We start from the raw sequence: 67,681 nt of genomic DNA, 5'->3' as shown, positions 1-67,681 counted from the left end.
TTCAGTATCTTTGCTACCCTGCCCACCTGTGCTCCTTAGCACCATTGCTGTGCTGCATGGGGACAGAGCACGGCCCTGCAGGGATGCTCTGTTCACATTTTACATGGCCCCAAGAACCAAAATGGAAATGCCTTTTGAAAAAAACAACAACAAGAGAAGTTATCGTAGTTTTCTTATTTTGTGGGTTTTTTTTTTCTCCCCCTTTGATAATGCACAGAGAGTGTTGTGACTTCTGTGATAGATAGCTGTCAGCAACTCTTCATTGCTTAGCAATCCACCAGGGCGATAGCTAGTATCCATCACTAGCACTCCTCCTGGGTGCCTGCATGTGGGTGAGTGGCACCCCACTGCTCCCCATTCATCAAACTGATACTGTAGTGGAGAGCAGCAGAGTTTTGTTTCAGTGTAGTTTGACAGGGGGCCTTTTCTGCTGAGTGCTGCAAGATGTAGTGGTGTCCTTGTGTGAAGGTTTCCATCTGAAATCTGGACACAAGTGTTAGCCTAAATGTGCTCTGGGTGGATTGGAATTTTTGTTTGCTAGAGTCTCTGCAAGGGAACTTGGAGAGCAGTTTTTAATTTGATGTAAAGGAGCGTCACTGTAGCATATGTGTTGGGTTGGAGGTGAGGCCCTGGGTTAGGTTGACTCACCCTGGAGGAGGCCGAGTGCATGCAGCTGCTGCTCAGCATGGCTCTGCAGATGGTGTGTCTGTCTGCTTGCACACTCCCACCCCCTTGCTCTCCTGCCTTCATTTCGGCAGCCCTCTTCTCCATCAAAACTCTTGATGAGTCTCAGCTCCCTTCACACTGGCTGGAGCAGCCGCAGCCTCTGCTGTGTGCTGGGCTGGCTGTGTGCCCAGGATCGATCTCCCGCCAGGCTGCAGTGCCCGTGCTGCTGCAGTGCTCTACCGGGTGTGTTTTGTCTTCCACTGCGCTCTGCAAATGCTAATTAGTCTTCTCAGCACCTTGGCTAGATAAGGGATCCCTGTTCCTATCTTGCCGATAAGGAAACTAGCAGAACTTGTTTTAAATCATCTACTCCTTCATCCATAAAGATGATAGAGGCTGCAGCACCCACTCCTCTGCTGGCACCCCTGCACTGTTTCCTGCGGAGGTGCAGAGAGCCTCCCTTTATTTACCCTCTTCCAAAAGTGCACAAAAGCCTCTGATGCTCCGGAGAGCAGCTATAGAAAAGAGAGAGGATGCCATCAGTGTCACCTCTGGGCTGCAGCAAGGTGGGAGCAGGCAAACAGCTGGGGCCTGTGCACTGGGACCAGGAGCCCCACTCTGCTCCAGCTAAGTGATCTGTGCACAGCCAGGCTGCCAAGTGAGCTCAGTTATGATTTTTTTCAGTGGTGCCAGGTATGTTGGTGCTGTCAGAGCAGACTGGTGCTCCCTACCTGTGAAAACCAGGCTGGCTACAGGCTTATGCTGTAGCACTTGGTACATTTGGAAGTTATATTTAGTTGGTGACACCTGTGGGTGTTGAGTGGAAGATTTTTAGGGACTGTTTTGAAAGCGTTCTTTCTTCCTACGCTGTTTTAAGGAAGGGAAGTTTAAAAGCCTTGTGGCAAGCTTTGTGCTGTGGAGCCAGGATTCTCAATGAGATGCATGTGGAATGAATGAGACTCATGTGGGCTTGCCACTTTTTGGTGGTTGGAGCAGTGCAGGCAGGCTGAGAAACTCCTGGTGGAAAAGGGGAGAGATCTGGGGGCATGGCTGAGAGCTTCGGTTGTCCCTGGAGTGAAATCCCCCTGTGGTAGCCTTATGAAAGGGAGCAAGGATGGGGGAGTGCAGATGGCTCCATTCTGCCATGTCTGGCTCTGCGTTATTGACACTTCAAAGTCTCCAGCTCAGAGCAAGGCTGGGCCAGCAGGATGAATCATAAGTTTTGAGGCAAGGAAGGGTACTGGTTTTGATCATCTAGGCAAAGTGACCTGTCTTCTGCAGCAGATCAAAGCCAACTTTGAATGGAGTTAAGTTGGCTATTCATGGTGTTTCCCGGGGCGTCCCCAGATAGACCCTGCAATTCCTTGGGGCTCTTCTCTTCACTTTCCTCCCTTCCCCAACAAAGTTAGTGGAGATGGTGCTGGAGGGGCTGCCTCAGTGGTGAGCCCAGCATGGCTGCTTGGCAGTGCGCAGCAATGGGCTCTGCTGTAGTGCAGAGCCCACGGCAGCCAGCATGCCCTGCAAGACAGGTGTTGAAGACCTGCACCAAAGTCCTGCAAGGCTGCAGAGGTTGAACCTTGTTCCAGCCTTCCTTGGAACTGGTACAGCAGCTTGACCCCATGTTGCTGTTCTGGCAGGGTCAGTTTTGACAGCTCTTTTTCCAGGCAGGGCTCAAGGTATTAAACCTTAAATTACCCCAGAGGCACTCAGTTATTTAAATACTCTTGGCTGCAGTGGGGTTTAAGCTCTTCCTAGATCTGACTCCGTCTCTGTGTGTTCCTTCTTGTGAACTTGCTGCCCCGTGCTGGGATGCATGAGAGATCAAAGCAAGGCACGAGATGAGCAGTGTCCATGTGCTGCGGGCTGGGCCACGTGGGTACATGTCCACAGCCCTCTGCTGTGTGGAGCCAGCTGTGTCCGAGTGGAGAGTTGCCTCGCCTCTTCAAGGGCATGTTTGTTTTGCTGTGAGTAACAGCAGATTGAGTGCTGATTCTGTGCGGTGCCTCATGGAGCAAGCTGAACTCTTCACCACCCTTCCTCCTTGACTGGCAAGGCCAAGAGGGGAGGGCTGAGCTAGGAGTGCCTTCATGCAGAGGGACAGAGTTCAGGACATCTTCTTGAGGCATCAGTCACCTGTATTAATCTGGAGTGGCTTCACTCCCTATCTGCACACAGTGCTGCAGTAGAGCTCTGTGTTCAGTGCACTTCCACTTAATCTTAATGGCCCTCTGTGAAACTCAGGTCCAAAGCTGGCTCTCTTTTCTGCTCAGCTTTCCCTTGTAGCCTTGCTGTGCTGAATGCTTTCTGCTTCCATGACTGTCAGCTGTGTTTAACAGTTTTATTCTCCTCCTTTTGCAGAAAACACAACTCCTGCTAAAGTGGTGAGGGCTGCCAACCCAAGACAGCGGAAAGGAAGCAAGGTAAGTCTGTTCCTGCTGTGCCCCTCACTGGCCCTCACTTCTGATTCAGATGTCAGTGCTGTGTGAGTGTCTTGAGGGTCTGGTGAGGAGACAGCTTCCTTTGCAAATCAGGTGGTGGAGGGATTGATGTACTGAACTGGCTGTCAGCACAGAGCATGCAGGAGAATGTCCTCATTTTTCTCTTAAGCATTTTGACATTTTCATGCTCTGGGGACTGGTTCCTGCCCAACTGGGCTAGAGGAGACCTGGTTCGCCTCCCTGCCTGAAGGGATCACTCACAACGTAGTGCTGGATGTCGAAAGCTTGTATCTGCAGGTTTCATTCTTCCCTTTCCAGCCTGTTCTTTACCAGTACACAGAGAGCAAGGGTAGTTGACTTCAAACAAAGCAACTTCTCAGGAAGAATCAGGGCAATCTGTTCCAGGGAAACAGCCTGTGATGGAGAGACAGTTGTTTCTGAGGATGTTGGATGCAGCTGAAGCATGGCTAGGAATGTGGTTATTGGTGTTGGCTCTCAGTAGCCACTGAATACGCATTTGAAACTTGATATGACTTCCTTGTCTGTTCCGTCTCAAGTAGAGGAGGGCTTTGGATGTGAAAGGTGCTTCTGTCTGTGAAACAGGCATGGCTGTACACTGCAAGTGGCTTTCCCAGGAAACTTGCCTCCTAGGGAGAGAAACATGGCACCTGAACCTAGAGACCTGATCTTATGGGGCAACTTGGCTACAAATTAACTTAGGAATAATAGTCCCCTCAAGGACAAGGAGGATCTTCTGTGCCCAGATCGCTGTAAATTCAATGACCAGCCATGATTCATTGTCTGCCCAGGCAGCTGATTTTTGGGTTCTTTCCTTGCATGCCTGCTCTGAAAGTTGGAGGAGGTGGAAATGATTATATTGGCCAGGTCACTTCTTGAGTGGAAGAGACTGGTAGTCCTCCCATGTGACAGTGGGATTTCTGGAATAGAGAGTATCACCACCAGATAACTGCTTGTTACTTTTTTTCTCTTCACCACTTGTGACTACATGATTCCTTTGCTTTGTGGTTTCCAACACTGGCAATTGGTCCCATAAATGAAACTAAACCTGGATGTAATGTGCCAGTAGGTCAAGGCAGCTTCTTTGACAGTTTTTGGTTGTTTTAGGTGAATTAAGTGTGCAGAAAGTTGCATTCTTTACCTGTCCAAGGGATGAAGACTATTATGAGTTACCTCAGGTAGCTTTGTGCCATACTTTGCTGAGTGGTAGCTGGGAGCTTACAGGGTTGTTGGCAGCTTCATAACAATCTCTGACAGATGTAAATTTAACTGCAGTTATTGGGGATTAATTCAGGGGGAGGAGAGAAAAGTCTCTACAGGTGGTTTGGGTGTCATACCCAAGCCTCCTGGGAACAGCTGTGCAGTACACCAGTGGATAATAGCAGTGACAGTGTAGCTGGGAGGGCTTCTGACTGCTGCTCTAGAAAATGGCATTTATAATTAGTGCACTAATGGGACTTTTCTCTTTGTATACAAGGTTGGTGACTTCGGTGATGCTACAAATTGGCCAACACCTGGAGAAATAGCCCACAAGAGTGTCCAGGTGAGAAGACAATCCTCAGACACTGCATCCAGCTGAGCTGCAGTAATTTGCTTCCATTGTAGTGTGCCCAGGGAGGCTGTATGGTTGGCAGACAATTGCATTCTTTGTTTCTCCCAGGTAACAGCTTCAGGGGCTAGCTTGGATGAGCAGGCCCTTGCAGACCTCCCTGTTCCTCTGTGTCACTGGAAGCTCTGGCAGAGCCAGGCCATTTGGGGTGCTGAGTGCCAGTGTGAGGGCAGCCAAGAATAGCGTGCTGGGTGCAGGGGTTTGCCTTTTAGGGCTTCCCTGCACGTTGGGCTCCCTCCCTGCATGCTATTCTGGGAGCCTGGAGCCTAGTCTAAAGCCCTGGGCTTGGTGGAGCAGGTATAGCAGCTCCCAGATTTGCTGTCTTCAGGACTGCTCAGTGCATTAAAAGGGACCTGAGCAACTGCCAAGACTTTCACTAGGGAAGCTGAAAACATGTGCAAGAAAGGGCTTAAGGCACAGGGGAACCGCCATTCTTTTCTGCTCCAGACACGGGTGATGTTGAAACTTTCTGTTTTGAGATGCTGCTTTGCCAGCTCCTGGCTGACTGTCAGGTCACTAGGGTCAATCTCCCTCTTGCTCCTGTGACAGTCTGGTCCCTTACAGAACCCCGTCACACACATACCTATCCAGGAGCATCAGGACTCTTGGCAGTCCCTCACATCTTATAATGTCTGTGCCTGGGACTTGTGTCTTAGCTTGAGCACTTCCCAGCATCTGTGGAACTCCTTGCCCTGGTCAAACACAAGTCTGTCCCCAGTAACTGGACAGCTCTGGGCAGTGTGAAGCAGGGATGCCTCCAGCATAGGGCCAGGTCCTCTTTTTCCTGCTCCCACTAGGATTGCTGGGCTCTGCCTCCAACTCTTTAGTTTCTCATGACCCTCACATCTTTCCTGCACTAATTTGTCTCCAGCAGCCACACAAAGCACCATCCCTCCGGAAACTGCCTATCAAGAAAGACATGAAAGAACAGGAGAAAGGGGATGGAAGCGATGGCAAAGAGAGCCTGAAAACCAAATCGGATGAGTCTGGGGAGGAGAAGAACGGTGACGATGACAACCAGAAGTCAGCCCAGAAGAAGAAAGGTGAGGCAGGACATGGAAGACTCCTGGCAGGGACAGTCCCCCAGGCTCAGCCTGTCTTCCTTTCTGTGACCCAAAGCTAGGTGGAAGTGTCCAAAACTTTGCCTGTGGGACCAGCTGCAGTTTCAGCACGCTGACAGCTGCAGTTTGAAAAGGTGTTTACAAGCTTCAACAGAGCAAAGTCTCATTTTGGTAACTGGAGAGACTCAGGCAGATGTTGAGGGCTTGGGTAGCCACTTGGGGCTTTTGTAAGGGCCTGGTCTGGAGTGGCCTTGCTCTGTTCAGCAGCATCTTGCAATATGTAGGAGAGCATGTGAAGCAGGGCTTAGGTGTGGGCACCTGTATGTCTGTCCAGGGAGTGTGTCCTGCCTTCATAAGTATGCTCCATGGTGACACAGAAGAGCTCCTGGCTGTGGATTGCATCAGCTATGGTTGCCGCGTGGGCTTGCTTTAGCCTGAGTCTTGGTGGGTGGAAAGGGGGGAAAGGAAGGACAAGTGCATGAAAATCACAATAGAGTTTTGTATTATGCTTCTCCATGCCCAGGAGTCTCAGTTGGAGTCTTTCAGCATTCTTGTTATGCCCCTTACAGAGTTTTGGTGACAGCAAGGCCCTGGGGGATAACTGAGGAGAGGTCAGCCCTACTGCTTCCCCCACAGTGTGTGGGATGCATGGAGGGAAGAGGCTGTGAGATGGTAGCACCTGCTCTCTGAACCTGTGTCACACTCAAATCCTGTCCTTTTGCAGGCAACAAACACAAGTGGGTCCCTTTGCAGATAGACATGAAGTCAGAGGTGCCTCGGGACAAAACAGCCTCTCGGAACAACCGGCAAAATGAGCAGCACAGGCACCTCTCCAACAACCGTGGCGAGCTAAAAGGTGGGGACTCAGTATGGGACTCTACTCTCCTTCCTTGACCACAGGGCAGCAGGGGAATGTGGTGGGAATGCTTTGTGCAGTCGAAGAGCTCCAAGGGCAGTGGGCTTGTTCTAGGGAAGTACCTTCATCCTGTAATGCTCCTTCTGCCTCTCTTTGTCTGCTGCAGGCTGGCACCCGGACAACAAGCATGAGCGCCCCTGGCAGGACCATGATGAGACCTCCAGTGTGAAGAGCGAGGGGGGAGCTGTACGAGGAGCTTTCCGGGGCCGAGGCAGGGGCCGTGGCAGGGGCCGAGGCCGTGGCAGAGGAGGTACTTGCTGTTTGTATTGCCTTGTGGCAGAAAGAGAGAACAGGGCACGTGCCAGAGTGCAGAGCTATGTGTGTGTGACCTGGGGTTCTGAAGCAGACTGGGCAGGGCAGAGTGCTGCAGGGAGACAGTGAAGTGTGGCAGGTCATCCCACCTGGGGAGCATGAGTTGCCAAAGAGGACTCTTGATTTGAGATCCTCTGTGAGGAGCTATGTACTGCTCTGGAGGTGGCATCCAGCTGAGTTGATTTTAATAAGAGCAAATTATTCTTGTTAGTATTTTAATAAGGGTGAATGTCTTTGTTATTCAGGCCAAGCTCTTCCACCTGTTTTCTGCCCCTTGCAACAGTCCTGTGTGCAGCAGTTGCAGCATGCTGATATTCTGCCTAGGCTTAATGTCACACTGAAAGCCAAGCAGGAATCTTTGCTTTTTTGGGAAGAGCTTCTACTAGGATTCAGCACTGCTATGTCTATGTGAACCCTGACATAACTTCAGTGCAGAACCTTGGTGCGTTACCTAGGCTATGTAATTGCCCCTAGATGAGAGTTAGTGATCTCTTTTTGCTTTGGTGTGTCAAGGCTTCACTGGGATCCCTCCTGCAGCAAAGTCTGAGAGAAGTGGGCTGAGGAGTGAGTCGGCAATGCCCTGTTTTGTGCTGTCATGGAGGTCCCCCCCAAGGGCAGTGCTGAGAGAGCTGTTACTGCTGGTGCCCAGCCCCACATGGCAGCACAGGCTGTCTAGGAGATCTTGAGGCTCTGTGTTAACCAGGACGTTCCCTTGTTGGTGTCTTGCAGGGCACTTTGATTACCAGTATGGATACCGGAAATTTGAGGGCTCAGATGGCTCCCGTACCCAGAAGTATGCTAGCAACATCACTTACTACTTTGACAACATTAGCAGCACCGAGCTCTATAGCGTGGACCAGGAACTGCTCAAGGACTACATCAAACGGCAGATGTAAGCACCATGTCTCCCTGGCTGGATGTTCAGCAGTGCCTTCCCTGTAGATTGCGTAGCTAATCTCTGGGCTAGGGTTAGAGCCAAGGCATGTTTACTGTGTGCTGTGTATTTTGCAGCACCAGTTTGCCGTTTCTCTGAGTTGCTGCTATTCAACCTCACAGGAACAGAAGCGGGGGGGGGAGTTGTTTCCACAGGGGGTTTCCTGAAGAAGGTAGCTGGATCTGTCTCTCACTGATGTGTTGTCCACACAGAGAATATTACTTCAGTGTGGACAACCTGGAGCGAGATTTCTTCCTGCGTCGCAAGATGGACTCAGACGGCTTCCTTCCCATCACCCTGATCGCCAGTTTCCACCGGGTGCAGGCACTGACTACTGACATCAGTCTCATCATCAAGGTGAGGGCCTGGAAAGCTGAACCTCCTCTCTTGTCTGGCTTCTTGTTTTCTTTGCCTGTTTTCTAACTAGGTCATGGATGAGATGCAAGTGACGCCTTCTCTTGTCCTTGACTTGCTCTCTCCTCCTCTTGAATCACATAGGGAGGAGGGGTTGAAGCTGAGCCCCTCAGTGTGCCATAGCAGGGCCTTGAGCTAACCTGATTTCGGTTGGTTCTAGGCTTTAAAGGACAGCAAGGTGGTGGAAATTGTGGACCAGAAGATCAGAAGAAAAGAGCAGCCGGAAAAATGGGCTCTGCCTGGCCCTCCTATGGCAGACTACACGCAGACTGACTTCTCACAGTTCATCAACTGCCCCGAGTTTGTGCCCCGGCAAAGCTTCCAGAAGGAGACAGGTTAGTGTCTGGGGATTGTGGAGGGAACTGTGAGACCCGGTTTGGTGCCACAGCAGGTCTAAGCCCCTGTCATGAATGTTCCAGGACAGGGTTCTGCCTTTTGGTTTGTAGGCCTGAGCTTGAGTAGCTAAGTAGGGGATCTGGTTGGTGGTGTTGTAAGAGTTTATGCAGAAGAACATCTCTTCTCACTGGTATCAGGCTGTCATGGGAAAGTTTCTCCCAGAGCAACAAAATCACCACCTGCTTTAGGGCTCTCTATGTATCTGGGAAACCCACACCTGCAAAGCTCTGTGGTCACCACCAGCATCACAGCCTTAACCAGAGATTTTTTTTCAGCACTCTGGGGCAATGTGCTGGTGAGCAGGAATGTTCCTGCCTTAGTCATTGCCTGCTCATGTGTTCCACAAGCTCTGCTGCCAAAATAACTTCCTCTAAATCAAGTGCCTTATGTATGCTACCACTCAAGCCTCCCACTAAAGCATTTGTGGTTCTTGTTGGCTCTAGAGTCTGCTCCTGGCTCCCCACGTCCCACCAGCCCAGTCCCCACAAAAACAGAGGAAGTCAGTAACCTGAAGACAATGCCCAAGGGATTGTCCACAAGCCTGCCCGACCTAGATTCAGAGACATGGATTGAAGTGAAGAAGAGGCCTCGGCCCTCTCCAGCCAGGCCCAAGGTATGTAGCAATGTAGACTATTGGGGTGGAGGTCTACTGATTGTTTTTCCAGGGGCTGTAACCCTAAGTGAGCAGCAGGTTTCAGATCACATAAGGTCTGTTCGTTATAAGTGATGCCCCCATCTACTTTGGGGCTGCTTCTTAGTGACAGAGATATAAATAAGATGTTCTCCTCAGACAGGCAACTTCTGTCTGTCATAAAGAAACAAGGGGCAAGAGCTGGGTCTCCCAGCAGTAGGCCTGTGCTCTATGTGCTGTTTGTGCTGCATCAGCATTGCTCCCCCTACCTGTAGAAACCAGAGGAGTCAAAGACCCCACAGCAGCAGAAACAAAAGGACCAAGATGAACCCGAGGAGTTGGACTTCCTCTTCGATGAGGAGATGGAACAGATGGATGGCCGCAAGAACACGTTCACCGACTGGTCAGACGAGGATTCAGATTACGAAATTGATGATCGGGATGTGAACAAGATCCTCATCGTGACTCAGACACCTCCATACCTGCGCCGGCATCCTGGTGGAGACCGGACTGGCAACCACACATCCAGGGCTAAAATGAGTTCAGAATTGGCCAAGGTGATCAATGATGGGCTGTACTACTATGAGCAAGACCTGTGGACAGAGCAGTTTGAGCCAGAGTACTCGCAGATCAAGGTGAGAGAGGAGATCTGAGGAGGAGAATTCACAAGGGGCTCCTCCCAGGGAGGTATGGTGGGTTGGCCATGGTGATGGTTTGGGTTTGGTTCCTGGCTCATGACTGGGGCAGAGCTCAGCAGGGACTGATCTTGCTGCAGAGCTCAGGATTTCTGATTTCCAGTGTCATGCTGTGTTATGTTTGGGATAAATACAGCTCTGTAATGTGCTGTAAGGCTGCAGCCAGTTGACTGAGGTTCTGGTAACTAGTTGACCAGGGTCTTGGCTGTTCAAGACTGCAGTAGTGTATAGGCAGTGCCAGATGACTTGAGGGAAGTAGCTGTATGCACTGCCTGTAGTGCCTAGTGCTTAATGGCACGGTCTCTTGAGACCTCAGTTATTGTTCATTGATGACTGGGGCACTCTTGACCTGTGCTGTTTTCCATTTTTCTGCCAGTTTGCATAGACTGGTACTTTTTTTATAGAAAACTTGCCTGCCTCTCTGAGTTTGATCCCCAAGTTGGTGACTCTTGCAGTCAGGAACTTGCCCCAGGCTCTTGCAGTGACTGAAGCTGTATCTTGTGCTCACCATTGTGGCTGATGCACAAACAGAGTGGTGGTCACAGTGAGCTGTTGAGATGAGACAACAGGGCGTTTGGTTGCTTCATCATATTCCTCTTCCAATGCAGCAAGAGGTGGAGAACTTCAAGAAAGTGAATATGATCAGCAGGGAGCAGTTTGATACTCTGACCCCAGAGCCCCCCGTGGATCCAAACCAGGAGGTCCCTCCTGGCCCCCCCAGGTTCCAGCAAGGTAAGACAGTGTGGACAGGACTGTGGGTAGGACTGAATTTGTCCCCTTTCCTTTTGGTGAGTGGTCCTCAGGGGTTCAGAAATAGCTAGAGGGAGCAAGTAAAGCCACAGCTGTTTATCTTTCCCAGTGGGGTGGTGTTCTCCCAGCTAAACAATTTGGAGCTCCAAAGGAGGAGGCCCAGAAGCAGGAGTGTCTCCACGGGGTGAGGAAATCTGGACAGACTTCCATGAATATGACTTCCTCTTGGACCCTTTCATTGCAGTGTCCCTTGCTGAGTACTTTAAAGGCAGTTATCTGCTGGGCCTTGCTTGCCTATTGGTGGGATCTGATGCTCAGGCAGACCACTGGTCTGATCTTCCCCTAGAAAGCAGATACTTTGCAGGGTCCCTGAAAATGTCTGCTTTCCTGCTGCCAGGCTTTGATTTCTCTGTTTGCAGAATGACTTTGCAGTTGTTTGTCTCAGGAGGACTAGGATGTGTCCAAGAGCTCCTAACCCAATGGGTGCCCTTTGGCTGTAGTGATGCTCTTGTACTCAGAGATCAGTTTGACCCAACTTCGGGGGGTTTATCTCTGCAGTACCTACAGATGCTTTGGCTAACAAGTTGTTTGGAGTACCTGAACCTTCAACCATCGCCCGATCTTTGCCTACAACTGTACCAGAATCACCCAACTACCGTAATGCCAGGACCCCCCGGACCCCTCGCACACCTCAGCTGAAGGACCCTACACAGACACCCCGTTTCTACCCAGTGGTGAAGGAGGGCAGGACGTTAGATGCCAAGGTAGGACCAGGGCTTGGGGCATGGGTGAGAGGCTGGGACTTCCCAGCTGGGATGTGGAGAGGAAGCAAACGTGTCCCTGATGCACTGTGTCTCACAGACCCCACGGAAGAGGAAGACAAGGCACAGTTCAAATCCCCCAATGGAGTGCCACGTGGGCTGGGTGATGGACTCCCGGGAGCACAGACCCCGAACAGCCTCCATCAGGTACTGGAAATGGGAGAAATGGGGTCATGGAGGGACCAGAAACAGGAAAGAGAGCAAGTGAGGGAAGGGCAGTGTTTGATCTCATAGGGCAGGTCACCTCTTAAGTGGCTGCAGAAGGAGCTGGGACCTGTCTCATCCTAGAGTGAGCTGTGAAATTCTGCAATTTTGATCTAATGAGATACAATTTGTCTGGGAATGTTGGTTTCCTTTCTAGTAGGATGCTCTGTAGCTCAGGTCCCAAACTTGGAGTGGGTGCAGTCACAGGTGGGACAGACAGATGAGTGTTGCAGAGTGGAGCATGACTCCACTGTGTTGTTTGTTGTCTGGTTACAAAGGAATGGGTTGACGAGGCTCTCTTGTGTGCAGCTCCAGTCCCTCTGAGGGAACTCCGGCTGTTGGAAGCTATGGCTGCACCCCGCAGTCCCTGCCCAAGTTTCAGCATCCTTCCCATGAGCTGCTCAAGGAGAACGGCTTCACGCAACACGTCTACCACAAGTACCGTCGGCGCTGCCTTAATGGTAGGCGTGTGGGGAGGGCTTCCTCCCACTGGGTGTGGAGCAGGGTGCTTGTGATCTATTGTATAGGGGCATAGAGTATGGCAGCAGAGTCCATCCGCAGTGGTAAATGGGGTCCTGTAGGACAAGCTTGCTGGTAGCAGATAATTCCTCATGGTCTAGAAAGTTAATGGTGTCCAATAATATGTATAAAATTATATCTATATAAACTTTAATATATATATAAATAAAATAAGACTTTCCTCTGTGAGATCCCCTGTGTATGGCTGGTTCCCTGGGAGAAAGCATCTGTCTTGTAACCAGCCGTTCTTCCCCAAACAGAGCGAAAGCGGCTGGGCATTGGTCAATCCCAGGAGATGAACACGCTCTTCCGATTCTGGTCCTTCTTTCTACGAGATCACTTCAATAAGAAAATGTATGAGGAGTTTAAGCAACTGGCTGTGGAGGATGGGAAAGAGGGATACAGGTAAGAGAGGAAGAGCTGAATGGCCTTTTTTGAGATGGAATTGTGGGAAGGGTGTTTAGTCTTTGAAGGCTTAAAGGTAAGACCAGGACCACCCTGGATCACATCCGTTTTCTGAGATGCAGCAGGGTTCTTGCCTAGGTGTTGCATGCACCAGTGTCTGAGCACCACATACTCTTCTGTTTCCAGGTACGGTCTGGAGTGCCTTTTCCGATACTACAGCTATGGGCTGGAGAAGAAATTCCGGCCAGACATATTTAAAGACTTTCAAGAAGAGACCATCAAGGATTATGAAGCTGGTAAGTGTCTCCTTTGCCTTTACCTGAGCTTAGCAGTGATGTTGCCCAGATGAATGTGTGCTCCTGTGCCTCCTTTTGTGACCTGGGGAAGGCCATGTAATTCTGTGTCTGACAGTGACAAGCTGTGATATCCTTGAGCCCTGCTGTCCTGCAGGTAAGAAATGCTCCTGCACAGAGCAGAGCTGCTTGCTTTGCAGGAGAGGGTGGAGTGAATACGGAGCTGTAGGGATATGGAGTTAGACTGTAGAAAGTCACAGCTTTCCCACCATTCATTGTGGTCACCAACCCAGTCACAGAGCCTGGAGCCATTTCCCATCAAGGGTGCTGCCCTATGCTGATGTAGGTTGTTTTCCTCCAGGTTCCTTGCATTTTGTCACTGCGAACCAGTAGGACAGGTGGACCCATGAGACAGGCAGTGAGGAAGCCTTTAGGAAAGACTTCTGACTCCTGGTTTGATTTTCTTCCCCCTCTAGGCCAGCTCTATGGGCTGGAAAAGTTCTGGGCCTTCTTAAAATATTCCAAAGCCAAAAATCTGGACATCAACAGCAAACTGCAAGAATACCTCAGCAAGTTCAAGCGCCTCGAGGACTTCCGAGTGGACGTGAGTAGAAACAGTGCCCCACACACCACAGTAAAGGACCCCCACAACTGCTCCAAGGCCTTTCCAAGGGCAGAGGGTTTCAGGACAGGGTTGCTGAGCAGGGTGGGTGGCCAGTGGAGTCAGTGACACCTAGTGTCATAGTCCATCATTGCAGCTGGGCCAAGAACAAGCAGCCTCAGCACTTCAAAATCTTGTGTCATCCTTCAGCAGCTGCATCATTGAAACAGCAAAAGCTCAGAGGCCAGTTAGGGCTGAAATTTATTAAGAAGCCTTGTGTGCTTCCCTTTCCCTGGAAAGTGCAGGCCATTCTCTGTACCTTAGCTGAGCAGTGAGTGAGGCTGGATATGGCAGGATTGTGCTGATGTTGCTGCCAGCTCATCAGGTATTGAACAGGAGCTGAGGAGCTAAGGCTTGCTCATATCCTTGTGCTCCAAGGATGGTGTGCAGAGATGAGTGCAGGTTAGGGGATGTGGCTCAGATGGATATGATGAAGGCAGGTAAACCATTGAGTAGGGAAAGGAGGATATTTGTTTGGATGGAGCAGCAGAGCTGCGTGCACTGCCCATGGAGACACATGAGAAAGCTAGGTCTTTTCTTACTTCTTGGGTCTTTCATATACTGTCTGAGTCATCAATCAGACTTTCAGTTACTACTGCCTTGGTATCTCTAAAGAAAAGCAATTGCTGCAGGGTTTGAATACTGTACATCAGCTTCAGGGCAGCTCTCTGGGGAAATAGATGAGTGCCTCTTCCCTGATGATCTGGAGGGGGAGGAGAAAAATAGGAGGGAAGTGAGCCTTAATGGCTTGAGTGGAGCTGGCCTTGTGTAGCTTTGTCTCCCAGACTCCTGGACACTGCTCCTCTCAGGAGGTGCCTTAAGCACAGGGTGACAATTTGGTCTTTCTTGGAAGACTGTCAGCAATTCTGGCAGTGGTGGATTTGAAGAGGAGAGCAGCTGTCCTAATACTGTATGACTTGGGCAGGTATGTGTGTTCACTGTGGGTCAGAGGGGCTGCAGTCAGAAGCCTGCAGCAGGGATGCTTTCTGATCCAGGGGAAAGAATGTGCATTTGATGGAGGCTGTGCTGATACTGGGGTGCTTCTGTTACAGCCACCCATGGGAGAGGAAGGTGGACACAAGAGATACCCAACGACGTCAGGGGGAGATGGCAGGAAGCGCTACCCATCCCAGTCTTCCAGCAAAACGGTCGGCCAGTGCCCATCCAGCCAAGCCCACGCCTCGCCCAGTCAGCCTGCACAAGAGGATGCCAAAAACCTGAGCCAGCAAGTCCCTGCTGCAGAGTCGCAGACAGTGGGGAAGTAGAGAGGATGCAACTTCTGCTTCCCACCAGGAGACAGGATGGGTTGGTGGGGGACTGGCTCAGAGAAGAGGATGAGGGGTGGGATGGGAAGGGAGTTGGAATGTGGGTGCCCAGGAATAGCCTGCTGGGAGAAACTTCAACGCACATGATTTTTTTTTTTTCTCTTGTGGCTGGAAAGCAAAGACAATTCGCATCTAAAACACCGTTTTGCTATTACAAACCTGACAGAGCCAGACCCACCCCCACCAGACCCACCCTTTGCTTTTCATTCTCATCCCTCCCCTCCTGTGCACACGCTCATGTCTTAGTGTATCTTCAAAAAATATTCTGGCTGGGTTGGAAAGGGGAGATTTTTTTATTATTATTATATATATATATCAAGTTTTAAATTATTGCTAGAAGTTTGTCCAGATTTACCAAAACAAGTCTGCTCTGTGCAGCCCTGGTGACTCCTTTTGTGTCCCCACCCCTTGGATCGCTGGGCAGCCCGGCCAGGAAGCTCGGAGGAGTGAGGTTCCCTAGCAGGGGCCGAAGCCACAGCATTGCAGTGCTGCGGAGCCTCTGATCTCCATGACCTGGCTGACATTTCCCATCCCACGTCTGGCAGTGCTTCTTCGACACCAACCGTCGCTAAAGGCACCCAGCCCTGTTGGTCTTCCTGGTCTGTCCTCCCCAGCGTCTTCATTTCCAACCTTCTTGCGGGTCTGGCTCTCCCTCTGCCCATCTCTTCTCCCTTCCATCACGGACAATTTGGAAGTCAACCAAAGGACCTTTGCCAAGGATAGGTTTGTTGTGACTCCTTCCTGCAAGAATGGCAGCTGGGAGGCCGGCAGGCACCTGGACTTGAATCTGCGTGGATGCCGCAGCCGCCTGCCCAGGGCCCATTGCATGCAAAGACAGGACTTTGCTGAAGGAGCCTTCCTCTTCCTTTTTCCTTGCAAAAACGAAACAAACAACAACAAAAAACCACAGTACCCCCTGAAACAACAACAAAAACTCTAGAAAGACGTTTTCCTTTGCTTTCTTCCTTGGATATATTAATTGAAGAAGAAGAAAAAAAAAAAACACAAAAATACAAAAAAAAAAAAAAAAAAAAGTTGCCTTATGGTGGAGCTGGAAGGGGGAGGCTCACTGGCCTCTTGTGCCCCAGGGCGTGCTGGGCGCTTGGCCCACACCCACAGACTCCTCCCGGCACTACTGCCGAGCCCACCTGCCCTGCAGCCTCCTCCAACCCACAGCTCCCTGGGATGCTCCTGCAGGGAAGGCACCGATTGCAGTCATACTCCAGACTTGTGCTCACCAAGTAGTTGAAGTCCTATGTTGTGTGTACATACCACTGTAGCATCCTCCCTGCAACGGTGACTGTGCGCTTGTGGCATCGCTCGGCCTTTTCTGGGCAGCCTAGGTTGTGCCTGGGAGGTGGGCAGTGTCTACCAAGGCAGCTGGAGGGACTTTGGTGCTGGGAGGGCAGGCAAGGCCTCGTGTAACCCGATGCTGTTGCCTGACGCACAGTGCAACTCCTGCTGCTGCCAGCCAGTGAATCTTGCTCTATGTCCCAGTAGGCAGTTGCCCATTGGAGGAGGGCTTTTGCCTGGGTAGCTGCACTGGGGGCTGTGACACTGTCCTGGGGGCTGTGCTGTGCAGCACCATCTGGGCTGTGGCCAGCAAATCCTCCCCAGGTCCATATTGGTTGCATCCCTCACAAACACGTGGCTGTGTGTGGGAGCATGGTCTAGGAGTGAGATTTGTGCCCCCGAGCCCAGAGCTTCTCTTCAGTGAGAGCTGCTTGCCTTGCTGCTCTGCTGCTCTGCTCTGTGCCCTGGGTCAGGACCTGTGCTTTGCAGCTGGCTTGGTTGAGGCTCTGGCACGCTGTCCTCATGTGCTGTGAGCATGCCGTGTGTGCATGGTGTGGAGCGGGCGCTTGGTGGGCTGTGGAAAGATGCAGCTGATTGCATTGTCCTCTGCAAAATCAAAAGCTGGTAACAAACATTTCCCTGAAGTATCTCAAAGTCAGTAGAGCACTGTGTCTTGTTGCTGCAGGAAGGAGCCATCTCCTTAGGCTGTGTCTGTATGGCTGTGAGGCTTGCAGGTGGGAGTAACCAGATGCTGAGCAGAACTCAAGGTGCTGAGATGGGCAAGGGGCTGGAGGCTGGAGTGGCTGCAGCTGCTTGCTGGACTCTGGCTGATGTTGCCTTCCTGAATTGACACTGCATCAAAGTCCTGCTTTATGGGTGAGGGAGAGGTACTGGTAGACAGGGCAGCTTGGTGAACTTGGGATGGAGAGTATAGCTGGGGATTGAGTGAGACTGGGCAGCTGCTGCTTCACTGTTTCTTCATGATGTGATCATCTTCTGGTCTGTCTGCTGCTATCACAATGTTCTGCAGCTTGGTACTGCTCAGAGGCTGGGTTTGGGGATGCTGTGTCCAGGTCATCACCTTGCTCTGGGTCTCCCAGTGTACGCAGGCTGGGCTGGCAATTAGCTTTGGTGTAACTGCAGCCTCAACTGTTACGTCCACATTTTTCTTCTCCTGTGAGCTGAGTCGGATCTCTGATACAATGGATGTGGCAGGGCTTGGGCCTGCTTTGGGAAGGAAAAGCCTTGGAGCCTGGACTTGGTGTTGACCAAGGCTGTTAGAGAAGTTTTGATGGTTGCATGCAAGTGGCAGTAGGTTTGAATGTGCTGCAGGTGGTCCTTGCTGCGTTCCCTATGTTCCTCTCATTGGTGCGTGTTCTTCGGATGCCGATGATCTGCTTTTGAGCAACAAACAAAACAGGAAACTAGGAGAAACAAACTCCTGCTGTGGAGATGTTCCTTTTGGAACAGACTGTGGAATTGTTCGGGTGGTAGAAGAGACTAAAAAATGTCCCATAGAATTTTCCAGAACTTGAACTAATCTGAAATTATCCCTCTAATTTCTGAGGCTAAGGCTCTGTCTGGTCTTGGCACAGAAGAGTTTTCCCCTCTGAGTCAGTGCTTTGTTGCATTGGTGTGGCTGAGGGTGGCTTTTGCAGGAGGTCAGAGGAGAGATCCCAGCCGTGGCAGTCTCTGTTATGGGACAGTGAGCTGCATGCTGCTGTGTGCCTTGTAGCATCTCCATCAGACAGCAGCATCTCCGGAGAGTGAAGGGAAGATGGAAACTAACAGCCTGCTCAGCTGGTGCTCACTGCTGGGGCAGGAGGCAGCTGCTCTGTGCTGCAGGGCAGGTGATGACATCTGCAGGTACAGTGGAACTGCTCGGGGGCTGAGCTCTGCAAGGCTGTCTCGTGTCCTACAGCAGGGATGGGACTGCAGTGCTCCCCCTCTTGTGTGCACACCCTGCTGGTGCTGTGCAGCCATGTGCATCAGGCGTTGCGCGTGGCTCACTCCACCCCAGGGAAAGAGGACAGCTGTCCGGAGTGTGGTTTTGCTTGGATCCCTCTTGTCCTCCTGCTGAGGAAGGAGTTTGGCCTTGCTTTTAGTTTGGATGCTTCATCACGATCATATATAATGATTTTTTTAAAATTGTTATAACGATCTGAGCAATCAGGTGCTCTTATTCCTGTGGCTGCAGTGCCACTTGCTGACCCCTGCATGGCTGCAGGCACTCGCAGCAGCTCCAAACCTCTGGCAGGGGTCAGCAGTGGAGGTGGACGGTGTGTTTCAGAGGAGACTTTGTTGCTTAATGTGTTCATTTGGGGGGGGCGGGGGGGAAGGAAAAAAAAAAAAGATAATAATAGTACTGCTGCTCCATTTGCCTGTCTGTCCCTCTCCCTGCTGCACTCCCCCCATCAGCAGCTTTTTGCTGTAGCCCATGGGTTCCCTCGAGGTTTGGCAACTGCTCACATTGCTTCAGACTAGTGACTGTACTGTAACGATGATTTGTGAACCTCAGCATGCTGCCACGCATCCACACATTCAGTGTGGCAGTGCAGAGGGGGCCTTTAGCTGTTAATGCCTTTCCAGTTATTTTATCAAAAGGAAAAGAAAAAAAAAAAAAAAAAGAAAAAAGAAAAAGAAAAAAAAAGGAAAACTGTAAATGTAGCAAGCTGTGTTTGCAATGCTTATTTTCTCCTGTTTCCTCTGAGACTGGTTATGTCACTGTCACTGTTTAGAAATGGATGCTAGGCTCTTTTAGAGAGGGTTGCTACACTTGATGTTAAATGCCTCACTGACTCTTCTTTTTTTTTTTTTTTTAAAGTTTCCAATACAGGTAGAATGACTTTTTAAAAAAAAAAAACAAATTTTCATCTCAGTGGCACAGAGTGGGTGCCTGGAGGGCAGCATTTCAATGAGTAGTTTACAGCTTCACTTTCTGCAGACACTTGAACATAGGACCGACGTATCTGTGACAAGCACATCCCCTCGGTGGGGAGCTCCAGAAGAGCATGGACCGACCCAGGTACCACCGCCCCTTTGCAGCACTCGGGGTCACCCAAGGCCTTTGCTGCCCTCCTGTCCCCATCTCCCAATGGCAGTCTTGTGGGTGGGCTGGGGATGGTGACAGCTGTCATGGGAGAGGGGTGCTTACAGCACTTGGTCCCCGAGCCTCCCTGGTGCAGATGTACGCCCATAGGGAAGGCAGCTCACCCTGCTGCCTCCTTCCTCTCCCAGCCTGGTCCGCTCCTGCTGGGTTTGGAAATCCTTGGATCTCAGAACCTATCACTGAGTTGTGCCCAGGGGAGGCTCTGCCTGCCTGCTTCGACTCGCTCAGGTCACGTGGGTAAGACCTCAGCCTCGGTGGCTGGAACAACAGGGTGATGGTTCGATGTGCTGGCCCTTCTCAGACTGGCTATATCCCAACCTCAGCCTTCTGTTCCCCAGACTAGAAAGTGTGTGCAACCTTCTTCAGCCGCATTTATCGTAGAGACAAACTTAAAATGACTCATCACAGACCATTTATCAGTTGGGAGGAAAATCTTGTTAATATGGCCCGCTGTACATGATCCATCTTCTGTCGATAGTACATAATCTTTGACCCATGTGCTAGGATCATCATCGCATATAAAAGGAAAAGAGAAAAATGTAAAATACTTGAATGAGAGCTTGTATTATAACATTAATATTATTCAGAGTATCTGCTTTCTAGGCTGATGTGATTCATTATTCTAGTAATGCTTTAGTCCTTTGTAATTTGTGGTAATTATGCTTTTTCCTTTTTAATACAAAAAAAAAATGTATAAAAATAAAAACTTCAAAAGACAGTGCGGTTTGGGTTTTCTGTTCTGCTAACCATTGTGTTTTCTACAGAGGGCTGTAGGCTCTGTGGATGGGCTGGCTGGTGCAGGGTGGTTGGAAGATCTGGAGGACAGTGCAGGAAGAGCTGCTGCCATGAGCTGACACCCATGAGGCTTGACAGTAAGAGCTGATGTAGCAGGACTTGTGTCAGTTGGATTTCAGGCTGAAGGGACCTCCCTTCTTGTGGGGACAGTGACTGAGAGGGTCCTTGTTTCCTCCCATATAAATTTAACAGGAAAAACTTAGCTCCCAACTGTCCTTACCTTTCCTGTGGGAGAAACTACATTTGCATAGGTTGGTTTGTGGAGTGTTGATGAGGATGAACAGCTTTTGAAATAAGACCTGCATCTTACAGAGTGGAAAAACTACTGAAGGAAAAGCAGGCCTGTTATGTCCATGAAGGGGATGTCTGAAGCCATGTGGGTTTGATTCCTGTGGTATGTAGTTACAGTGATCTTACTGGTATTGTTAGAGAATGCTGCTGGAAGAGGCCATGCTGTGGTCTATGAAAAGTTATAACCTTGACAATGAGAATTCAGCGACTCCCGAAACCACGTAACCTAGAATTCATCTTACATGCAGGCAGCTGGAACCAAGAAGTAGTGCAATGGTTTAAAAATAACTTTCTAGAGTTGTTTTTTCATGCTTTAGATGGAAAATAACAGGCAGTACATGAAGTCATCTCAAGTATCGTGTTTAAGTTCAGTTTTGAGATTCATTACTCGTGAATAATAACTTGTTTCCCAAGTAAAATATTAGTGTAAATCATTGTCTCTTCCTCTCCTTATCCCTGGACTGCAGGAGCTGCAGGCTGGAGGGTTCACCCTGCTCTCTTGGGTATATCAGGGATGCTTTTGGAGAGCGGTGTGAGGCTGAGGAGGACCCTGTGTCTCTCGTAGGCTTTGCTTTGTCTGAACACATCATCTGTTCCATGCAGATAATCCAACACTCCCAGCACTCCATAACACTGGTTGAACCTGGAAGTCAAACAGAATAAACATCACTGGAAGTTATTGAAGTTACCTCACCCTCCCTATTGCCATCTCCTTTCAGAGCTCTGATAAGCCATTCACCTGATTGCTGCTGCTGTACCTGTCTGGCTCACAGCTCTGATGAACCCCTCGATACATCGTTATCCAGGAATGGTGGCACTGAACAACTGCCCTGAACCACTCACTGCCCAGCAGCTCAGAGCTGTGGGAGCAGCTGGGTGCCCACCTTGCCATGTTCTTGAGACCAGGCTGCCCAGAGACGTGGAGCTGCTGTGCTCTCAGCACCGCAGATGCTGGCACAGCCATTCTGCCCAGACAGCATCTGAGCCGAGCTGCAGATGAAATGGTTGGTAACAAGAACTGCGCCTGTGTTTTGGGTGTTGCTTTGCACTTAGGTTGCATCAGAACTGCCACATCTTCTGTTTCTGCAGAAGCAAACTGCATGAGGAAGTGTTTGTATGAATTTAATGCACAGCAGGGCAATGTTTTTCCTCTGCTTTGATAAGTATCCCTGAACACTGTACTGAAAGTTTGCGCTCTCCAGTGTAAAAGGGAGCTGGGAACCTTTGCCAAGAAGTGTTAATTGAGGCTGTTTGGCCAAGGCATTACCTGATCATCGCTAACCTCAGCATATGGGAAAGATTCAGGGAAACTCCTGCTGCAGATTTATTGTGCCATGTGATTCGCCACTGCTCTGTTTTGATTCTAGATCATACACAGTATCTTCTGAACCTCCAGGCATAGCCTTGCAGGGAACTGTCTTTGTGTTTGTGCTGGGGAACGTCCAGGTGATAGCTGCTACTTCAGACACTCCGTACTTTCCTCCCATGTCACCTTAGGACACTTGAAACACTTGGACGTGGCTGCTGTGTTTGTGCTTTAGATAAGCTGATAAGTCAGCTGATGGAAGGTAGATGTCAGTGAGGTGGATGGCAGTTGTGTGGGAAGGCAGCTTGGTTTGGAAACCAAAGCTCTGTGTAACTGCTCTAGGACCTGACAGCATTCTGATCCGCTGTTACGTGAACTGGATAGGTTTCTCTGCTTGTATGTGAATGATGAAAATCACTTGGCTCTCAGAAAGGAGCTTTGTCTGCAGGCAGTGACAGGGCACAGGAAGTAGGAGAAAGGGAGCTGGGACGTACTTGAGGTGATGGAAGTCGTGGAATTCGGGTGATGGTAGGAAGGGCAGGTGGTAACCGCAGTGCGAAATGCTCGTTGTTACAAGAGCAAGGGAGAACCATGCTGTGATTGAAACCATGTGAGACCCCATGAGCATTGGGCCAGTCATGACAGGCAGCGTGTTGGAGAGCTAGAAAAGAGAAGTAAACCACCTCATTAATGGGACCACAACGAGCAGGCTGTCCTTTAGGAGCTGAACTGTTTCACCTGGGTCTGTTGGTTTTGTGCAAGCAACACAAAGGGCAGATCCCTCTGAAAATACCTCACCAAAACTACATAATCATCAAAGATATAATTGTACTCTGAGCCAACTCAGGTTTACTCACTGTGGAATACAGTCAGTGCCCCAGATCCCTAAACTTGCAATAAAAGATTCTTAGGAAAGCAAGCAGTATAAAGGTTCTAAGTCCACGTGATGTGTGGACACGTGCAGCAATGTGATGATCCCAGCTGTGTCGATTCATTGCATCCTCCCAGTGGCACAAATAGCTGTCAGTGCCCAGATCACAAGCTTACTGCACCAAAAAGTCATTCTTATAGCCAAAGTCTGTCAGAGGCAGACTCACAGAGCTGCTGAAGCAGTTTGGGCCTCTTATTAACAGGAGACGGTAATTAGAAGTGGAAGCTCTCTGCTCAAGGAAACACCATTCAGACCTTTCCTTACCGATCGGAGGCCCTTGGATTTGTGCTCTCAAAGCTAGTGAAGTGCAGTACAAACAGGCACTGCAGCACTTCTACAGCTGGGCTTCCTGGAAATGCAGCTTAGCTTTCTCTTCTAAGAAAGAAGATTCCAAGGAAGCATTTGCTTTGCTTCCCTTACCGCTGCTCCTCATCCCATGGAAACTGCACTCCATGCAAGAAGTGGAAGGTGACCATGGGAGAATCCACTTACTATGTGTTCTAATGGGTGAGCATAAATGGAGACCACGCCAATGGGGGCTGTCCATTCATGGTGCTTCTTGTGGATGTGCTTGTACAGCAGTGGGAGATGAACAAGCCTAAGTAGAGAAAAAAAAGAAATGTAGTTTTGTACCCCATATAAAAGGAATGTAGAGTAACAGAACACCCCCAAGAGACTTGCTTGTGTCCATCTAAAACAGATCTTAGAGCCGGGAATGGCAGTGTAGGATCTATGGTTTCCTCTCGTTAGCACCCAGCCCTCATCCAACGGTTTCACTGTCTGCTGGTTGATGTTACACTTAAGTTCTAATACATCCCATAAAATCTATCCTATGAAAGTCTATGAAAGACTGATTTGCTCAGACTTGCGAGTACATTTTAGTGAAAGACTCAACTTCATATTTTTACTATTCTGACTTTTCCGACTGGTAACAATTAGAGACAGGATTTTAGGTTTCCTGGACCCTTAGTAAGAAATGGCCTCTTGTTTTCTTTTCCCATTGCCCAAAAGGGAAATCTGAGTATTTCTGAGAATGCTGTGCTTGCTTCTGCACGGTCTTGCAGGCTTTTTCCTTCCTTGCTTCAATTTTATCTTCCACTACTGGAGTAAATGGTCATAAAACCTGTAGTGTTGGGAGCTAGGCTATGTTTTGTAGGTGCTGTTCAGGTGAAGAGGACATCAGTCTCTGAATTCTTAAGCTTTTTTTTCTGTCAAGATACTCCTATTCTCCTCTTTTCAAAGAAAATAGCTCCATTTCTCTTCCTAAGCTGCCATTTCTGTAGTTTTTACCCATTTTTGCTCACTGTAGTTTCTAGCAGCATTGCAGCAGTTAAGCCTCAAGCAGTAAGGATGAGTTAAATACAAGACTGATGGAAGAGGGTGGACCAGGACCGTTGCTGTTTCAAGAGCAGGGTATAAGCTTAACAGTATGGGCACAGACCAGAGTTCTGTTCTGTGCTCAGCTCACCTGTGTGAGTAATAGAAGAGGATTTCCTCTATTAAGGTAAAGATGCTCAGCTCCACAAGAAACCACTGGAAAGTGGGTAATTCCTTGCTGAAGGTGTTGCCCCACCATTTCATTACATAGAACATGGGCACGAGCATGGGAAAGGAGACAAGGAACTGATTAAACAGTGCAGTGTAGATGGCTTGTCGCAATTTCTCTGTGTCCACCTGCAAAAAAGAAGTCAGGATTCCAGGCTGTATCAGAAGCACTGTGGCGTTGAGTTCAAAGGACAAAGAGCTTTAAGATTTGTTGGCTGCTTTCATTAGTTAGCTGTAGGATCAACTTGTTAACAAGCGGGCTATCAAGATCTGATCAGCAGCCTAATTACAAGAACTGCCTTCCTCTGCAATAGATATACAATACTTAGCACATGAGCCTATCTTTAGAATCAGTCTTCAAAGCTTAAAAGGGAGCTATGTGCCTGGAAGAGAAAAGCGTAAGCGGTTCTTCTCCCCTCTCCTGACCTAACAGACTGCAAGAAGTGTTTAGCTAGCAGAAGCAGCACACAGCAATACTTACAGGATCATTCTTGCCTAGCTGAATGCGATACCGAGTAATGAAAGTTGGCCTTCCTGTTACATCAGCCACCATAAGGATTCCATTGAAGCACCAAAAAGCAAGGCTAGGAACCAATGCAGCCCCTGTGACGTGAGGAAGAGACATACTTAAATATCTTGGGAGCTATGGACAGATTTTAAAAAAAAAGATGTAGTAGTATCCAGAGGACTTTACCAGGAGCTACACGTGCTGGGTCCCCTGCACTGTGATGTTTTAAAACAGAATGAGTAGGTTCAGCTTAGACCTAGGGAATGGTGAGGAAATTAAACTGCATAAATGCCCCCTAGGCTAAAGTTTGCCAAAACTGTGGGCTTTTCTGGGAGGACAGGGAACTACCTCATGGTTGACGTTTAAATACACATTGGATAAGTTTGAGTGGATCCTTGGGACCTTGCAACATCCCTGCTAAGCCTGTTCACCAACAGTTAATCACAGATGGAGGAGGGTTGTGTATGTACTACAGCAAAGTGTAAAATTCACTAATTTTACTTTAACTTTCAGAAATTAGTTCTACTGTGTCATTCATTTCTCAGAGGAGCAAAGAGCGTGTCTACACAGGGAAGCAATTTCTATGCTTTAAGTAGCAGCAAAAAGATCAAATTTTTAACCTGTGTGATGGATCTAATGAGGAACCACACCAAAAGCAGCATGGTTGTGCTGTCAGCTGTAGCTATGTGTGTTTTCAGTGAGTTGAGGATGGCACATCCATGTTCCGTTTTAGATGCACTGCATGGATGGTTCCTTGTACATCAAAGGGTTGTTAACTCACCAAAGAGGAAAAGTGACCATTCCCTTCCCTCAAGCAGGTAGTAAAGCTTCAGCCATGTTGTCTGCCAGAAGTAGCCTGAAGTATCCCAGATCTTTTGCACACACCTGTGGGAATAAGTGTTCCTACTCACTCATCTTTTCACAGTCCGCTTATCCCCTCTCCACAAAAATACTTCTCCTCAAGCCTCTTTTGTCTGAGCAATCTTACCAAGAAACAGAGTTCACTAAGGCAGTGAAAATCAGCAGGGCTGAGCCAAGGACAAGGGCAGACATCTTCACAGCAACCCAGAGCTTCTCTTCCTGTGCACAAGAAACAAGAGTTAAGTGCATGCTGCTGTCCTATACTAGAGCTTTCGTATTTGAAACGTATGTGGTACAGGTGGTCCTATGTCAGCCTGTATTGTTTTACACTCTGAAGAACACAATAACAAAGCAGTTAAGGACCATGGAATTTTCCCTCCCCATTTTTATTGGATGGATTTCTCAGTACCTGAAGAACTGTGCTGCAAAGGGCTTCTGGACAACTCAGAACAGCAGGAATGGAAGACCATGGGGTAAGGAATGGTTTTCCATCACAGTATCTCTCCCACCCCAGACACCAGTCTGTTCTCCCTGCCAGTATGCAATGGGCTCTCCCCCTGCAGTCATGAAGAACAGCTCTGCTCAGGTGATCTGGAGCTGCTGTCTCAGCTCCCTTTTCAGCTTTGAAGACTGATTCTAAAGACAGACTCGTGTGCTCAGAAGCTTATCCTTTCCCCCATAACAGAGGTCTAACACAGGACATCACATTGCCTTGTGCTGTGCCCATCACAGATATGACTCAATTGTAGTACTGGGAGTACAGCTGGTCTGGAAGGCACCACGTGCCATCTATACAGAACAACTGCACAACAACAAGGAGTTAAAACACGCAGCTTCTTTAAAGTACAGCGTTCTCTAAATCCTTGCTCTCAGTCACAGAAATGTGATCTGCTGAAAGAATCTTCCTGTGCACAGTGTGAGAGCACTGCGATGTTAACATGGTTCTTTTAGCACAGTAAGGACTTGAACTTCACGAAGCAACAATCAGAAAATTAGCAGAGCCTTTTGATTTTAGGAATAGGAATATTCAAAAAGCAGTATTCAATATATTTGAACAAAGATATTGAAATAAATGGAGTAAATATTTTTAAAAGTTTATCAAATATATGACAAATACATAATTAACGATTTGTCTTCTAGCACAGCCCCAGTTGGAATTGACTCTGGAGCTCAGAAATCTTAGTTTGAGTTTTCTCAGGTGAGTATGCATTATATTTATCGGCAGGATGACTAAAAACAAATGCAACTGAAACAATACAGTGTAATAACCAGGTAGTGTCTTGTGCATAACTCTGTCCTTCCTGTTTTTTATTGGTGTGTTGTGCTGCAAAAACACCGGAGTAAAAATAGCATGATTCATAGCTGTTGTCCTGGTCCTCTCCCAGCAGAGAGGACAAACAAGAGAGGCAGCTCAGGAGTAGCTGTTGAATGCAGGTGTGTTTTGGGTAATGCAATACGGAGGAACCCTCTCAACACAGCTTTCAGCATTAGGAGATCTTTCAGGTTCTGTATCAGCTACAGAATATTAAACACTGCCCAGAACTTGTCAGCAATATTTATCTGTCCCAGGACAGAACTTTGCTCATTAGCACTGAAACTTTCCTCACTGAAAAAACTGAGATGATAGGAACAAACGTTTGTTCCTATCATCTCAGTTTTTGTCAGGTTGGCAACTGAGGAGAAAGTAATTTCCTGGACTCTTGCCCTACAGCTTCACGTCAGTGAGCCCTATAGGCTTACTCTAAAAGCAATACAATCATTTGCCAGCATTATCAGTGGGTGACTCTGCTATGAATGCAAGGCTGGCAAAAGTCACCTGTCCCAGCTCCACAGCAGTACGTGCTGGATTTGGGGCAGGACATTTGCTCTCACAGGTCACACGCTTCCAGTTGTACCCACGTTGTCCATATTACACTAATGCATGCTGATAGTAGATAAGGATTTCTTAATCCTTAAAGACTGAAGCATCTGGGTAATCTTCAGGAAAAAAAAAAAAAAAGTACAGAAAGCTATAAAATACTTTGAGTCTTTTAACAGAACTCTATCCTACAAATCCTTCTTTCTCCTGAGATGACAGACACACCAAAGAAAAGCTCCCAAGTTTTAGAGAGTTGGAATTCTTAGTTAGACCAAATGGTATTTGATTCTTTAGTGTCCTCCAGCTGAAGATCTCAAAGATTCACAAAAATTAATGACTCCTGATCCACCTGCTTTGATGCAGGATGGGGAGCAGCCAAAGTTCAGCACTTCAGCTATTTTCAAAGCCTTCTGATAGAAACCTTATTGTTTGGAGGCTGTGCTTTTACCACACGCGAGGAAGTGATTACATGAATGAATCCCATGCACTGTAATTACGTGAACTGCAGGGACAGAGAAGTTCACATTAAAAAAAAATCTTGTTCGTCAAGTCCAAGTGCTAACACCCTGTTTCTCTTCATGCAAGCAACACCTGCAGAGAGGTTTCCAAACTCTGATCCACTGATCAAAGGCCTTGTACAATTTGCTAAATAGCTGAAGCGCCAACTGGAGTTCCTACCTGCAAGGTAAAGAGACTGGAGCACAACAGCTGGGAAACAGAGTGTTTAGCAGCACCACTTTGAGCACTGGGCCCAGTCAGGTGGCACAGTTTCTGGCTATGTGGAGTATGATGGTGGAAGCAACAATAAGAGGCCTTTCACCACTCAGCTGCGGTTCACTGGGAGGGAAAAAATGCTGGGAAAATGTTTCAATATGATAAGTGATGACCTCCTAATCGTGCTGAAGTGGTCAGAGTTGATGCACGTGTTGCTGCTCTTAGAAGGTTATTCAGCTCACCCAGCTCTCCAAGGCACCTGCTCAACACTTTAAAAGATGGACTTTGAGTCTTTACCTGCTCCTGATGTGCAGCCATGGTGGAATACCCAGAGTCTTTCTTCATCTGAAACAAGAAGTGATCTGAGTGAGCTTTGTACAGCTGCAGGGTGGAAGAATGCACCACTAACAACAGCAAATCACTTCATCTGCAAGTTTAGTTGCAAAACTAAGGTAATCACTCTCTGTGCCCTGTCCATCCTTCATTGCCGGACAAGAAAAAAAAGGCTCTCTAAAGAAAGCCTTACAGAAGTTCCCTTCTTTCCTGACGTGTGTTAGCATTTTCCCATAATGCTGATGGGGGTGTAAGGGTGGCAAACTAAAATGGAAGAACAGCCCAAACCAAAGCTGGTGTGCTGCACTACAGCTCCCAGAAACGCACTGCACTCAGTAGGAACAGCCCTGCACAGACTGCCAAGCAAACACGAGCCGTGTGCTCTACCATAAGGCAGGCATGCTGCTAAACTGACAACAGTGAAAACAAAAAAACCTGACTACTATAATGTGAGCTCGTGCCATGAAGTATTAATGCAGCAGAGCACCGTGCAGCCCTCACCCACGTGGCAGAGGAGCTGTAAGTTACAGTCTGAGAGCATGGTGAGAAAATCATCACTGCTTTAAGTCCAGTGGTTGATAATGACAGAAGGTAGCTGTCAGTTTCAGGATTAAAACCCAAAGGGCAGCTGGCTCCTTGCGTTTGGCTCTGACTGAACTGTTTATTGCCACTTCTGAATTTAAAAAAGAAAAAAAGGAAAGAATCGAGCACAAGGTTGAAGCAGCTGCTGGGTCTGAATTGCTCTCCTTGGCCACAGAAAGATCAGTTTCAGGAGGTGTGCTGTGCCTGCCATAGGGATTATTGCGTAGCTGTTTTCATATTGCTGCACTCTTATCACAAACTGTAATTAGCAAAAGCTGAGAGAACATTCCATACGGTTTTCTTGGTTTCACACAGACATTAAGAAGAAAGCACATGAATTCTAATAATACGAATGAGAGATTTGCTGAGTATGGCACGATGTGATCTGTTTTGCTTTTCATACTTGGAACAATAATCAAGCACAGGCAAACTATGTTACCTAAGGTAACAAAGAAGACTCCAAGGCACCTGGCTAAGGTACCAACAGTTAGAAAATGGCTCATTAGAGAGATGATGTTCTATTACCTTTGTGATGATAGCAAATGCCTTGGGAGTACTCCTCCTGCAGTGTTTCAGAAAGGAGGGGTATGCTGCCAAAAAGAAACCATCATGTTATCCAGGAGACTGGACGACAGCCTTCTGGGTACAGCCTCACAAATATGTCTCTGTCTATTCAAATGTTTCCAGCTCTGTTTCCCTACAACAGATTAGTCTGCAGATCAATGGGCAGCAGAGAGAAAAACTGGACTCCTTCCTCCTACTTGCATCCCTGCTTACTCAAGGACAGAAAAAGATGAGGCCAGTCCACCAAACTGCTGAAGTGAAACAGTTCTGGGAAGAAAAAAGAAAACAGAAAAAAGACAAAAAGAGAAAAAAAGAGATCTGACGTGGAACCACAAGACCGAACTCCCAACCCTGTATTTCAACACTAGAGCTGTAAATATTCCAATGGGAAGATGAGAAGACAGCTCCTCACTGTGAGATTTTGTGAGCTAACAGAGCTAATCTATGAGAACTTCTAATTCTTTTTCCCCCTCTGCATCAAATTTGCCAACCAAATCTTCATTGGTAAAATATATGGGAACTATAATATACCTGATGGAGAACACTATCTCCTAGGAGTTTCAATAACAAATAACATGCTAGTCTGGAGAAAACAACATAAATAACTTGCCATGGGACAAACTGCTCTTATCTTCATTGCAAAGACCTCTTGATCTTGATGAAGGAGTTTACGTTATGCAATAAATAGCATGTTCCCATCTTGTCACACAGGTCCTCTCAGTGCAGGAGTGCCGATTATCTCTCTGAAAACACTACTAAGGTTGAAACATGCCAAATGAATAACCCATTCATGTCTTGGTGCTTTGAGCCATTCCAGTCCCTGTTCCAACACTTAAATAAAGATGTTTTACTTCACTACATAATAACAACCTAAATTCACTTGGAAGAGACTTGGTCCAACATCTTGCTCGGTACGAAACCAACTACAAAGTCAGATCAGGTTGTTGAGAGCCTTGGGTTGAGCTGTGAGCATCTCCACAGAGGGAGACTCCACAGCTTCTCTGTGAAATCTGTTCTGGAGCTGGACTACCTCTCCTGTATTTTTTTCCTAATATCTAGTCACAATGCCCCTTGTCATAACTCATGTCCCTTGTCCTTTTGTTGTATGCCCCACTAACTTCTCTATGACCACCCAGCAGAGACAGAAAACAGTACAATGAAATTATTCTGCTGTGACAGTACAGTAAATAGTGCTGGCCATAGTGACTGTGGTAAGAGATTATTCCACTCCTAGACGATCTTGTAATAGGCAGCACTGGATCTGAGAGGTGCAGATGTCTCAGTTCCCATTAGCAGCTCCATACAGCAGTGCTGCATCTCTGCATGCAAAGGGCACAATGGAGAAAGTACCTCTGCTTGGAGTTGCCAAGAAGAGAAAGCCATTGCTTGGCTGAGCCTCACATTCTATGAGTCTGCAAATAAGTTTCTATTTCTCCTATTTTTTAAAATAATCACAGGATTATTTTATCACAGGAGCCATTCTTGAGCAAAACCTTCCATTTTGAAACAGTACTGCCACGTCTGCTTACCCTCCCTCTCCCCAAAATCTTAATATTCTACCTTTTTTGTCACATGAACAGAACAAAACTTCATGTTATTTCCATTAAAACAAGATACATCTTGATGGATTGGGTTTTTCCCCATTGCTCTCTTTTTGCTGATTGTCTTTTCTGATTCAGAATGCACCAGGTATGTTAACAGAAGCATTCATGTAACCATGGCTGTTTCAGCAAACAAAAAGTCCTTCCAACTGCTTGGCACTGATCTCTTTTGGCATGTTATACAGCCCTGAAGCAATCAGTGAAGACCTCAGCTGTCTGCAGCTATTTGCAAGCATTAGACAGAACCGGTGCTGTTTAAAATAGAAGTTCCTTTGAGGTTATCTCTAACTAGTTAACACAAAGTTTGATCCAAACGAAACTGTAAATCCATGTTTTTCTGTTTTCTTTAGGCAGTAAAGAACTCCAGTGCAAACTATTATTTCTTTTATTTCCGTGTACTTCATCATTTCTCCAACAGCTAAGTACGAGCTCTGCTTTGTCTTTTACATTTCAGCTATCAGAAAACACTAACTTGTCCAGGCCACGTTCTAAAATGCTTAACATCAACAGAAAAAAAAAGAAACAATCAACCAAACAAACAGTTAGAAAGCTTTGATAATAAAGACATTTTTTTGTGTGCATTAAAAATTTACATTATTCTTATTGATGCCCCCTTACATTTCTTGTTGCCCAGACAGTCCCATGCTGAGGCTGCACAAGTACCCACTTCCCCCTGTACTGCAGTACTGCACCCAGTATTGTGCTCCTGCTGCTGGCAGGAATAACTGGAGATGTCTGCAGTGATGGACTGGCCGCCAGCCCAGCTGCTTGGGACTCCTTTTTCCCTCTTGCTTGAATCTTCTATTTTAGAACTTCACTGGACTCAACCTTTACAATGCACGGGCAGTGTGGCAAACCACCTCGTCTTCCACTCTCTGCGAAAGTACAAAACCTACAGAAAGAAAATGTAAGGACAACCTACCTGCTCTCCACAAAAGCTGCACATCAGCCACACTGTACAGTCAGATACAGGACTAGATGTTGTGTCTGGTCGGCCTCCTATCGTGCCAAGCTCTGCATAGCTCAGAAGCCAATTACAATTCCTAGAAAAGCTTACAATTGTATTTTAAACATACATTTGACAGTGCCTTTTAGTTATTTCTTCAGTTTCAATCAAGGTATTTTCAAGCCAGGATACCTTTGAGCTCTGTCTCTTTGCTCACCTCCTGCTGATTGTAGCCTAGGAGAGGTCCTTTGTTTCTGCTCAGAGTACAACTCCTCACCTTTCACTACTGCTGTGGAAACTTTATGAGGGTTTAGGCACCGGTGCCGGGGTGTTTCCAGGCAGGAGTTGGCTGTCCCCTCCCAGACAAGTCATGTGAAGTCAGTACCATGTCACTGTTAGTGCTGGCACTGCTCCCTGTGCATGTGCACATGCTGTCACTCAGTCGAGAGCTCAGAATACAGCTCTGCAGGTAAGAGTTTTTCATCAGGAGTGAATGGCTGTATCTGAGAATAAAAAAGACAGCTCTACCTTAAAGATAAGTAGCTTCTACCAGGCACTAACTCATGTTGTCAGCACAAAGTAGCTGATGCCAATGCAACTGAATGGGTCAAAGGTGTATTTGTTAAACGCATGTGAGTTACAGGGGAGTTTGGCAAAGCCCAGCAGTCCAGCTTTCATCATGTCTCAATCTATAAACTGCAACAGCTGTCGCTGCATCAAACAGTTACAGGTATTGGTTCTATCTATGAGGATGAAATGCAAATAGGTTAGAATGTGGTTGGGCTCAGTTGTGTTTAAATATGCTTACCGACCATAAAGTCTGTAATTACAGTATTGCAAGATGTAACGTGCTGGAGTGTTGTCTTTATTATGCAGATGTGGCCCCAATCTGTACTACTTGCCCAATATACAGTGTCCTATTATAAACTAAGCTCTGAGAAACGAGGGTGTTTCTTGACATAACTTACCATGTTTATTTTTCCATGCAAGGAAAATTAAGGACCACTTCCTCTGACAGTTAGCATCATAAAGCCCCTCATGAGTGAAGCAATATATGCTGCTGTTTTGTAAGCAGAATTTCAAGCTAGCAGTAGTGAGAATTGCAGTGATCTGCAAGCACAAGTAATGGTGGTGCCTTGTTGTCTCTGCCTGATTTTTCTGTACCTACCATTGTATTTTTATCAAGCAACCTTTTCTGGAAGGAATATTCCTAACTCCCCTCCCAGCCTCGTGCCATTTCATCTCTTTCCCTGTTGCTTCATTTCCATATTTGAGACTGCTACTGTTTCCACTGACACTTTCTCTTGACTAATGCAATCTATTTCCTACTGAGGAAAGAGTTTTTAATTCTCAGCTGTTGCTCCTAATTGTTATTTATCATGGACTTAAAATGGAGCAACGTGATTCCTCTGAGCTATTTAGGTACATGCAAAGGAGAAAATGGGAAACTGGCATTTCAAGAGAATAAAGGTTGTCCAGCATGTTATTTGGACTTGGTAGCACTGTTGGACTCTGGTAGCACTGTTAATCTAATATGCTAAAGTCGGTGATAAGAGTGAACTGCACAGATGTCAGTGTTTCTTTTTAACCTCTGTTCAATTCAGATACGGGTTCCATCTGAAGGATTTACAGCCTCTAAGATTAGTGTAAGGGATGTCTTCGTTTGCTTTCTACTGCAGTTTGGAGCACAGGACAGCACTCAACACACAGCTGTTCGTTGGCCAGGCTGTGCCCTGAGCTGCACGTCCATCAAAAGCCCTCCAGTGTGAGACCAAGGCTCAGCTCTGAGCAATGCAAGAATGGGATTTTCTCTTTGTTAAAGGTGACTCCAAACGCAGCACGTGGCATACATTGCAGCAGGGACCGCAGATCCGAGCTGAGCATGCAAAATGCCAACTATCTATCAATCGTGGAGATAAACTGCAAATCAAAATAAACTTCAGAAGATGCTGATGGCTCCAAGGTTAATTGATAAGAGAGCAGCGTTTAGCAAAGCAGCGCTTTCAGAGCTGCTTCTGCTGAGCTATGAGGACTAAAGCTGAGATGCTGAGGTGCCTGAGGTATAAGAGCTGCCAAGGCGTTTTCCTGGGTACTTCTATGGAAATGGTAAGCAGGCAGCTGAAGCCACGCGAGGCAATGAACCCAGTGGTGCACAGACAACCGCTCTGAAGCAGCAGCAGAAATGCGGTGTAACAGCCGTGAGCAGTCAGACAGCGGCTCCCGAGCATGGACAAGCAGCACATCCCAGACACCCGAGCGCAAAGCACGCAGCATAAGAGCAATAACGGCATGCAGCATAAGAGACACTGCAATAACAGCAATAAGAGCACGCAGCGTAAGAGCACGCAGCAGAAGAGCAATAACAGCACGCCACGTAACAGCACGCGCCGCCACGTCACGCGCTTCTCGCGCGACAAGGACGACGGCTTCGCGCATGCGCACCGCGGGCAGAACCCCGCGTGGCGCTCCGCCTTCCCCGCCCCCTCCGTTTCCGTCCCCTCCGCGGGAGCGCGCGCCAGGCGCGAGCCGCAACGTACCGCACCGCGCGCCGCTGCGGCTTTGCCATAACTCTCGCGAGAGCCGGGAGGCAACCCGGAAATCCCGCCTCGGCCGGAGGCGTCATCGCGCCTGCGCGGAGGCGAGAGGCCCGGCCCCAGCTTCCGGGCAGGTAGCGCCTGGGGGAGGGGAAAGCGATGGGGAGCGGCGGAGCGGACGAGCGGTGGGGGACGGGCGGGGCTCGGGAGGCCCGCGGGAGGCGGCGCGGCGGGGCTCGGCGGGCTGCAGCAGGTGCGGGGCCCCTCGCGGAGCAGGGCGTCGGCGGCGGCCGGGTGGGCCTCTGCGCTGAGGCGGCGCGGCTCGTGGGGGCGCGCGGGCGGCGGGGCGAGGCGCGCTCCCGCCGAGGCCGGGCCTGGCGCGGCGCTGGGGCCGTTGTTCGTTGCCGGCTGCCTCGGGGCGGCCGTTGGTGGAGGCTGCCGAGCCCCGCGGAGGTGGGGCTGCGGTGATGCCGTGGAGGCGCGCCGTACCGGGCTGGCTCGTTATTTTTTGTCGCTCTTTTCTCACGCCGTTCTGTCTGTTCGCTGCAGCACGCTGATTAGATCGCGCGCCTTGCGGCTGTACGCTGCCATCTGAAGGCGGGGGGAGCTGGCTGTGCCCTGGGCCCGGCAGGATGCCAGCAGCCCTGGCGGAGAACAGCCAGGTGATCTGTGAGGTGTGGGCCAACAACCTGGAGGAAGAGATGAGGAAAATCCGAGAGATTGTGCTAAGTTACAGCTACATCGCAATGGTAAGTGCTTCGTGCTTGACCTGTTTGTCTGATTCAGGGAATAGGGGCATACGATAGTTGGACTGAGAGTTCTTTTCCAATGTCAGTGATTCTGTGGTGCTTCTTGAGTAAGAAGTGATTTCCCTCATCCGTTATCAAACAAAGATAGCAGTTAATTTGTGAAAGATTAGCAAACTCATCACTGCAGAAACGTACCAGAATGTAGTGTGTCTTGTCTTGGTTCTGGCTTCATGGAAAGCTGGAGAAGAGAGAGACCACCTTAAAAAAGGGAATCAATTGAATATCATGTATTAATTTGTATACAATAGAATGTGGAGGGTTCAGGTGTACAAATCTTTAGGTTCCCCAGCATATTTGTCCTGCAAATTTCTTGCCCGTTTTGGCTGTGGAAATTGACGTGAAACTGTAGAAGAAACCTCCAAGTGATAGCTTGTTAGCAGAGGTGGCTCCTTCTTAGTGTCATCACGTGTTGATTGTTCCAGAAGAATATTCTGGCTGTGGATATGACAGCACATTTCAGGAATTTTTATTTCAGAGCAGCAGAATATTCTCCAGATGGGAGGAATCCCTTTCTGCTCTTAAAGTCTGTATCTGCTTGGCAGGAGCCAGGCACTCACATAGCCAACTGAGTTATGATACTCTTCGGTTATGACAGCTTTGACTGAGGATGCTAAACTCAAAGATAGGAGAGAATTCTGTAATAAAAGCATGACATAAAAATACACGTGCCTTCAGAGTGCATAGAATTCAGTGCAGAACAAAGTTGTGTAAGTAAACAGTAAACATATATGTATATATTTAATTGTATGTTGATTGGAAATGAACTGCCTTGCTTCAGTATGCTTTCTGTTTCATCTCCTTCTGCCTGTTTGCCTGTTGTTATTGCTGTGCTGTCAGAGTGGGTACAGGAAGATGTGCAAGGGAAAAATTCTCTCATCTACTGGATCCTCTGTGAAAGTTTTTGTGTGTGCTGTAGTCAATAGATGTTATTTGACTTCAGAGTAGAAATTAGTATGGCTGCTTTGTTGTTAAGGTCTGTCTTGATTTGCAGCAATTTCTATCAGTGAAAGTATTGGCTATTTTTTTAGTAACTACAAAGTTTACCATGATCTGTACTGGTGAGAGTGCTGAATTTAACTTCCATTTAGAACTTGAAAGAACACTATATATATTTTTTAAAATAAATTATTTTCAGTAGATATGGGGAAAATAAGAGGGTTAGTCCCTTGGGAGTAAGAGATGCTTAAATGATGCAGTAGCTCATACTGGGCAATTTTATGACATCTTTGTTTTGGAAAGAAACCAGACTACAGGAAAGGTTACCTGTGAGAAGTGAATGAGTGCAATCAGCTGACAAATGATGTAGGTTTTATTTTAGTTCTGACTTGTAGCGGTTTGAAGTCCATACTAGAATATGAAACGGGGTTAAAAATAAGTGTTTTTAATAGAATAACTCACAGATTGCAGTATTGAGACCTGTAGGTGTGAACTGAGTATATTCCTGCCAGAACATGGGATAAGATTTCCTCTTCTTTTCTAGGACACAGAGTTTCCTGGGGTTGTTGTAAGGCCAATTGGTGAATTCCGCAGTTCCATTGACTATCAGTATCAGCTTCTTCGGTGTAACGTTGATCTTCTGAAAATTATCCAGCTGGGCCTGACTTTCACAAATGAGAAAGGAGAATATCCTTCTGGGATCAACACCTGGCAGTTTAACTTCAAATTCAACCTTACGTGAGTCTTCCGTGCCAGGCAGCAGTGCCTGCTTCCAGTGCTGCAGTGTGCTTGTCTTTGGAAAATGCAGAAACCCATTTGTTCATCATCAGTGGTTGGTTCTGATCATTGAAAATTGAGATACCAGACAGATTATGTGAGGCTCAGTTTTGGCACGACAGAAATTGTAGTATTTCTGGAATAATGTTATGATCTTAAACTTCACATGGTTTTTATATATTTCCACATATTTTATGTAATCAATTCAATGCATATGTAAATCTATGTCTTTCTGCTAAATAAAAGCAGATGTGCCATTTTCAGCAAAAAGGAAAATGCCCCTTTACAGAGCTTTGCTAAAGTGTAAATTGGCATCTAAAGGAAGAAGTGTAGGTGGAATTATCACACGTGTTTGGGAGAAGTAGTCTTGTTAAAATGAGAGTGGCAGTTCTTGACTCTTCCACAGTATCATTTCCTGGGCTACAGTTAAAGCATGTTTATTTATCTCTTCCTGTGTAATTTTAAAGAGAAGTTCAGCATCTATGCCACAAAAGCCACCTGCAAATAGAGAAAGTTTCTCTGGCAAAAGTGCGTTCCCTTTGGGAATCAGTATTATTGTGAAACAGAACGTTACTGAAAAACTGGTCATATAAGCTGATCATGCTGCTCTTGAAAACAGATGTTGCAGTGTTTACTTCCACAACTCTCTCAGCCTCTTAAAAGCATTTAAGTCATAACAAAGAGGTTTTGACTCTGTGAACCCTATTTGACTCAAAATTATCATGTTTGGTATGAGTTTTGTTCTGTGTTGTCATGTCCCCCACTTCCAGATGGGACTTTAGAGTATGAAACTCGGGTGTCTGCTCAGCTCTCCTCCAGCCTTATCATCACTCATCTCTGTGGTCAAGTATTATGCAATTTTGTTTACACTTTAAGATAGAATTGCTGACAATAATGAGGTAATATAATGCTGTAATGTGAAAAATAAAACATAGGCAGCAGTGGTTCTTGGTGCTTTAGAGATGTGCATCTTCCTCTTTGGGATGACTTCCCTTTTGTCTCCCATCATCTGTGGTACTTCCATTACCTCAGTGATATTTTTCAGTGTCAGTTCTATGGAGGTGCATTCTTCAAATTTGGCAGTAGCAACAGAATTAATATTTGGTTAAGGTTGCAGAATATCTTGTTAAATGCATAGAAGTAATGGTATTAAAAGTGATTTGAGTTTTCTAGAGACACAAACATGAAGCTCAGAGATTGTTAGCCTGCAGGTCACCCTGATTTTCCAAAATGCAACCTGTGGGAAATCTTTCTGAAACGAGCCTGACTTGTTAGCATCTTGACTACAAAGCTCTGCTTTTCTCCTTCAGGGAGGATATGTACTCTCAGGATTCCATAGACCTTCTTGCAAGCTCTGGGCTACAGTTCCAGAAGCATGAAGAGGAAGGGATTGATACCCTGCATTTTGCTGAGTTGCTCATGACTTCAGGGGTCGTCCTTAGTGACAGTGTGAAATGGCTGTCGTTTCACAGGTAGGTCTGATGATCACTGGTCCTACTGAGCGAGATGCCTCTTTCTGGCTTAAATACTGCTGCTTTGGACCATGGACTCTGACACAGATTTTAATGAGGTGAATTTTAGCAGCTGTGCAGTTCTTAATGTAAGTTTAAAATTATAAAGGCGAAGTTTAAGCACACTTGGTACTTCATTTTATATCAGCACCTATTTTGATCTGGATGTTGTGCATATGTTGCTTGCAAGTTCTTTTGCTGTTGCAGTCTTTCTGTGTAAAGGCTGCAAAGAAGGCTGTAAGTATAGAAAAACATCCTCTTGCAACTGATGTAACACTAATACCAGCTGAGTATAGGTGTTTATGAGGTTTCTTTATGTTTGTTTTCAGTGGTTATGACTTTGGCTACATGGTGAAGCTGTTGACAGATTCCAGGTTACCTGAAGAGGAACATGAATTTTTCCATATCTTGAACCTTTTCTTCCCATCTATCTATGATGTAAAATACTTAATGAAGAGCTGCAAAAACCTCAAGGTAATTTTGTCTTCAATGCAAACAAGGGGTGGATGGACAGCACCCCTGCACATATGCAGAAAGCCAAATGACTGAACTGTTCTCTCTAAACTAGAGTATAAAATCAGTAGACCCAAAGAGACATGTAAGGCTAAGTTTGTATCTAATAGGTACGACCTCTCCAGTTAGAAGCTTGTCAATATCCTTATTATATAAGGAATATTCACATAACCATGTGTATCATATTTTTTTTTCCTGCACAAAGTGGAGCATTTTTGTCTTACGTGAACTACTCCATGACTTGATTAATTGCTAGGCACTCAGAGGGTTGAAAATTATTTATGTGCTTAATCACAGCCTTGGTTCAGGAAAGGGTGGGAAAGGTGCAGCATTTGTAACCCGTGACTGTACCCAGAGTCATCTCATGTATCTGCAACAGGAAAGCAAGGTACCTACATTTGAGTAGAGTATTTCTGCATTCTTGAACAATATTTATCATTGTATTTCACTCATAGCCGGGGTGTGTATATTGCTGGAATCTGCATACAGTATTTAACAGTTGTGTTCTGGAGAAGTGTGGCACTTATGGTAAGACACAGAAGTTCAGAAAATAAACTCATCTGTTTTCCATTGCAGGGCGGCCTTCAAGAAGTGGCAGATCAACTGGATTTGCAGCGAATTGGAAGACAACACCAGGCAGGATCAGACTCTCTTCTCACAGGAATGGCATTCTTCAGAATGAAAGAGGTAGTGCAGTGTTCTTTTTGGTTCTCCTTTCTCTGGTCTCTATCCATCAGCATCAATACAAATCATGTGTTCTTGGTGGTGTTTTTCTTTTTGAGCCTTGCGAGTATCACACTTCAAAATGGTCAGTAATAGGAATAGTTTGTACTGGCATAGAATCTTACCTTTTATTCTTCCTTCCAGTCTTTGTCTTACTGCCTATGCTGAAATCCTAGAGGTGGCTGACTTCTGATGAGCTCTTTAATTAAGGTTAGGTGCTTTCCAGTTTAGAGGAACAATTAAATAATTTCCTTTTTTTTTTTTTGTTCCCCTCCACAGTTGTTTTTTGAGGATACGATTGATGATGCAAAGTATTGTGGGCGGCTGTATGGTCTTGGCACAGGAGTGGCTCAGAAACAAAATGAAGATGTGGACTCAGCCCAGGAGAAAATGAGCATTTTGGCTATTATCAACAACATGCAGCCATGATAGGTGGTAGCCCTCAGCAGAATATGGTTACTATATTGGCAGCTGCTGTCCTCACCCATTTTCCCTAACGGTGTCTCAAAAGGCACAGTACACAATCTCTGGAAGGCCTGCAGTTTTATTGAAGAGCTGCATCTTCAAATGAAAACCTGGACAGAGTTGACTAAATTCCTAATGCCAGCATTTGTGATTTGCCATCTTTTTAATACGAAGGGCAAAAGACAGAAACTACTGTGTATACCTCTGTTTTTTTCCTCTTTATACTGTACAGAATCTGCAAGGAAGACTTAACAATGTAATAATATTCCTTTAAGACAAGGACCTGGAAATCCAGTGAAGTCAGACACAGACGTGCACATAAACTTGCATATTGTGCTTTAGAAAGCTTATTTTAAAACTTCTGCATGTTGTGAGGGTGACAGCTTCACCTCATTTTTTGCTTATTTTATCTTTGCGTAGTCTGTGGAAAATATGCTCCCTTTGAACACTGCAGAGGTTTGGGAAAGGATAACATTAAAAACGATCCTTGCAGCTAAAACTATTTGGAGATTTGCTTTACAACAATGGGAATGGATATTACTTGAGTCTGGAGTTGATTTGGTCAGCTTCATAGTTTTTGCTTCTGTATGGTACAGGCTTGATCCATACTGAGCCTTGGCTTAGTTCTTACAGGTGTTAAACTGTTCTAGATAGAGATTAAGAGGGTCTAGAAATTAACTTTTGCTTGAGAACCTCTTGCCAGGACCAATATTCTGACTTCAGTCTTCTTCAACTTGACCTACAAATTTTAGTCTCATTTTGACAAAGTTAATTCAGAAAATGGATAAACTTGTTCCTCTTCTCCCCCCTTTTTACTCTACGCTTAACAACTTGCAAAACAGCTCTCCTTCTTTTCATTAAAAACATCTGAAACAGAGTTAGAGAATGGATGAACAGTGCGGGATTCTTTTAAAAATCAAGCCATACTTTTTTTCTTCCTCAGCAGCTCTGTAATGACATTATTTAGGGAAGAAAAGTTTTGGATGGGGCAAACTTAAAATTTTGACTTGGTCATGAATTTTAAACAAGCTTAAACAATTCATTACTAGGAACGAAGGTTTAGAGCTGGTATTTGAAATGCTTGTAAATAGTACTTGTTTTTAAATTTTGTAAAATAAATTTTTTTAAACAAGGCTTTGTTTGGGAATTTTAGTACTTGATGGAACTCTGGAATCTGAACTCAAGAGATACCTGCATGCAAGAAAGGAAAGATGCTGAAGATTTTTTCTTTTACTACTTAGGATATATGACTGGGATAGTTCTTAAAATTTGCTTTTATCAGCTGTTCTTCAATAAGCTTGAGTTTAAAATCTCTTTGGTGGAGTTAGATTCTCTTTCTGACCTTCTGCTAGCTCAGCAAGCAGCTTAGCCACTTAAAATGACAAATCTATTTTGCTGATGTGTTCTGCATGAAATTTTCCTGCTTCAGCTCCACAATACCTATTCTTGCCTAAGTGATAGGAGAGCTGTTTGGTTAAGCAGTAGCTCCCCCTCCTGGTTCAATCAATTCCAAGTTAGTGGGAACAACTCACTAGGTTAATATTAACTAATTAATCTTTTGATACAACTCCCTCCTTTTACCTGCTGCTGTTTGAATCGTTTTGCTTCTAGAAGTTAGGGAGGCTCTTTACAGCCTTGTTCTTTCAGGAAGAAGTTTTTATGTTAAGATGGGAAAAAGCTCTAATAAACTGTAAGAATGGCCAAAACAGTGCATGTTCAGGACTGCAGAACCTAGGATCACTTTTGACACTTAAGGCAGTAACAAAAGTTCTCTCTTCAAATTTACCTTCACTATATTTAAAGACTAGCAAACAAAACACAAAGCTAAGTGACGACATGCAACGAACAGCTGCTTTATCTAGCATGTTCAATTTCTACTGTTCTAGCAACAACAAAAATAACTACTTCTAATGACGTCTAATTAAATGCCCATTCTTGCTTGTAGAAGACTTTATTTAAAGAAGGGAAAATAAAGTCACGCTTTTCTTAAGTACAACACTGGTTTAAAGGTCAGACTACTTGAAGAAACCATTATTTTCTTCAGAGGGCAGCTACTGCTCTTCTGCTGGAAGACAGCTGCTCAAAACTATTTTGCGTGTAAATTCTAAGAAATTTCCTTAGCATCACTTCCAGCAAATAAAAGACATATAAAACTCCTGTATAGAGTTTCAAGGCTGCAATCTACTACTTTTAAATTTCCTAACACAATTTCATTAAGTAGTAGTTGGTAACCATGAATGTACATATATAAACCCGATTTTTTTGTAATTTTATCCAAAACAGCAGTCATCAGTAACTATATCTGTAGAAACAAGCCTTCACTTTGAAGAAAAGAACAGTCTTGATGTTAATTGGTGCTAAGTAATTGTGAGCAGCTCAAAGGAGATGTGTCTGGTCTCAAAAGGTCATGTCAAGAACTTCCTGACAGCCTTTCCATAAACGTCAGCACTACCATGTTTCCTAAGGAGATCCAATGCCTGTTCACGTAATTCAGGAGGACACTGGGCTCCAATGTGAAGGAGGACAAGGCAGCATTCCAGCACATCAGGGAACGGAAAGACCTGCACACAAAAAAAGAACAAAAAGTGAGTCCATTCTTTCAGTTAGAATTGTTCTGCACATTCAAGCAGCTGCATCTAGAAATACTGCTTTACGCTATCTTATCTGGGAGAGACAGTCATGAGTCAGATGGATTTTTTTCCTCTTCTTCCAGGACATTAGCACAACTTAACTTGGTTAAGTTTGCTCCCTTGTGCACTGTAAATCGCTGTAAATACTTATAATATAGACTAGAGACATGGTTTTTAATCTCACAATATGTTGTTTGAACAGTTTCTTATTAATAATAGGCTATTTTATACCTGACATCCATGACTTCACTATCAAAACTTGTTCTGTATGTGAAATTACATAGTAAAGGATGCTTTTAGAATACATGGGAAAGATTCATACAAGATATCCCATTGAGTTGTGTCATGCAGAAACTTCATCTACATGCTCCAACTGCATGGAGAAAGTAATGCTTTAAGCAAGAATCAAACCCTGATGCCAGGTATATTAATTCTCTCAAAATTGCTGTGGGATTTGTTCAGGGAAAAGGAGGGTGATTCTGCCCACCTATATCAACCAGCTTGTATTTACATTAGCACCTTTATCCTATACATCTAGAGTGCAGCTGTGGCACAAAGAAAGTCACTGCTCCTTCTATATAAACAAAGGGAGTATATGACTGTAGTGGAAATGCTGACTCACAGCCTGAAGCAGTGATTGAGCACCTGGTGGAAGGCAGGGCTAGCAAAGGGGAGCTCAGGTGTATGCAATGCTCCTGAGAGACAGAAGGGGTGAAGCCAGGATGCATCCTTTCCCAGGCATCATTTGAAGTTGGCAGTGGAAGCAAGAGGATCTTGCTGGAGATCCCTGCATACCTGAAGTCTTCTAAGTGTAAGTGATTTTTTTCCCTTTGTTTCTGTATCCGTAGCTACTGTGTTTGGGCTTCTCATTTACTGCAGCCTAGGGCTTTGCCACCCCACTGTTACTGCTGTGCTTTCCATCAAGTTATAGCATTACAGTGACTTACAAAAAAGGCTGTCCTGTTTCAGAATTATACTACCTCTTCTGAAAACTTACCTTTAAACTGTCTGGAAATTCTGCTAGTTTCTGCTTTGCTTCCAAGAGTCGTTTTGTTAGTTCAGGGAGGGTAACTGTTTCTTTTTTTTCATCTTTACTGTTAAGAAAGAGCAGGTGTTATGAGCAACTGTTTTGTTTAAATGACTGTGTAGCCTCCCTGCTATAATCAAACCCACCTATCATAAATTCATTCAGCTGCAGTAAGTTCACACACACAAGCAATAATGCCTTAGGGAAATGCAAGACTTCTTAGGCATACGTTCAGTGTCCCAGTGTGATCAGCATGAGATTAGAAGTAATCTGAGCAAGTAAGAAATCCACTGCACAAACACAAACTAAAGAGCTACACTTTTCAATCCATCTCATGTTCTAAAGCTTACCGCTTGATCTGACTGCTGTCAGAGCATGGTTCATCTGATTCATTCTCTGAACTCTGGTGCGTATTGTTCTCATGGATACTTCCATTTGTGCTTTCCTGGAGATTATTCCTCTGCTGCTGATGTTGGTGGATCATGTCTGCTAAAATTTTCTGGACCTCAGCTATATCTCTCTGCGTGCTCTGTAAAGCAGCAATCGCTTCTGAAAGAAGCACTTTGCAGCCATTCAGTTTTGACTGTCTGTCTGCCAAACTGACTGAGTTAGTTTCTGAGTTGCTTTCTGTCTTGCATCTATTAAATTCAATTGTACTGCTGAGGTTTTCATCCATCTCAACTGCAGTTTGATCAGGAGTTTCTTCAGGAGAGGAGTGATCAGGAATGCAACTCTGCTCAAGAGCTGTCCGCTCAGTGGGACACGACACAGGATCCAAACCAGCCTTTTCCATGGCAGGAGAATCTTTGGGTGGGTTCCACCACAGATCATACAGCAGTCCATAAGCCACAAAGCCCTCTAAACTTCTGCAAGCATCTATGCTTTGAGAATTTGTGCTGTCCAGTTTGTCTCTCAGGTTCTCACAGCCTAATAATAAAAAAAGAAGTTACAAATATATTATAAGGATTTCCAAATAAAAAAGACCAGATCTAATAATTGAATGGCTGTACAGGAGACCCATAACAGAGATTTACTCAGATGCCAGCAGAGTGATGCTGGAAGCAGAAAAGCAAAAGCAGGCATCTTTGCCATCTTTTTAAATACGGTACTCTCTTCTAGCTAGCATGAGACTGCATCTCCTTATCATCCATAGTCAACTCCCTTGTGTCTTAAATCACTAATTAGGGTATACACACGATCAGGAGCTACAGGTGAATGCACTACATAGTCTGGAGAATAAAGGGAACTACAACACAGGACATAATGGACATGAAGCTCTGCTTACAAGGAAGATTCTTATATTTGTCATTGCCAGGAGATGTACAAGAAGAGACATACCTTCAGGAAGGAAAATACTGCAAATTTCTTGCATCAGAGTAAAATTGCCAGCATCATAACTACGGGCCACAGCATCAAGAATACTTTTCACTGCCTCATCCCAGGCAGCAGCCTGATAGCTCAGTGCTGCGAGGGTCAGGTCATGGGAGATATAGAAAAGCACCTAGAGGAAGCAGCAGAGAGCACAGTTCATAGTTATACTGCTAAGTAGGAATGACTTGCTAGTTAAAACTATTACAGAAAAGTTCAGAAGCACATAACAACCAAGAGAAATTTTAACAGTGATGTAACTTACATAGTTTCCTTTACGTAAGAAATCAGAGCATCTTTACATGACTTGTCACTATAACTATCAGCAACTGTGCTTGCCTCTGTGCTCTTAAGTGGCTGAGAAGTACACCAATGGTCAGTGACTCATTGAGGTCAGAGAGAAGAGCTGCAGGAGCATCAGTTTATGACCATACCTGGACTCTATGATATCTGTAACAACAAGCATCCTGGCCTCTCCTGACAGTTCTAAACAAAATCTTGTTGGGGAAAGCTGTCCCAGATGTCTTATCATTAACTCTCCCAGACTGTAACCTCATCCTGTAGCAAAAAGCAGTCTCCTGGAAACAGCTCACGGACACCACAAAGTGGCTGTGTGGCTGCACATGCCATAGGGAGGCTTGGTGTGTACAGACTTAAGTCCAATTACCTGCTTTGGGTGAGTGTTGCTGGTAGAAGGAGGATGCTCAATACTGCACAGTTGCTCCCGTGCACACGTGGCTTTTTCAGTGGTGTCCATGCCTAGCATCTTCTGCCATACTTCTATCACCATGTCGAAAAAGGAGGCATCTCTGTTCAGCTCCCAGCTGTGGTAACAGGGAGGCACAGGGCTCCTTCGGTTACAGGGATTTCTTTCACTAAGGCACTTACAAAGCAGTTCATTGAGGCAGAAAACAAGTCTTTGCCCCTTTAACAAGAGAAGAAAAGAAGAGCATTGAGCTGAAAAATAATCTCTTACTGACTACACCAAGTAGCCAAATTAAAAACATGGCTAGTAGCAGATTGCTGGTGAAAGCATACTTCACTACTATAGCTCCAAAGGAAAAACACTGACAGAGGCTCTAAGGTCAGAAGGAAACATCAAAACAGGCTAAGGTAACATTCTGCTTCTCAGTCTGTGCTTTAAGAAATCCTTGAATTAAGCCTCAGCAGGAGATACTCGTTCATTTAATGTAGACAACGAACACTCTTTTACCTTTCTTATGATCAGTACTATGTACTAAAAAAGAAATCTGCACTATAAAATTAACAGCAACAAAAAAGAACCACAATAAACCAAAGCAAAAACAAACAGAAAAACCTTCTGCAGAAAATACCTCTTATGGATGTAACATGCATTGAGCCTACATGCCTCCTTATCATAGGCCCTTTTTCTCTGCAAAGATGCATGGTTTTTTGAAGTAATGCAATACTTCAAAAATTGCAATAAGCTTCTAGAAAAACTTTTTGAGGCAAAACAAGCTCAGGGCTACCAGTAGATTGTTAATACACAGGAAGAGGTGAAAAGTTAATCAAGTTAATCTGGAGAGAGACAGTGCTAAAATAAAGCAGAAAGGAAAGAACAAGACTCACAAATAAAGTTTTCTGTTGCTGAAGGACTTCCTGTGCTCCAACCCAGTTCCTGGATAACAGCATTTCTTGGGCACATCTGAAAGACAAACTTGCTGACAATTCCTCCTCTCCAGATATCAGAGCAAGCTCAGCAGCAGTTTTAAGGGATGCCGCATCCCCCTTCTTTGCCAGCACTTTAACTGCATCATAGGGTGAGGAAGCACCCAGATAACTGAAAAGAGAAAAAAGCAAATTGACTCTAGGTCACAAAGCCTAATAGTCCAGAATGAAACTGCTGATGGTATGTACACCATGCATGGCTTAGAAGATTAATACAAATAAATAGATTCAAGAGACAAAAATTAGTGCTTCTGTCTGGATTTCAGCTGAATCCTTCTCAGAAGTGTGAAAACTCCAAAAACGCCAGAGCCAAAATCATCATCAAGCAAAGCCAGTATGCTAGTCCAGAACAAAATATTCCAAATATTATTAGTAACTGGTAATCAAAAATGTGAAGCCCTCAATTCTGTCTTCTTACTAGTAACACTTACCATTTGGCAGCCATGGAATAATGACCATCTTTCTCTAATAGAGCTGCCCAACTGGTGTAGAGATCCTTCAGAATTGGATCTTCTGGACGCAACCGGGCCTTAGCAATTACAATTGCTTCCCTAATGCACATAAGAGAAACCAGACAGAAGATTGTATTAAAAATACATAAATACCTTCTCCTTTCATAAAGGAGTCATCTCTTACATTTAAAAAGAAACTACTGCAAGTATTTTATGGAAAAAAAAAATCTAGAACACAAACTTGCAACAACCTGTAAAAATTATTCACTTTCAGGAGCTCGACAGCTTCATACACTTTATGAATGGACAGGAGATGGGAGGCAGCCTTCACGTATTGCTCCTGGAAACACAGCTGCTTTGCAAAGGCTTCTACTGTCCAAACCCAAGCCTGATATCCAACTGCAAAAGAGAAAGCAATACAATTACAGGCAAAAAAATTAAAACAGAAAAAATTCCTGGTTTCTTCAGCATGCACTTTCTTTGCCCCCACTTAGGTACTTTTTCATCTTTCTAATGCAAGCTACTTGAGGCAACAAACAGGACAAAGCTTGGACTTGAACACAACTGTAGGACTTCAGCAGTAAAATAACTTTCAAGTACATTTAAACCAACAGCAAGCCAGGACTGCTACATATTACAAAGCATCATCTTTGCCCTTGGAGGTACAGCCTGCTTCTCTGAAAAGTCCCAAAGGAAACCTTTTTATTTTCTGCTGCGCTAATCTAAGAGTGCTTGTGGGAACATCCAGGCTTTGTCATAAATAGAATTTGTTTTGTATGTGATTTTCGTCATCATACTATTAAAGAAGAAACTGCTATCCAATCCAGAAGAGTCATGACTTTCCAACCTAAAACAACCAGGTGAAATTTGGCAACTAATTCCATCTGCTTATGTGTCACACGAGCAAACGTACCCATGGGTGAGATTGCTACCAGCTGGTCTGTCAGTTCTCCCCTCTCAGCAGCTGCCTGGAGTACACCCTTCATGTCTCCTTTCCACAACATGAGCTGTTGAAAGAGCTCTGGATGTCCATTCTCCAAGTGGTATTTTCCTGTTTTGAAGTAAACAAGCATCCTAGTTATCTTTCAGCATGAGTGCACCAGCATTATTTGACACAGTAAAACACCTTCACAGAAATGAGCTTCTTCAGGCTTAAAGCATTTCAGGTTTGAAAGCTGTAAAAACTGTTTGAGAAAAGTAAGCCTTTTGTTCTTTTTGAACAGACTTGCATTCTTAATCGTGCACTTAAATATGCAGTAGAAGTTTTGTTCTTGAATATCACAGTGACAATGGATGTACTGCTAAACTGGGCTCGTTGTTCCACTCACCTTCCACATCAATCATGTTGTGCAGAGAAGCTCTGTCTGTGAACAGCCCCAAGTGGATGCGATTCTGGAGGTCAGGGGACACACCTTCATTGTGATCTAACTCAGATAGAGAATAAACATTTAGGATTTGGTATAACACAGGAAATGAGGACTTGCCAAGTCAGTATACTGCTCTACTACACTCAGTTATTGCAAGTATTTCTGTCTTCCACTTTCTTTACAGCAGGTTTAAGAAGCTTGTGCATTTGCAGATTGTCACTCAGAACTTACATCTAAGTTTGAATAGAAGAATTTTGTGTGTGCAGGACATTTACTCCAAATTAAACATAGGAAATTCCCTTGGAATGATCTGAATCTAGGGGATAATACTGTGATGAATCTAGGGAATAATACTGTGATGATAAAAAATGTCTTCCTGATGACTTATTTTCCCTTTCACCCTCTGAAGGAGAAAAAAAAAACCCAAGCTATACAATCTTACCCTATCTCTATAATGCAGGATCCTAAACAAAACCTGACTGGAGTGTCTGCAGAGTGCCACAGCGCTACAAGAGACGTTAGACAGTAGATCACCATTTTCAAAATTTAATGCCAAGTTGCCAGATCAAGACCATGGATTCATGACTCAATTCATGATTCATTCTCAATACTGTAGAGCACCTTCCCTTTTAAGTATTTTACCTAGCTGATCAGTGAGGGGAAGCTACAGTTTAAGACTGATACCTTTGGTTTTCAGACACGTAGCCAGCCTCAAGCAATCCTGATGCAATTCATCTTTTGATCTGTGATCCATGGATGTGCTGAAGGGTAAAAGAGAGCGAGGTTTCCTCTTCTTCAGAGAGGTATCAGGAGCTGAAAAAAATCAACGCATTTATTCACTGTTGCACAGAGAGAGCAGAACTCTGACATATGCAAAAAAGTAAACAAAAACCAGCCTTCCTGTTCTTCACAGAGGAAGATTAAAACCTACTCAACTGACACCTGCATCCCTATTATGACAATGCTAACTTTCAAATACTGATCGCTTTGCTTGTTTTCTGCCCAGCCTGCCTGGACTAAAACTTTCAACTAGAAGGCACTGCTCAACTGACCTAGCAAGCAGGGCAAATAAGAGACTTAAAACATTTAAGAGATTTTACGAGCATGCTCTTCTTTTTCTCCACCACTCATTAATAAGGGAAGATGCAGCCAAGCCTAAACCAAGAATGAAGAACTCTTTTGATATAGGACTGGTGCAAGTATGTGAAACATACCAACCTGGTTTCTCTTTCGGTGGATCCTTTTTCAGAGGAGTGGCTTTTGGGGTTACAAAAGGTTTTGATGAGCTGAATGAAGAGTAATCATATGCAGATAAAGATGTATCCTTGGGCACTGCAGTTAAGAAGTGATTAAGAAAGGATAAACAATACATGCAAAATAATGGACATTAATATTCTGCATCAATAATACCAAATTATATAGAAAGCAAGCTTTGCTTTGTCATGTAACTTAATAGCATTTTAGGGAAAGGAAATAGTAAGAAAACATTATAGAATGTCAAAAAACTAAGATGACAGAAGATATTAATGACAGTCTATCAGTATTAAGATTTATCACCACAAATCGACAGTTTATCGCTGAAATGACACTGTTTCAAGGCAAACAGTTAACTTTGTTAGTCCAGAATTTCTTATTAAAGACAGCTAGTTCCAAACTAGTTTATAAAGTTATGAAAGGTGTTATGGAATCATACTTCCTTCAAGTGGACCATTTCAATAAAAGTGTGTTAGAAGAAAATCCTGCATTAAGATGTTAGGTTTGCTGAAGCTCTGAAGGCTAAGCAGTTTGGGAGCCACTAAACTAAGACAATTAATTTATTACCGGCCATGCAATCTTTATTGGGCAACTCTGTCTCCTGAGCTTCTTTTTCTCCTTCATGGTCAGAAAGTCCATTTTCCTCTAGCACTGTATCCTTCGTGCTCTCATCTCCATTCATGGCATCACTTAGATCTTGCTTGGTTGGACTCTTTCCTACAGGCTTTTTCTTCTTCTTTGCTTTTACTTTTGGTTGGATACTTCTTTTTTTCTCCAATTCTATACTTTTTTTGCCTATGAAAGGTCACAAAAAAGTTACTCTGATATTACCCGTAGAGATTTTTGGGGTATAAGCTGTGTGCCTCTCAAGATCAACATTAAGTTTGCAAATAAGAATACAATTGGATTTAAACCTAGACAATATTTATCCCTAAAGGGGAAGCAGGCAGAATTGAATTCACCATAAAAGCTTTACTGTCATTTCAACATGGCAACCCTCTATTTCCTGGCTCCCAGATCACCTTCAGGAAAGGATCTTTGAATGTACTTACCCTGAGGGGGCCGTGTATGCTCCTGCTTTGAGATGAGCCACTTGTGAACAGAGAAATCATCAGCTCCTGTATAAATGGAATCTGAGTCCACTGGTGACCACTGGACACACAGCAGCCGGCCCTGGTGCCCTCGGTAGTTGCAGAGTGGCTCTTCCTTCATAACATCCCATACCTTATGACCAAGAAAGAAACCTAATTACTTAGCCTCTTTCACCAATGAAACTTTATGCTTCCAATTTAGCAATTTACATCTGTAGGAGCTCATCTTCTAGTGAGTTTGCAGAGGTATTTCAGTCACCAGCAAGCAAATAGAGAAAACTCAGAAAGCTTTCTTTTTTTGTACCAATATGATTGCTTAATGTCTTTCTTAAGAATCCAAAAATGCTACTGGACTTACAAATCAAATTGCAATGCACAAAACCATACCTACTGCTCAGCTTCCTTTTGTTTATTCCCATAGGTCTGGACTAAAAGCCTTCTTTGCAATATTCTCATTTGTGCAGTGTGTCGGAAAACCAGGAATAAGCAAAAGGAAAAAACTATACCTCTGTATCAGGTCTCCAAAATGAGATTGTTGCCAAGGATAAATATGCAGTAATTAAGCAACTGAACTCAGAAAAGCTTTGCTGTTCAATCAGCTTGGTTCTAAAATACTGCAGAAAGGATGATTTGAAAGTAAAAGAAATACAATTCTGAGTGGCTGTAGAGAAGTACCTGTGCAGTGCCATCGTAACAAGCTGATACCAATCTTCCCTCATGGTGGGGGCTCCAAGAAAGACTTGTGACTTTTGCTGTGTGTCCCACCAGAGTTCGAAAAGGCTCTGTTATTGTCAAAGGACTTTCTGAAGTGCTCTCTGAAAGAAAGAAAAGAATAAGCTACAGTTAGCAATACAAACCAAGAAGAAAGCAAAACAATATGCCAAGACATGGAATAGAATCTGTAAACCATTACCTATGACACTCTTCAGATTATGCACATAGATAATGGCATTGACTGAGCCTGAAGCTATCAAGTAACTCAACTCTGGATCGCTCCCATGCTCATGATGCCACCGAATAGCATTAATCAATTTGTGATGCTGCTGGATAGTGCAGAGCAACTTTAAGCTTGGAGCCTGAAATATTTCAATTGACCTGAAATGCAAGAATAACAATGTGAGAAATCCTCCAGTCAGTGAAAATGTGATTTTGTTTTGTTTGTCTTGAATGATGGTCTATGAAACTAAACGAGATTTTCTGTTCTGGATCCAAGTCGCACTCCAATTTAGTACATCAAGAAAATGTGTTTCAGTCATGAGTTGATCCTTGAAAAATGACGTAACGTGATGTTGTAGATCCTTCATGCCAAGAGCAACTAAATGAAATGCCAGCAAAGAATGCTGTATTATCATAATTCAGATAGATAGGCAATGAAAGAAAAGAGCCAAACCAGGACAACAAAAGTACTTTTGCTTTGTAAAAGTGATTCCTGTAGGTTAAGGTTGTGCATGTGCCAATCCTGACAAGAGAAACATACCCATCTTCATTGCCAAGGGCCAAGAGTTTACCATCTGGTTTCCAGCTGATCTCTGTACGTGCAGGCAGTTTGTGCTGTAGAGAGAAGACACAGCTATTACCAGCCATCACATGAGCAATTAGGTCTCTCTTGCATACATCAACAGAACATAACTGGCAACTAGATAGAATTACAATTAGTCTGCAAAACAAAAGCCACACAAGTGTCTGCTGCATTTTGTAGCAGTGACATAAGTTTGGGCAATTGAAGACTGAATGAACTGCAAGATGTTGCAAGAACAAGTGGCTATTTTTATCAGTGCACTGGAATGTGTCAAATCTGTCTGGATTCCAAAAGGACCTCAATACTCCACCTCCTAATGCTCCTTAGAAAGCTCTACACGTTCCAAGAAAATTCAAAAGCCTACAACTACAGGGCTACAGTAACTATAACCACAAATCCATAGAAAAAGGCAAAAATCATACTCACTTTGATTGAATTAGTGTCTCTGATGGTTTTGTTGATGTCATTTGCCTCTCCACTAAGTTTCCAAGGGTTGTGCTGAAAAACTATACCTTCTCCAGCACAACTATATAAAGTTACAGAGGGATGCTCACCTTCTTCTCCTATTCAACAGAGAAAAAAATGTAAATATACTATACTCTTCATCAGTCTTAGGAAAAGCAATTATTCTCACCATAAATCAAAACAGTATTTTAAAATGCTATATGTATGCTTTGATTCTCTGTGATCTGGCAAGAAGAAATTCTCAAAATACAATCCTTTAGTTGCATAAGATGACCAATGGAGATGTTCTGTTTAGTTCTAATGATAGAAACGCATTTATAGAGCTAAAGACTCTGTACTTGATCCTAACCAATTACTGTGGAGAGCCTATACAGGCATTTCAGTGCATTGCAAATGTGTAAATATGTGGTGTTATACTCTACTTCCCGAAGCTACTAGAATTCAAAATATAGAACAGATTATTTTTCTCCCTTACAAAACTATTAACAATTCCTCAGGCAGAACACATCCTTAGTGGATAGAAAGGGCAGCTACCGAGCAAATGGATCACATCCTTAAGGAAGGGAAGCATGCCAACTTTATGGCATGAGTGTGCTCTGTATGGATTTCTACTTTGTAACAAGATGTTAACACTCACCAGAAGATAGAGGAGGAGTTGGAGGTCCCCAGGCTAATGTGTATACAGTCCTCTTGTGGTAAGTACTGGAGATCTGAGGTGGCTTATTCTTAGCACTGTTTAGGAAGGTAAAGAAGTAGGAGTAGTCAGATTTCAGCAAAGGGAAATACAGAATAAAATACAGAACAAAACAAAAACAAACCAAAACTAAACCAAATCCAAAACAAGCAAAACAACAACAACAAAATTGAAGTAATGTATTTTCAATGGTGAAAACAGACAACAGGTGCTTCAATATACTAAAAAAATCCTGCAGAACACTACTAAAATCAGAACAAAACTGTCTTAATGAACTGCACCTGCACGTTGCTCATTTTATGAAACTTTTTCTGGCCAAAGTCTTCCCTGACTGATGACTTCCAACTGGTGACTGTTACATAGTCGGAGTAAGGTTACTTTAGGAGCTACCAGTCGCAATGAACAGATGAAAACATATACTTAAAAATCCATCTTACTACTTTTAATTTAATTTAAACTATTAACAAATAGCAAATGTAGACCTCAGGAAAAGACCACATCATTTATGTATGCTGCCACGCCAGCAAGATCTGACACTAATGAATTTGAAAACTACTTTCTTACCTGCTGGATAATGTGTCAAATATGCCAACTTTTCCATCATCTGTTCCAAAAGCCAAGCAACCTTCTTTAGTTGGATGCCACGCTAGCTGCAAGAAAAATAGAAAGAGCCCCATAATGACAAAAGGAATGGACAATTTATTTTTAAATGATAAACAAAAAGTTAAGTATTGAAACCAAAGAGCAAGCACTGTCCCTTAAATCCATCCTGCCAACTACAGTAATTCAATTTAACCACTTCATGATGCTAATCAAAGACTCTTCCCTTACCAGTTACTGGGACAAGATGAAAGGAACTAAAATCACTGAAATACTACCTGACATCTACATAACAATAGACAACATTTTAGAACTGTGAGAAAGCTTTTGGCATGATCAACTAACATGTTCTAATGCTGCCACCTTCTACTAGACATTAGTCTATAAATATAAATAAATAGCCTTTAGCCAATTGCTGGCAAAACCTAAACTGAAGACATCCATGCCAGTTTTTGCACGTTAAACTTCCTAGCAGAGCAAAGGAAGCCGTAGATGACAGAAGGAATGATCACACTGGTGTACAAAACCAAGAAAGTGATACAATAACCACCTGAAATTCAGCTCATTTTCAGCATGTGTAATGTAAATGGCTAGTGTTCTAAAAACGTCTAAAATGTTGTTCAATTCTAAAATTTATATCACGCGAATTGAGAGCAGAAGTAACAACTTGGCATTACAGTATTTAGATGGGGAAAAACATTCCTCAAAGAGAAAAATGGAGGAAGAAAAGAGACAAGAAAAAAAGGGAATCAAAAGCACACTTACTGCTGTAACCTTGGATTTTATGCTTTGCCAGTAGGTTTTAACATCATAGATATTGCTCATAGACAAAGTATTCCATACACGGATCATGCTATCTCCAACACCAATGGCAAGACAGCCTGGATCCACAGGGGAGAAAGCAAGACTATAGACGAATCCCCCAAGTGAAGGCATTGTCCAGCTACAATCCAGAGTTGATAGGTCCCAGCACTTTACCTAAAAATATTTAAAGAACAACAAATGATAAGTTTAAAGTGACTGGTATGATAATGGAAAAAAACAAAGCACAAGTGAGAGGAAGACTCAAAGTACACAATCTCCACTCAGAGCAGTACATGTCAAAGACAGGGCTGTAATAACTGCAAGACTGTGATGGAACAGACAAAAAGACTACAGTTTAATTAGGTAGTCCTCTTGTGAATTCAAAATAGCAGGCTCTCTGCTGCCTGTAGAAGGCAAAAAAAAAAAAACCCCAAAAAAACAAATCAAACAACAACCACCCTTCCCTCCTTAGTCACCCCCTCCTCCCACTCCCCCAACAAAAAAAAAGGTAGATATCGTGAGCTCCAGCTGTTAAACATTTAATTTTCAAGTCCATAGGGCATAATCATTCTGTCCACTACGATAAAAGCTTGGGCTTATAAGCTAACAAAGAAATGCACAACTTGTGCTCAGAAGAAATGTTGAGCCATGATGTTATAAAAGACAGGATAAGCCTGCTTTAGGAGAAAATAAGTGGTCATCAAAGCCACAAGTTAGTTTCACTCAGTCAAGCTGAACTGCCGCTGCTATTTTGATGTTAATTTTAAAAATGGTTCTTACATCTCTGTCCATTGAAATGGAAAGAAGCAGCTCTTTGTCTTGATGCTTCAGGGAACACAGATTGAACACAATACGGGAGTGATTTTGTCCTTCTGAAGATCCCAAAAGTGTCCACTTGCGTTTTCCAGGTTGGGTCAAATCCCAGTGTAGCAGTTCTCCTCTGCAAAATTTAAAGTGTGTAAATTTCATTCTTCATTTCAAAAAATAATACGGACTATCAGTGCTAATGCACATCTATTCCTACCCACTATCTCGCGATACCAAGAAGGAAGGAAGATGGGGGTGTCAGTGTTTCCTGCCAGTTGTTCTTTAAATATCGATAAATTAATTTACACTTAACGTGCTTTGTCTCCTACTTACCCAAAAGAGCTGGATACAATTTCTGTGGGACGACCACAAGGCCAGTGAACAGTGAGCCAAATACGCTCTTTAACAGCAGGATCAACAGCTCCCCCTCTTCTCTTTGTGGGTGGCAACTTCAGAGTCATTATACCTTTGGAAAAGAAAGGGACCATCTCGACTTTGTACATCTGAATTCTCAGAAAAAAAAGACCTGTGAATCTGAAGCTTTAAGTAGGTTCCCCCCTCTTTAAACTATTGGGTTAGCAAATGAAACCTACAGTTAGATAAGGAGCACTTCACCCATATTGTTCTCACTTAAATTATTAATCTTACTTACTTCTGCCTCTAGTACAGCTCCATATTCGTATCGTCTGATCTTTGCTTCCTGAAGCCAAGTAACAACTTTTCTTCATGGCTGTATCTTGTTTAAGCTCCCCATTTGGAACGTCACCTTCTTCTGAAGGAAACACCATTGAAGTCTGTTATACTTTAGAATTCAAAGCTCTAAACATAAACTGAAAATCTATTGCTCTGGATCAGAGAATATTTTAACTGAACTCATCAGTTCTCTCTGATTAGCTACTTACTGACTTTACAGGGATAAGGAATTCAGTTCTCCAAAGGGACGTTTTCCTGAGCTAAAAAAATCACTTCACAAACTATGTATCACTTTTATGTACCTTGAAGCTCATCTTGCCAAGCAGGTAACCTTCCTTCACCAGGTACAGGGCACCAGGCCAGGCAATGAATTTCATCGTCATGACCTCTCAGCCGATGAAGAACTTCTTTTTTCCTGCTGATATCAATTATAACCACCATGCCATCCTTGTAGCTAAAAACAGAGATTTCAGTTAATGATAGATTGTTAGACCCTTGTGAAAGAACACCTAACCCAATTTCCAGGCTATTACCCAGGATCAGTATCTCCACATTACAGAGAAGCCCAATCACAAGTGGCAATGAGACCAGTCAGCTGGAGCTCAAGTATAGCACCAGCATAACAACAGCTGCCTTCTGTTGTTATGTGTGTGATGCCACAAGTATATTTGGCTCCAAGAATAACACCAATTTATTAGCAATACAGTTTTCAGAGTCTTAAAAAGTAATAGTGGCTTTTATAAGAGAAAAACTTTTCCCTTTTCCACAAATAACTTTCATTCTCTCCATCTCTCCCATCTGAAAGGCTTTCACATTCCTGCTTCATTCAATATAGTCTTGGGTGTCCAAAGGACTGGAATAGCAACTGTTGACAAAGAGCTAATAAAACTATGAAACTCTTCAGATGAGATACCCTGTAATGTGATGAACATTAATGAAATCCAATTAAAAAATATCTGTTTTAAGTAACTTCAGAGTTTAAACCAAATTCATTTATGTAAATGGTTATAGAATTGTACATTTTGCACATCTACCAAAATATTATTTCTAAATTGTTTTCTACAATTTGGAATACAATGAAAAAATAGCCACCAAAACTTCTTAAAAGTAACCTTACAACTGCACAACAAAAAATCCAAACAAGACACTTTCAGATGAAGAACGGAAAGCAAAACGTAACGCTTACCCAATAGCCACCAGGTTTTCATGATGGGGAGAACAAGTGAGACAAAAAATTGTCCGAGGCTCTGGGAAGAATTGCTGGCTGTCACTTCTGCTATGCCAGTAACAAACAATTACCCCTTTTTCATCACCGGATACAATCAGATCTTTCACAAGGGGTGACCAGTGTAACGCTGTGATTGCATTCTGAAGAAAGACAATTGAATACATGTAAATCCATTGAGCACGCCTGGCCACGAAATTCACTTTGTGAACTAAAGCACAACGAAACTGGCGAGGGGTCTGGAGAACAAGTCTTATGAGGAATGGCTGAGGGAGCTGGGATTGTTTAGTGTGGAGAAGAGGAGGCTTAGGGGAGACCTCATTGCACTCTACAACTTCCTGAAGGGAGGTTGTGATGAGGAGGGGTTTGGCCTCTTCTCCCAGGCAATAAACTGGACCTGAGGGGATGGCCACAAGTTGTACCAGAGGAGGTTTAGATTAGACATAAGGAAAAACTTTTTCCCTCAGAGAGTGGTCAGGCACTGGAATGGCTGCCCAGGGAGGGGGTGGAGCCGTCATCCCTGGCTGTGTTCAAGAGGGTCTGGTTGAGGAGCTATGAGATATGGTTTAGCAGCTTGTGGTAGCAATGGTGATGGGAGGATGGTTGGACTAGATGATCTTGTAGGTCCTTTCCAACGTTGTGATTCTATGATTCTATGAACATAAAGTGAAGAGCATTTAGCAGGAGGCTCTTCTGGGATGGAAAACAGAACATTGCTCAAACAGCCTGCCTTCACTGGCTGCCTAGAGATCATCCTCAGAGGGAGGTGAGGTGCTGCTGCTGCTGCCCAGGAGCCGGGGGTTCCCCATTGCTGAAGGTGCTCAAGGCCATGGATGATGGCTGATCTGCTGGGAGGTGTTTCTGCCCACAGCAGCGGGTTGGAACCAGAAGGGCTTTGAGCTCTCTTCCAACTCAACCATCCTGTGACTGTACAGCCCAGGATAACAAGCAGAAACTAACCTGCAAGCACTCCCTATCCTAAACTATTCGAGCTGCCGTTTATCTGCCAGTCTCCCGAGCCACACTAACAGCCACGTGCCCTGTGTGAGACGCCAGGAGGCTGCAAAGCGAGCAGGGTGCGTCACGATGCCGTACCGGCAGCGCACACCTCAGGCTAAGGAAACAAGCGGCTCCACTCCGCCCGCCGCACATCGCTCCGAACCAAACCCCGCGGCCCGGCTCCCACCTGGTGCAGGCCGTGCTCCGCCCGCAGCGCCAGCCCCGCCGCGTCCCACAGCCGCACGCTGCCGTCGTCCGAGCCGCTGGCGCACAGAGCGCTGTGCTCGCGATGCGGGCAGAAGGCGAAGGCGGCGATGCGCTCCGTGTGCCTGATCAGCTCCCCTGCACCGAGAGAAGCGCTGTGAGAACGCGGTTTCCCCGCACCCGACCGGAGCTCGGCCGCTCCTATAAATACGGCGCGCAGCGAGAGAAGCGATCGCGGCCGTACCGTGAAACGTCGGCGTAGCGGCGCTGACATCCAGCACGCTGATGCGGTGCCTGGCGGCGAAGCCGAAGAGCCGCCCGTCTCCGCTGGTGTCGCTGCAGCGGCTGCAGTACCAGTTGGGCGAGGCGGGCAGCACCCGCACGGCCGCCGCCATGGCCCCGCGCCGCGCCGCCGCCGCACGCTCGCCCCGGGAGCTCCCGCCGAGCAAAGCGTCGCAAACTGTCGCAAAACCGCCCTCCCACCCGCCTCGCTACTCATGCGCAGGGAGCGGCCGCCGTAAAGCGAGGCGGGGAAGATGGCGGCGCGCTGCGCGGGAGGTGCGGGTGAGTGTGAGGGGACGCGGTGCTCCGCTCGTATCGCTCGCTCCTCCCCAGGCTCACCTCGTTTCTTCGTTGCAGGTAGCGCCTGGGTGCGGGGCCTTCTCGGCTGGGTGCGGCCGGAGAGGTGAGTGCGGGGCTCCGCCGTCCTTCAGCAGGCCGGGTGGGGGCTGTGTGCGTTGGGCCGCTCCGTCTCTGTGCCCGTCTTCCTGCGCGCTCTGTGGCACGGTGAGGGGCTCTCGTTCGGCCCCGTTCTGTCCATCGCGCAGCTTTTTCTCTGTTTGCGTGGTTCACAGCGCATCTCCTGCACCTGTCTGTGTTCTCCTTGGTCACTGTTCTCCTGCATGGCCGATCCTTTGCTCTGGAGGAGCAGTGTAGGCATGTTGGGGAGTGCTGGTCGCTGCCTGCTGCACCCGCGGTTCCAGAAGAAAAGCTGAGAGCGTGGTGCTCAAAGTGCAGAGCTTTGGTCTCTCCCAGAGCCTGTGGAGGTCAATCACAGAGATTGTCACTGGAGAAAATGAAATAAAGGCTTATGTTGTTCTTGTGTTACTGTCCTTCAGCTCAGCTGAATTGCTTCCCCTGATCAGCTCTTCTATTCTGTTGTCTCCCACCTGTTGCTTATGAATGCTTCTTCCTATAAAGTTATGTAGTATGAAACTTATTTAAATGAGCCTCTTAGTTGTAAAGTATAAAGGCTTCTGTTGCTTGTCACTTTCTTTTCCTTGCAATGTGTTTGTGTCCTTGTTTCTCTCTTGGAACTATGGTAACTAGAGTTGTTCTCTGGATTGCCTTAAGATACAGAATGTAAGGTTCCTCAGTCTGTCAGGATTCTCATGTTCTGCTGATGCCTGGAGGATAAAGTTTATTTCACTGTTAGCCTGTGAAACTGCAAAGTGATATTTGTGTGCTGGTCAAATATTGTCCTGTACTGATTGATGATATGATGTCTGGTGATCATAAACTGTTGTTTTACTAAATAACTGGGGAAAAAATGTGCCTAACACATTTATTTAGCATCCTGCTCCCTATTGTGAACACTTTCTAAGGTGTACGATGCTTTCGTGAAACTGTTCAGTGCGTTTTGTTTGCCAGAAATTTTAAAATGTTTTGCACAACTTGGCAACCCATACAGAGCTGTTAGAGCCTCGTTAAAGCTCCATGAGTTTCATTTTGAACCCGTCGATTTCTTGCTATTGTGAGCAGCTGCCTCGTACTGCTCTGCCTGGTCAGCAGGGGGCAAAATGCAGCTCAGTCTTTGTGAATCTGAGTGAGCAAACTGACTGGAAGCTGTAGAAAGTTTTATATTTGCTGTCATCTATCTTGCATTTGTTTCCTTGCACTTTGAAAGTTGAGATTATTTTCCCTTTCAAATTTCAGACACGATAAATGCTTACACACTTTTGATGCTTTTTTTTTTTCTACATTCTCAATTCCTTAGAAAGCTACAAATTATTGCAGTTAGAAGGTTTGCTGTTAAAAGTTAGATGAGTAGTAGTTAGTCTTGAGAAAATTACAAGACATGAATTCCTTATGCAGGTAATGACCGCACCCAAGAAAAGAGAGGTAATGGTGTCTGCGTGATGATCAGGGGACACGTGGAATCTGGTGCTGTATGAATGTAACTTAAGCTACTTGGCATGCCATAGGAAGTGTTTTGTTAAATTAAAAAGCTCTTCAATGTAAACTGTAAAGGACTTTAACAGTGTTACTTTGAAAATAGTCAAATGTGTCAGTTCTCTTTATGAAGGCAAGCAAGATCACGATTGTTTCAGATAGTCTGGACAGTGGCAAAGAGCTTTCATGTTCAACAGCGGTAACTGTGTGGTGTTGTCTTGCAGGTGGTTTGCAGCTGGTAGTGTTTTCCCGTTGTCATGCATCCACACAAGTACGTCTCTGCAGAAACTTGGGAAGTGGGAGAAAAAGAACAGGATTGTTTACCCTCCTCAGCTGCCTGGGGAACCTCGCAGACCAGCTGTAAGCACACACCTGCACCTTTCTTTACATGCTTGTGTTTAGCAATTTCAAAACAGACTGTCTCTGGATGACTCCACAAGGCACAAATCTGGTTGCTTTCTCATTGATTATTTAAGATTTTATTCTGTTTCGCATATTGAAATTGTAGGAGTTCACATCACTTTGATTATTCTCCATTTCTGACTTAATTGGAACTTGAAGCTGCTGTGCAGCTGATAGTCTTCTCAGCGTATTGCAAACTGCAGAGATGCCATCCTCTGCTTGTAGAATTCTCTGAACTGTGAAGAGAGAGAAGTTGCCAAGAATGTGGTGTTCTACACTTGTGCTGTTCATCCAGCAGTAGGTAACTAGGAAAGAAGACAGCTGCATAAAACTATAAATGTAACTTTCCCTTAGCAGTGGAACTAATGGTACCCGTTTAAATAGAGTGCATGCTTTTTTAATTTCTTGTTTTCTGCGTTATAGGATTCTCTTAGGTTTGATGTTCTGTTGCATCTTGCTGTGGCCTCCCTCTTAATGGGGCTGCTCATAGGTTGTCTACTCTCATAATGGTCGCTTCATTTGTTTGACATGTGTGAGAGATTGTAAAGTTGTGTGGGGACAGACATGGGAGTCAGGTAAAGAATGTGATGGCAGAAGTCTCCTTAAGAAATAATTTTGTAAACACTGTGCAGTGGAATTGTTCTTCAGTCTGTTGCACAATAACTTCTGTTTACTAACCCATAAATAGAAGCAAAGAGGCTAAAATCAAAGAAGGCCTGATAGCCATTCAAGACAACTTTTGCAGAAGTCAGTTTAAGTAACATGACTGTTTTTAAAACGTAGTTATAACAGATAATAGTAGTTTCTGATGGCAGCAAGTTCATGCATGCTTCTCCCTGTCCCCTCTGCTTGATCATTTCATAGCTGGGAATTACAGATAAGTGTGAATGGAAGCAAGTTTTTTTATTTGAGTCATTCATGGAAAGTTAAGTGTTGTCTTTGGTCACTGAAGGAAGGAATCAATACTGTTTTCTCTACACCTTAACTTGAGAGAATTTTAGGTGAATTTTTCAATGTTTCCTCATTCTTGAAAACTGATGTCTGGTATTTTCCTATGATTCTGTGATTTTCATTTTTTTTAAATTGTACTTGGAAGTGATGTCTTGCGTCCTCTGTTAGAGGTACTGCTCAACAAAATAAATTATTCGCATCTCACAAGAATCATTTTTTCCTGACATGCTTTTGTGAGCCATTAGCATTTATCACCTCTATCAATATTGTGGCCTAGAATTAGAAATACATGCTGTGTACAGTGCTGACTAGTGCAATATATACATGAAAATAGAGTTACCAACCAGCTCACTTAAATCAATTATTTTCCTGTGTGTAAAAGATTCCATGTCCTTCAAATTTGTATCGATGTTAAATTTCAGTAGCTGCTTTTGCTCTCCTGGTGCAGTAATAACGTTAAACGGCCCTTTGGAGACACCTCATCATGTCAATCAAACTCAAAACCCTCCTCACTTCTGAAGAGCTAATTAAATTCTTTGGTGTTGAGTTGCTATCCCAGCAAGATGGTGTGACAGCACAGTAATACTTTTAAGACTGAACGGGCACATTTAGACTGCGTCAAAAGGTGGGGAGGAAAGAAAAGATGAAAAAAAAATAATAATATGGTTTTCAGGACCTACTTATAAACTAATTTAATTCTTATAAGATTGTATTGAGGTTTACTATTATTATACAGTATTAAAGTTTACAGTTTAAAATGGCAACAGTATGCCTGACTTGGTGTGTTCAAGGTATGAGTAGTAAGGGAGAGCTGTTCTTCTTTTACTCCTCAAAAAAAATGTGTGCTGCAGAGCAGACATGTATGCTTCATTTTGTTCTCACAGTAAAATTACTTGTCCTCTCTTTTATGCACCCAGGAAATATATCATTGTCGGAGGGAAATAAAATACAGCAAAGATAAGATGTGGTATCTGGCAAAACTGGTAAGCAAAAGTGCTTATTTGTTCTGAATTTTAGAACAAAATTTAATTGTTGTATTTGCTTTAACAGTCTAGTTCAATCAGAGTGTAATCAGTATCTGTATGATAGAGTACTGTGGATGCAGTTGTGCAGCAGGCAGTTGTTTATAGTTTGGTTTAGCCACTTTATCTTAATCTGAGTATGCTCTCAAATGTGTACTCAGGGATGTTTGGAGCAGAGTAATTGCTTTTTTTTCGCTCTGAGAAAAGACAGTTAAAAAAAAGTTGAATAATTTATCATTCAGCATTTAGCTGAGAAGAATTGTATGTATGATACTGCGCTGAGGAAATGTCTGTTAAGGAAGCTTGAGTCTTCTGATTTGTTCTTTGTAACAGCAAAATAATTTAAAGACTGTCTTTTGAATAAGAGAAATATTTATAATTACACAAGTTAACTTTAACACTTTAATTGCAGATTAAAGGAATGTCCATTGATCAAGCTCTTGCTCAGTTGGAATTTAATGATAAAAAGGGAGCAAAGGTGATCAAAGAGGTATGCAGAAGCAGTCTCTTAACAAGCCCAGTTTCAAGAAAACTTCTCAAATATTTGATGTTGCTTTAAAATGTTTCTGTAAGCCTGTGAGAATGGGTATTCAGACCACATTCTTGTAGCTGTCGTGTAATGTTGTGTAAGGATACACAGAAGTAGCTTATGCTAAATGTTCTAAATTTTTGATGATAACAAACAACATGTGGGTACCTTCACTATAATAATCTTTGGATTTAATATCATGGTACATAGTGCAGGATCTGTTATAAATAGCTGCTCTGTAAATGTGCTTCATTTCTTCAAAATCATGAGTGATGAGTGTCATCAGGGAAGGGATTTAACTCTGTTAAAGCATAGAAATTTTTCATACGAGTAGTTGTTGGGAGTATCAAATTGTTTGCTTGGCCAAAGCATTGGTTTCTGGCACAATTATGACTGAGTAGTATTAAGTTTTTGCTCAAAAATATTGAGTGGCATAACTTGATTTCTACCCATGTCTGTTTCTAATCTTATATCAAGCCCATTGAAGGTCCATTCTCTGACAGCTGCTGGTGGGAGCCATCTAACCCAAAAATGTAATAAGGTTGATGTGAAGTTTTCCAGTTTGTATGCAGAGAATGTAATTATATAAGATATAAATCTGTTTTTAACAATTTTGATCTCTCTGAAATACTTTTCTGTAATTGACTTTAAACTTGCAAATTTCTTCATCTTATCCAGAGATACGAAATAACATTGCTTCAATTCCTGCTCAGTACTTCTATCTCTTTTTCTATCTCTTTTTCTTACAGGTTCTCTTAGAGGCTCAGGAAATGGCAGTAAGAAATCACAATGTGGAATTCAAATCAAATTTATATATAGGTAATGTATTTTTTTATTTTAGCACAGAAGACTGTCATCCTACTCCATGAAAAGTTTATCCTCAGTGAGACTTTGTTGTCTCAAATTGGCAGAAATGGATGAAATACAATTCCTAGTAAATATCTTTAGCAAAAAATCAAAGATATGCTTTCTACTTGCATCGCAACTGACATTAATTATCTTCATTTGTATACTTTCTAAATTCACGTTTTTGGTGCTTCTGAAGTGTTAGTTCAACTCCAGGATTTCCTCTCTATCAGTAATGCTACGGAAGATGGAGAAGGGAATAAATAATCGAATTAACTTTTCAATTACAGTCATGGAATAATCCACTGGTAAGACAGTGTTCCAGTTGCAGATACATAGCAGTTTATTCTGAGATTGACTGATCTTCTCTCCACCCTTTTTCCTTCAGCTGAGTCACTAGCAGGCAAAGGCCACTATACAAAACGGATCCGTTACCATGGGAAAGGCATGTTTGGCATCATGAAAATCGTCAAGTGCCACTATTTTGTGAAGTTGGTGGAAGGGCCTCCTCCTCCTCCAGAGCCACGAAAGACTGGTTTTGACCAAGCAAAAGAATATGTGCAACAGCTGCGCAATAGAACCCTTGTTCACACACTGTGATGGACTTTTGTGACTGTATAGGTACTTCTTGTTTGACAAAGTAGTTATGTAAAATGAACCTAGAACGTTTTTATTATTTTTTGTTGCTGTTGGAGCTGGATGATGCAAGAATGATCCTAGATCTCTTATTTGTCAAGCCTACGGTGTGCAAAAATGTTGGAAGAGCAGCAACAGATTCAACAGATGTTGCTTTTTGAGTTACTTGGACTACAGCTTTCAACTTCCCTGTGCTATCAAATCCAGAGTAAACAATACACTTAAAACTTGCTGGGAATTTTGTCATGCAGTTCATGCAACTCTGTTATGTACATTCAGCTCCTTTATTGTAGACGTGTACAACTGGCAGTCAGTCAGGTTGCAGGGTCACAAGTTGGAGTAAATTTACCAGAACTGGACATCGGAAAGTAGTCACAACAGTTCTACATAACTGGCATCAATCTTGGATTATCAGGCATCAATTAATGATTCCTTTACCTGGGCTGTAATGCCACCTCCTTACTGTCTCTGTTGTGCTCTGTAGGCACTGTGGAGAGTGAAAAATTCCAAGTACAGATTTTGGCGGTGTCAGTAGGTGGCATTGTTTAGTTTGTCAGGGAGGGACGTGGTAGTGAAAACATTGAAACCATTCTGAATTCTGACCGTGGCATTAATAGTCTGGTATGTGTGTGGAGTTCATGCTGTTCTCTGTGGAAACTCAATATGAGTAGTGAAGAGTGAACTAATTATACTGTCTGGGAACAAATCACTTTTGTAATGTTTTGGGAAGTAAAATGCTGTATGGATTTAATGTGGAATGGCTTGTTGCATACGTGAACCAGACTTCCAGTTCTATGGAAAAAAAATATATGTATCCTATTTTTATCATTAATTAAGAGAAGAAGTGGTGAAAACATCTTCACACTCTCATGTTTTCACCCAGATGAAAATCAGATCATGGACATTGGCATACAAAGAATTATATTTGCTTGTTTATGAAAATATCTGATATTTAGACCTTTTCATTCTGAGAGCATTAGTGGAAGATAGATTGCTTACCTCATTTGGGTCTCTTTACCACACTGACTGAAAATTTCATCAGTGCTTGAGAGATCGTAAAAGGACAGTTTGTAAGGAAACTATTTCTTAGCTGTCCTAATGGAAGTGGCCTGCAGCTGTTTCTTTTGGCTCTTGAAGAAACAATCTTACAATCCTAGAGTGTTAGGGGATTGTGAAGTTACACAAGTATGTACATGGCTCCTACCACTAATGGTGCTTATTTGCCTTCTGTTCTTCTGTGGTGTGCTTGCAGGCGCAGTACTCGTTCTGATGGAGGGTTGTCAGTGATCTGGGAAAAGATTAAAAAATTGCAAGATAATCCATACTTAACAGCACTCATGATTTAAGCGTGTAAAATCTGACTTCTAGATAACCTCTTTCAGGAGAAAGCTGTAGATTTCCCTTCAAATCCCTTTGGACCTCCAGACAAGATTGTATAATTGCTCTAGTTTTCTCTGAAAACTGAAAGAGAAGTGAGAATGTGGCTGATGTCTTTTCCACCTTTATGATGCAGCTGGTGGCCCTGACACTTCCTTAAATGGCCTTCAGTCAAAAGGCAAGATGCCTGTGTTCTGTGGTTGTTGCTTGTCATTTCTGTCATCTTCCTCAAAACAAAAAATAGCAAGATTTTTTGGCCATGCTTTCAGGCCCCATCTTATCTGC

The 67,681-nt window shown here is 44.5% G+C and overlaps 5 protein-coding genes across 17 annotated transcripts in view; 3 read left to right on the top strand and 2 right to left on the bottom strand.

The window, feature by feature from the left end:
- The window catches only part of LARP1 (La ribonucleoprotein 1, translational regulator), a 39,193-nt gene extending 23,913 nt beyond the window's left edge, over positions 1-15,280 (top strand). For 3 of the 4 annotated variants that reach the window (XM_031598233.2, XM_090150978.1, XM_090150980.1), the window contains 18 exons: positions 3,025-3,086; positions 4,600-4,665; positions 5,603-5,774; positions 6,517-6,648; positions 6,815-6,958; positions 7,750-7,912; positions 8,167-8,311; positions 8,529-8,703; positions 9,208-9,377; positions 9,671-10,030; positions 10,699-10,822; positions 11,399-11,604; positions 11,702-11,808; positions 12,175-12,326; positions 12,645-12,789; positions 12,976-13,085; positions 13,559-13,686; positions 14,796-15,280. In XM_031598233.2, the coding sequence (XP_031454093.2) occupies positions 3,025-3,086; positions 4,600-4,665; positions 5,603-5,774; positions 6,517-6,648; positions 6,815-6,958; positions 7,750-7,912; positions 8,167-8,311; positions 8,529-8,703; positions 9,208-9,377; positions 9,671-10,030; positions 10,699-10,822; positions 11,399-11,604; positions 11,702-11,808; positions 12,175-12,326; positions 12,645-12,789; positions 12,976-13,085; positions 13,559-13,686; positions 14,796-15,008 (2,774 nt within the window). In that variant the 3' untranslated portion in view covers positions 15,009-15,280. The remainder of the gene's footprint in view (positions 1-3,024; positions 3,087-4,599; positions 4,666-5,602; positions 5,775-6,516; positions 6,649-6,814; positions 6,959-7,749; positions 7,913-8,166; positions 8,312-8,528; positions 8,704-9,207; positions 9,378-9,670; positions 10,031-10,698; positions 10,823-11,398; positions 11,605-11,701; positions 11,809-12,174; positions 12,327-12,644; positions 12,790-12,975; positions 13,086-13,558; positions 13,687-14,795) is intronic. The other variant, XM_031598234.2, reaches the window with a different exon arrangement.
- A 4,803-nt stretch (positions 15,281-20,083) lies between these two features.
- FAXDC2 (fatty acid hydroxylase domain containing 2) lies at positions 20,084-34,863 on the bottom strand. 6 transcript variants are annotated; one of them, XM_090150982.1, is made up of 10 exons: positions 32,282-34,863; positions 29,720-30,513; positions 28,577-28,624; positions 25,835-25,926; positions 25,628-25,731; positions 24,820-24,941; positions 24,262-24,467; positions 23,286-23,391; positions 22,357-22,523; positions 20,084-21,199 (listed from the first exon to the last, which is right to left on the bottom strand). In XM_090150982.1, exons 3-10 carry the CDS (start codon positions 28,622-28,624, stop codon positions 21,043-21,045), a joined length of 1,002 nt encoding a protein of 333 aa, XP_090007108.1. In that variant the 5' UTR covers positions 29,720-30,513; positions 32,282-34,863; the 3' UTR covers positions 20,084-21,042. The 6 variants fall into 6 exon arrangements, with proteins under 6 accessions (XP_090007108.1, XP_090007107.1, XP_090007109.1 ...); XM_090150981.1 differs by having other exon boundaries at positions 29,720-29,784; XM_090150983.1 differs by having other exon boundaries at positions 29,720-32,411; positions 32,498-34,863.
- CNOT8 (CCR4-NOT transcription complex subunit 8) lies at positions 34,815-41,707 on the top strand. 4 transcript variants are annotated; one of them, XM_031598228.2, is made up of 7 exons: positions 34,815-34,973; positions 35,389-35,588; positions 37,129-37,322; positions 38,672-38,833; positions 39,202-39,346; positions 39,962-40,072; positions 40,388-41,707. In XM_031598228.2, the coding sequence occupies exons 2-7, from the start codon at positions 35,472-35,474 to the stop codon at positions 40,535-40,537; spliced, it is 879 nt and encodes a 292-aa protein (XP_031454088.1). In that variant the 5' UTR covers positions 34,815-34,973; positions 35,389-35,471; the 3' UTR covers positions 40,538-41,707. The 4 variants fall into 4 exon arrangements, with proteins under 4 accessions (XP_031454088.1, XP_031454090.1, XP_031454089.1 ...); XM_031598230.2 differs by lacking the exon at positions 34,815-34,973 and adding an exon at positions 34,982-35,092; XM_031598229.2 differs by lacking the exon at positions 34,815-34,973 and adding an exon at positions 35,192-35,292.
- A 1,258-nt stretch (positions 41,708-42,965) lies between these two features.
- Positions 42,966-59,916, bottom strand: GEMIN5 (gem nuclear organelle associated protein 5). 2 transcript variants are annotated; one of them, XM_031598227.2, is made up of 28 exons: positions 59,706-59,916; positions 59,445-59,599; positions 58,220-58,401; positions 57,336-57,487; positions 56,993-57,109; positions 56,674-56,806; positions 56,314-56,473; positions 55,495-55,707; positions 54,694-54,779; positions 54,073-54,167; positions 53,397-53,533; positions 52,929-53,002; positions 52,365-52,546; positions 52,127-52,266; positions 51,413-51,584; positions 50,928-51,155; positions 50,325-50,438; positions 49,791-49,919; positions 49,068-49,163; positions 48,653-48,790; positions 47,991-48,138; positions 47,719-47,838; positions 47,189-47,399; positions 46,266-46,523; positions 45,569-45,731; positions 44,581-45,157; positions 44,201-44,297; positions 42,966-43,134 (listed from the first exon to the last, which is right to left on the bottom strand). In XM_031598227.2, exons 1-28 carry the CDS (start codon positions 59,854-59,856, stop codon positions 42,979-42,981), a joined length of 4,584 nt encoding a protein of 1,527 aa, XP_031454087.2. In that variant the 5' UTR covers positions 59,857-59,916; the 3' UTR covers positions 42,966-42,978. The 2 variants fall into 2 exon arrangements, with proteins under 2 accessions (XP_031454087.2, XP_031454086.2); XM_031598226.2 differs by having other exon boundaries at positions 56,993-57,112; positions 59,706-59,915.
- A 15-nt stretch (positions 59,917-59,931) lies between these two features.
- Positions 59,932-67,343, top strand: MRPL22 (mitochondrial ribosomal protein L22). Its single transcript, XM_031598231.2, has 7 exons — positions 59,932-60,025; positions 60,101-60,146; positions 61,858-61,993; positions 63,904-63,969; positions 64,421-64,498; positions 65,287-65,356; positions 65,772-67,343. Exons 1-7 carry the CDS (start codon positions 59,998-60,000, stop codon positions 65,981-65,983), a joined length of 636 nt encoding a protein of 211 aa, XP_031454091.1. The 5' UTR covers positions 59,932-59,997; the 3' UTR covers positions 65,984-67,343.
- The last annotated feature ends 338 nt before the right edge of the window (positions 67,344-67,681 follow it).

The sequence above is a fragment of the Phasianus colchicus genome, chromosome 15 (genome assembly GCF_987193195.1).
Source record: "Phasianus colchicus chromosome 15, bPhaCol1.hap1.1, whole genome shotgun sequence".
Classification (NCBI taxonomy): Eukaryota; Metazoa; Chordata; class Aves; order Galliformes; family Phasianidae; genus Phasianus; species Phasianus colchicus.
Note: the sequence above shows the minus strand (reverse complement) of the source record. Positions and strands in the feature narration are given on the sequence as shown.

What these genes read in the sequence shown, in the direction of transcription:
- FAXDC2 (XM_090150982.1), bottom strand. Translation starts at nt 28,624, where the DNA reads ATGAAGAAAGACTCTGGGTATTCCACCATGGCTGCACATCAGGAGCAG. An exon ending in ATGGTCACTTTTCCTCTTTG is followed by an intron (nt 24,942 to 25,627) that starts GTGAGTTAACAA and finishes CTCACGTCACAG; the next exon opens with GGGCTGCATTGGTTCCTAGC. An exon ending in CACGACTTCCATCACCTCAA is followed by an intron (nt 21,200 to 22,356) that starts GTACGTCCCAGC and finishes TTTGACTTCCAG; the next exon opens with GTTCAACCAGTGTTATGGAG.
- CNOT8 (XM_031598228.2), top strand. Translation starts at nt 35,472, where the DNA reads ATGCCAGCAGCCCTGGCGGAGAACAGCCAGGTGATCTGTGAGGTGTGG. An exon ending in GTTACAGCTACATCGCAATG is followed by an intron (nt 35,589 to 37,128) that starts GTAAGTGCTTCG and finishes CTTCTTTTCTAG; the next exon opens with GACACAGAGTTTCCTGGGGT. An exon ending in CATTCTTCAGAATGAAAGAG is followed by an intron (nt 40,073 to 40,387) that starts GTAGTGCAGTGT and finishes TCCCCTCCACAG; the next exon opens with TTGTTTTTTGAGGATACGAT.
- GEMIN5 (XM_031598226.2), bottom strand. Translation starts at nt 59,856, where the DNA reads ATGGCGGCGGCCGTGCGGGTGCTGCCCGCCTCGCCCAACTGGTACTGC. An exon ending in GCCCTTGGCAATGAAGATGG is followed by an intron (nt 52,547 to 52,928) that starts GTATGTTTCTCT and finishes CTTGCATTTCAG; the next exon opens with GTCAATTGAAATATTTCAGG. An exon ending in GGTAGCAATCTCACCCATGG is followed by an intron (nt 48,139 to 48,652) that starts GTACGTTTGCTC and finishes TCTCTTTTGCAG; the next exon opens with TTGGATATCAGGCTTGGGTT.
- MRPL22 (XM_031598231.2), top strand. Translation starts at nt 59,998, where the DNA reads ATGGCGGCGCGCTGCGCGGGAGGTGCGG. An exon ending in GCGCTGCGCGGGAGGTGCGG is followed by an intron (nt 60,026 to 60,100) that starts GTGAGTGTGAGG and finishes TCTTCGTTGCAG; the next exon opens with GTAGCGCCTGGGTGCGGGGC. An exon ending in CAAATCAAATTTATATATAG is followed by an intron (nt 65,357 to 65,771) that starts GTAATGTATTTT and finishes TTTTTCCTTCAG; the next exon opens with CTGAGTCACTAGCAGGCAAA.